The following is a 72,089-nucleotide window of genomic DNA, read 5'->3' as shown; positions in this document are numbered from 1 at the left end:
AAAAATAAAATACGGACATGAGGGCATCATGATCATTCTTAGAACAACAACTTATTTACTTCTTGTCATATGATCTCTTATGCTAAAGTAACAATTCAATCACAATTTCAAGTATGAATCATAAACTTCCTTGAAAAACTAACAAACTATAAGCTCAGTCATTGGAGCAATTGCAATTTATCATAACATAGGAAAGAGTCAATATGAGAGCTTTTCAGCAAGTCCACATACTCAACTATCATATAGTCTTTCACAATTGCTAACACTCACGCAATACTTATGGGTATGGAGTTTTAATCGGACACAGAGAAAGATAGGGGCTTATAGTTTTGCCTCCCCACGTTTTACCTCAAGGGTAATGTCAACAATGATAGTTCATGAAAACTCACATCCAATTAGCCATATATACCAGGATCTTTCCAACATGTTGTGCTTGCCAAAAGACAAAATGTAAAAATGAAGGGTGAAGATCACCATGACTCTTATGTAAGGTAGGAGATAAAGGTAAAAGATAGGCCCTTCGCAGAGGGAAGCAGAGGTTGTCATGCGCTTTTATGGTTGGATGCACAAAATCTTAATGCGAAAAAACGTCACTTTATATTGCCACTTGTGATATGGACCTTTATTATGCAGTCTGTCGCTTTTATTTCTTCCATATCACACGATCGTATAAAGCTTATTTCCTCCACACCAATCAATCATACATATTTAGAGTGCTTGCACCGATGACAACTTACTTGAAGGATCTTACTCAATCCATAGGTAGATATGGTGGACTCTCATGGCAAAACTGGTTTAAGGGTGTTTGGAAGCACAAGTAGTATCTCTACTTGGTGCAAAGAATTTGGCTAGCATGAGAGGGAAAGGCAAGCTCAACCATGTTGGATGATCCATGACAATATAATTTATCTCAGATGTAAGAAAACATAACCCATTACGTTGTCTTGCTTGTCCAACGTCAACTCTTTAGCATGTCATATTTTAATGAGTGCTCACAATCATAAAAGATGTCCAAGATAGTATATTTATATGTGAATACCTCTCTTTCTTTATTACTTCCTATTAATTGCAATGATGACCAAAACTATGTTTGTCAACTCTCAACAACTTTTATTCATCGTACTCTTTCTATGTGAGCTCATTACTCTCCATAAGATCCATATGATCTCTTTGTTTCTTTTTATTCTTTCTCTTTTCTTTTATTCACTTAAGATATTACCAAAATAATCAGGCCCTTGACTCAACATTAATATTGATTATATAGAGCTCACAGACTCGATTACATAGAAGGATCATAAAGCAAAACTCACAACTAGATCATACTAAAAACTCTATACTACTAGATCAAGATATTACCAAAAGGATCAAACTAAGAAAAGCGGTGAAGATAAATGTGATGGTGATACGATACCGGGGCACTCCCCCAAGCTTGGCAGTTGCCAAGGGGAGTGCCCATACCCGATGCTTAGTTCTTCTTTGTTGGTGAAGAAGATGGTGGTTTTGTTGATGGCGTAGGCTTCTTCCTTAATTTGCGCTTGAGGACAGAATTTTGGTCCCTTATGTCCTCCATCTCCTGCTCCAGTCTCAGTATCATTTTTTGCATAGTTCCTGTTTGTTTTCCTGCAAGAGGCGAAAAGGGATAAACTCGATCTTAGGTTTCTTTACTCTATCAGGGAGGCTTGACTTTTTGAACTCCACATGCATGTCCCCAGGTGTAACACCCTCGATGCGGCTATATCTCCCACGTGTCGAAGCACGACTTAGAGGCATAACCGCATTGAAAGCAATGTCGCAAGTGAGGTAATCTTCACACAACCCATGTAATACATAAGGGAAGAGATACATAGTTGGCTTACAATCGCCACTTCACACAAATACATGAATAAAGCATTACAACCACCAGATACAATCAAGGTCCGACTACGGAACCAAAATAAAAGAAGACTACCCCAAAAGCTACACAGATCCCCGATCGACCCCAACTGGGCTCCACTACTGATCAACTAGAAAACGGAACAATATAAAGGACAAGATCTTCATCGAGCTCCTCCTTGAGCTTGGTTGCATCATCTGCACGGTTCAACGGCACCTGCAAGCTGGTTTTGGAAGTATCTGTAAGTCACGGGGACTCAGCAATCTCATACCCTCGCGATCAAGACTATTTAAGCTTATAGGTAAGGCAAAGGTATGATGTGGAGCTGCAGCAAGCGACTAGCATATATGGTGGCTAACTTATTCGCAAAAGAGAGCGAGAAGAGAAGGCAAAAGCACGGTCGAACAACTATGATCAAGAAGTGATCCTAGAACAACCTACGTCAAGCATTACTCCAACACCGTGTTCACTTCCTGGACTCCGCCGAGAAGAGACCATCACGGTTACACACGCGGTTGGTGCATTTTAATTAAGGTCAACTTCAGGTTTTCTACAACCGGACATTAACAAATTCCCATCTGCCCATAACCGCGGGCACGGCTTTCGAAAGTTCAAAACCCTGCAGGGGTGTCCCAACTTAGCCCATCACAAGCTCTCACGGTCAACGAAGGATATTCCTCCTCCCAAGACAATCCGATCAGGCTCGGCATCCAGGTTACAAGACATCCTCGACAATGGTAAAACAAGTCCAGCAACACCGCCCGAATGTGCCGACAAATCCCGATAGGAGCTGCACATATCTCGTTCTCAGGGCACACTCAGATGAGACATCCTACGAGTAAAACCAACCCTCAAGTTGCCCCGAGGTGGCCCTGCAGTCTACTCGGTCGGACCAACACTCAGAGGAGCACTGGCCCGGGGTTTAAAATAATGATGACACTTGAGTCTGCAGAACCCAAGGGAAAGAAAAGGCTAGGTGGCGAATGGTAAAACCAATGTTGGGCATTGCTGGAGGAATTTTATTCAAGGCGAACTGTCAAGGGGTTCCCATTATAACCCAACCGCAAAAGGAACGCAAAATCCGGGAACATAACACCGATATGACGGAAACTAGGGCGGCAAGAGTGGAACAAAACACCAGGCATAAGGCCGAGCCTTCCACCCTTTACCAAGTATATAGATGCGTTAATTAAAATAAGAGGTATTCTGATATCCCAACAAGTAAACCTATTCCAACAAGGAACAATATCTCCATGTTCCAACAAGAAAACAAAACTTCAATCTTCACCTGCAACTAACAACGCTATAAGAGGGGCTGAGCAAAGCGGTAACATAGCCAAACAACGGTTTGCTAGGACAAGGTGGGTTAGAGGCTTGGTTCAACAATAGGGGAGGCATGATAAGCAAGTGGTAGGTATCGCAGCATTGGCATAGCAAAAGAGCGAGAAACTAGCAAGCAAAGATAGAAGTGATTTCGAAGGTATGGTCATCTTGCCTGAAATCCCGCAAGGAAAAAGAACGAGTCCATGAAGAAGACAAACGGACGTAGTCGAATGGATCCTCACAAACACGATGTTACCGGAACCAACCCGAAGAAGCAACACCGGAAAGAAGCACACAACATAGTAAACAACCACCACATAAACATGGCATGATGCACAATCAAGTATGATGCATGTCCGGTTTAATGAGGCACGGCATGGCAAAGTGCACAAACAATCCTACAAATTAAGTGGAGCTCATTATGCAACGGAGTTGCATATTGAAGAAAACACCACAAGACTTATTTAGTTCACTCTCGTTTATGTACCCAACAATATTAAATGTTGATTAACATGGCAAGAGGGTGAAGCATAATAAAACTACCTGACTAGTCAAGTTTAATGAGGCCGGAAATAACAAACAACAATTCCGGAAACTCCTCATGTGCATATTTTAAGGTTTGGTACTGTTCTGCCCTAAACCATGTTTTAGAGTTGTTAAATATGCAAAGTAATGCCACCATGTTAAACTAGGCAAAATTCTACCCCATTTACATATAAAGTTTATTAGAAACCGAGCTACGGTTATTTAGTTATGAATTAAAGCATTTTAACATGGCATAGGAGCAAATTTAACCAAACAGCATATTAAACATTTCAAACATGCATGAAAGTTGCATATTATTAAACTAGACAAAATTCTAAGCAAGTTTCATATAAAGTTTGTTTAATATGGATGCACGGTTTGAGAGTTATTAAATGCATGAAGAGCCAGGGGTAATATGTAAATATGCAGTTTTCTGTAAATAGCAAAATTTGTTCATAGCAGAAAAAAAATACATCGGGTCGAATCTGTTCTTGGGCCAATAGAGAGGCGTTGGGGAGCAGCTCACCCATTGGGCTGAGGCCCACAACGGAGAGGAGAGGGGCGCGCTGGGCCGGGGAAGCAGTAGACCGGCGGATGGGCCTTGGCGCTGGAGGCCCATGGCGAAGACGAGGTAGGGGAGCGCCGGCGCGGTCAACGCACGAGGGCAGCGCGCCTGTCTTCGATTCAGAGGAAGCAGGACGTGGCGCTGATCTGCTCGTATCTGAAGAAAAACAGCAGCGAGGCTTCGGACGACGACGGCATGGGACTTGGCGCGCGGCGGAGCGACGGGAACGGGAGCAGAGGTCTGGCGGCGCTGCTAGTGGAGCTCTCCGGCGGGAGGACGGTGAGCTTGGGGCTGCTTGTGCGCCTCGTGGTCCTGCTGGAAGCAGACGAAGCAAAGGAACGGCGGCACTAGAGTGGCTCGAGGCAGGGGCTTCGTCCTCCTCTCCTCGATAGGTAGAAGACCAGCGGCGGCGTGGGACTTGGCGGCCTCGACGATCACAGGGAGGCGCGGAACGAAGTCAGTGAAAGTCGAAGAGGGGGATCCGGCGCGAATGGAGCTCCGGTGCGAAATCCATGGAGGCCGGTGTGTCTTGTTCTCCCTGTGAAAGAAAAACAGAGGGAGTTGGAGGGAGTTACGGCATGGAAGGAGGAAGGAAGGAACGGAAGGGGAAGACGAAGGGGAGGACGACGTTGAGGCGACCGAGCTCGAGGAGAGGTACAGGAGGGCTCAAGCACTGGTTCCAATCCGCCCTGGTTTGAAGCACGGGAGGAGGGAGGCGGCCAGGAGGGTTGCTTGGCGCGAGGATCTTTCTTCCTTGCTGGATCCTGGTGACGCGGTTGCCGGCAACGGCAGGGGAGCGAGGTCGCTCGGGGCCTGGCTGGTCTCGGGATGAATCCAGAGGAGGTGTGGGAGCGAAAGCAGCGCCTTGATCCATTCGGGATCGAGCGAGGTAGGTGGTGCTGCGGGTTGGCTCGGGTAGAGTGGATCGGGAGGTGGAGGCTGGTTGGGTGGCTGAGGAAATCGAGGAGGATTTGGAATGAGCGGCGGCGGCGAGTGAGGGGATGGATGGGACAGCCGTCCGAGATTTTAGGGTTAGGTTGTTTATATAGGTAGGGGAAATAGGGTAAGGGGGTATTCAGTCCGTCGGATCGTAATCAGGCGGTCGAGAATAAATTGGTTAGGGAGTCCAATTAACAAAACGGAGACGTTTTGTAGACGTTTGGGGATGATCCGGATCCAACGCTGACGAGTGCCCGGTTCGGGTCCAGGACAGCTCTCGGACGCGCGCGCGAGGAGGGCCGTGGGCTGACGAGAGAGCTTAGGCTAGGCCTGGCGGTAGGTAGTGGGCTGTGTAGACGGTCTCGAGCTGAGAGAATAGAAGAGAGGGAGGCCCGGCGACTGTTTCCGGAGACCGAAAACGTCCAACGTGTGTGCCCAGCAATAATGCCGCTATATTTTAACGGTTGGGCTATCAAACGAACTCCGAATGCGATGAAACTTGACAGGCGGTCTATCTAAACTGTAACAAGACCACACGCCAACTTTCATCCCATTCTGAGAACATTTTCCGGCCACTTATTAAAATACTATTTCGGACATGCCACGGGCGCGTGCAAGTGAGTCTGGCCTCAGAACGGACAACGGAAGGAACTGGGAGACTCGGACGAATGCAAGTTTTGAAAACATGATGATGCAATGCACATGATGACATGATAAAATGCAACACGCAAGCAAATGAAATGGCAACGATAGCGAATAACTGGAGGACACCTGGCACGTCGGTCTTGGGGCATCACAACACTCCACCACTACGAGAGGATCTCGTCTCCAGATCTAGAATGTCACCAGAGGGAAAACGGAAGAGAAAGAGAAGAGGTAAACCTAAGTTGCTTCTTTGACAAACGAGTGAGACCAAAGAACCTTGAAAAGGTTGAGCAAAAGAAAGAAAGAAAGCAATGGAGAAGAATAAAGTTGAAAGCACTCCGTTACGAAAGAGGAATAAGAAAGAACCGATTCGGGTAGCACTTCGGTTGAAAAGAGATGAAGACTTGATAAAATGAAATAGCTTGAGCAAAAGGGACAGAACACTCCGGTTAAATGGATGAGCACAAAAAAGCAAGGTCTTTGACAAAACGAGATGATGGGTTGAAAAGAGCAACATCACAATACCTCCGGAACAAAAGAATAGAAGATAGATAATTGAAATAGGAGAATGGAGAAGAAAATGTCAACTTCTGTCACAAAAGAGCTTGAAAAGGCATCTTTAGGAGAAGGGTTAAACGGAATTGTTGTAGAAAAACCAACAATGAAAGGATAAGCTTGATATGGTCTTATGGAAAGCGTCTCCAAATCAAGAGGTGAAATTCTGCCACTGACGAAAAATAATAGATTGGATCGATATCAATAAGGAGGCGAGAAACTATTTCACCGGGAGAGTAGATGAAGAAACTTGGGTCATTTGTAAGCACCATAAATGGAAACAATCCTTAGGGAAGGCTTTAGGTGAAAATAAACCAAGATAACTCGAATGACGAGATTGATGGATTTAAGATACCTCATTCTTGACAACATGTGAATCATGAAACATGAACTCAAGTTATGAAGAATTACATAACACCACCTCAAAAGATAAGGTAGAAGGAATTGCACTCCGGATTGCAAGATGAAGAATGCTTGCGCTCCTCTGAAAAGAATCTTGATGAACACTTCGAGAAGGAATTAAATCCTTGATGAACCATCATGTTAAACATCCATGAAGAACTCCGGTAAACAAAATGATGATAAAAAATAAAGAGAAGTTGAAAACACAAGGTGAAACCTTGTAATGATTTAGAAGGAGCTTCGCGATAATTTGAGCTTGGAACTCCGGGAGAGAAGGATGAACAAAAGAAATCAAGAATTTATTCGTCATGAACAAACTCCGAAGGAAGGAATTGATCACTTGGGTGAAACAAGAATAAGAATTACATTATGCGTATCCTTCACCAATTAAATTGATGACCAGCAAACGGATTTGGCATAGTACTTACTCTTGAAGAAACGATTAGAATAGATATAGCGCAACTTGAGAATGTCTTTGATGATCCACCGGTAGGATGACATAACGGATGAATTGATACAAAAAATAAAGGAAGCGAAATCTTGAACGAACCACCGTTAGGATTGACAACAAATAGATAGATATGATAGCAAGGAAGAAAAATCCTGAATAGCTATCGTAAGAATTGGAAATGAACGAAGTAAAGGGATGAATCACCGGTAAGAATTAGAGAACGAGTGAGGATACTTGAGGGGATTTAGATACCACTGAAACGAAGAGATCATGATCTAATTTGAGAATATTGAATGATGCACCGGTAAGATTTGGAGAATGATAGCTGAAGGCTGAGAATGAATAATTCTGAGATGATGGGCTCCGGATAATCAAACTGAACAGAATCTTGAATTGATCCGGATGGGTGAAAATCTCACAAACGAAAACAATTATGAGAGGATGGCAGAGAATGGGGCAATATTTAAAACAAACTCTTCTTCGGTCTTCAAAATCTGAGAATGACGATGAGGAACACCACCAAATTGTTGAGATACTCCGGAATGAAAAATGTAAAGGTTGAGTCAACGGTGAAAAGAATTTGAAAGATCTTGGAGAAAGGCATTAGACTGATGATAACTCATTCTTACGTCAAACTTTGAAAAGAATTTTGAGGATAGCTCCGAAAAAAATAAGAAGAGTCAGGTAAGATCGTGGGAAAAGACCTGTGGGTTAGGGCCCACTCAAAAGAAACACCATTGAAATGATTTAAAAGAGAGGTTGCACCAGTTGAATTAAATGACTTGAATGAGATAACAACCTCGTAAGATCTTGAACGAATGCAGAGTGGAAAACACGAATCTTCGAGATATCTTGAGCACTCCGGAACAATTAAATAGCGAGAAGTGAATGAATATGAGGTGCACCAGCAAGAGAAGGTATTTGAAACAAGGAAATGATATGATCAACAAGGCTTGAATTGGTTCCACCGGAGAAGAAAAAAGAATGAATAATGGTGAACTAGAAACTCCGTTAAAATCTTCATGAGCATCATGGGGTAAGAACATTGATTGAAAAGAAAGAAGAGGCTTCACATGAATAAGATGGATAGTTCATTAAGAAATCTTAGTCCTTGAAGAAAAAGGGTGGGTGGGCGGGAAAAACAAAGACAACTTGGAGACGGATGAAACAAACACCGTTGAGAAGAACTGATAATTGATCTTGCGAATGTTGAAGTGATCGGATCCACTTGAAGAGAGACACACCGGTTGAAAAGGATTGACATGACAAACTTGATGATTGAGAAGGATTAGTATTCACATAGGAATATGAGAACACCACTTAGAAAAAGGTATGGAATCAACATTTGACTTCGAAGCAACTCGAATACCACAACTCAAAAACAAAACAAAGGATTGGCTTGAAACATAAGCCGGAACAAACATATGATAGAGATTTCGTCCGAAGTTTTCGTGGTGGGGCCTACACGGGCTCGATCGTACAGCACCATCATGTACAAGGCAGTGCACATGACATATGAAGCGTCCCCGAGTCGGCATAGCCAAGGACTCTTTGAGACACAACGAGACCACTATAAAACCAACCGTGAATAGGCGGACCACTAGACGTCGAACCCCAATTTCGTATCATACATCTGTCGAAAAGATATCCTAAGAGCTACTTGAATTCCCACTTATAAACTCCCGAAATTTTCCGGTTATGCAATCAGGTGTTGGGGATACAGGGGAAGCATAATATCTCACCCAAAACTAGCAAATCCTACATCCAGCTGTATCCATCCTTCAACACATAACCAAGAAACCTTCGGAAATCATCTACCTCAACCTTCGAAAAGCATCCGTTATACAAGTTATGGCAATGCTCCCGAACTCCTGCCCCAGTACTGGGTGGCGTCGAGGTTATCTCACCAACAACTGCATAAAAGAGATTTTTGATGTCGGCGAAACTAAACTCAAGTATTCCAGAACTGCAACGATAAAATTGTGACGACAACACCTCGGAGCTCAACTCCCTGGGACATTGCCACAACCCCTAAATGTCAGGAGGCACCAAGAACAATGTTCTCGTCACAAAACCATCGGAACGATTCCAAGATACCCGCGTGATCCTAAATTTTTTTAGTGAAATTTGAGAAGAGAAGAGTCAAAACTCTATGTCAGGATGCCTCACCAGAGCGACGAAGGGACTGAGGAGTAAAAAGAATTCCTACTCTCCGATATATATAATTCCTAAAAGACTCAAAACATTTCTAGACTCAATAACGTCAGCGATTCGATCAAGCAGGGGGCTCCTAAGGTCGGGGAAGGATCTGATATCAACTTGTAACGCCCTTGATGCGGCTATATCTCCCACGTGTCGAAGCACGACTTAGAGGCATAACCGCATTGGAAGCAATGTCGCAAGTGAGGTAATCTTCACACAACCCATGTAATACATAAGGGCAGAGATACTTAGTTGGCTTACAATTGCCACTTCACACAAATACATGAATAAAGCATTACAACCACCAGATACAATCAAGGTCCGACTATGGAACCAAAATAAAAGAAGACTACCCCAAAAGCTACACAGATCCTCGATCGACCCCAACTGGGCTCCACTACTGATCAACTAGAAAACGGAACAACATAAAGGACAAGATCTTCATCGAGCTCCTCCTTGAGCTTGGTTGCGTCATCTGCACGGTTCAACGGCACCTGCAAGCTGGTTTTGGAAGTATCTGTGAGTCACAGGGACTCAGCAATCTCACACCCTCGCGATCAAGACTATTTAAGCTTATAGGTAAGGCAAAGGTATGATGTGGAGCTGCAGCAAGCGACTAGCATATATGGTGGCTAACTTATTCGCAAAAGAGAGCGAGAAGAGAAGGCAAAAGCACGGTCGAACAATTATGATCAAGAAGTGACCCTAGAACAACCTACGTCAAGCATTACTCCAATACCGTGTTCACTTCCTGGACTCCGCCGAGAAGAGACCATCACGGTTACACACGCGGTTGGTGCATTTTAATTAAGGTCAACTTCAGGTTTTCTACAACCAGACATTAACAAATTCCAATCTGCCCATAACCACGGGCACGGCTTTCAAAATTTCAAAACCCTGCAGGGGTGTCCCAACTTAGCCCATCACAAGCTCTCACGGTCAACGAAGGATATTCCTCCTCCCAAGACAATCCGATCAGGCTCGGCATCTAGGTTACAAGACATCCTCGACAATGGTAAAACAAGTCCAGCAACACCGCCCGAATTTGCTAACAAATCTCGATAGGAGCTGCACATATCTCGTTCTCAGGGCACACTTAGATGAGACATCCTACGAGTAAAACCAACCCTCAAGTTGCCCCGAGGTGGCCCTGCAGTCTACTCGGTCGGACCAACACTCAGAGGAGCACTGGCCCGAGGGGGTTAAAATAATGATGACCCTTGAGTGTGCAGAACCCAAGGGAAAGAAAAGGCTAGGTGGCGAATGGTAAAACCAATGTTGGGCATTGCTGGAGGAGTTTTATTCAAGGCAAACTGTCAAGGGGTTCCCATTATAACCCAACCGCATAAGGAACGCAAAATCTGGGAACATAACACCGATATGACGGAAACTAGGGCGGCAAGAGTGGAACAAAACACCAGGCATAAGGCCGAGCCTTCCACCCTTTACCAAGTATATAGATGCGTTAATTAAAATAAGAGGTATTGTGATATCCCAACAAGTAAACCTGTTCCAACAAGGAACAATATCTCCATGTTCCAACAAGAAAACAAAACTTCAATCTTCACCTGCAACTAACAACGCTATAAGAGGGGCTGAGCAAAGCGGTAACATATCCAAACAACGGTTTGCTAGGACAAGGTGGGTTAGAGGCTTGGTTCAACAATAGGGGAGGCATGATAAGCAAGTGGTACGTATCGCAGCATAGGCATAGCAAAAGAGCGAGCAACTAGCAAGCAAAGATAGAAGTGATTTCGAGGGTATGGTCATCTTTCCTGAAATCCCGCAAGGAAGAAGAACGAGTACATGAAGAAGACAAACAGACGTATTCGAACGGATCCTCACAAACACGACGTTACCTGAACCAACCCGAAGAAGCAACACCGGAAAGAAGAACACAACATAGTAAACAACCACCACATAAACATGGCATGATGCACAATCAATTATGATGCATGTCCGGTTTAATGAGGCATGGCATGGCAAAGTGCACAAACAATCCTACAAATTAAGTGGAGCTCATTATGCAACGGAGTTGCATATTGAAGAAAACACCACAAGACTTATTTATTTCACTCTCGTTTATGTACCCAACAAGATTAAATGTTGATTAACATGGCAATAGGGTGAAGCATAATAAAACTACCTAACTAGTCAAGTATAAATGACGCCGGAAATAACAAACAACAATTCCGGAAACTCCTCATGTGCATATTTTAAGGTTTGGTACTGTTCTGCCCTAAACCATGTTTTAGAGTTGTTAGACATGCAAAGTAGGGCCACCATGTTAAACTAGGCAAAATTCTACCCCATTACATATAAAGTTTATTAGAAACTGAGCTATAGTTATTTAGTTATGAATTAAAGCATTTTAACATGGCATAGGAGCAAATTTAACCAAACAGCATATTAAACATTTCAAACATGCATGAAAGTTGCATATTATTAAACTAGACAAAATTCTAAGCAAGTTTCATATAAAGTTTGTTTAATATGGATGCACGGTTTGAGAGTTATTAAATGCATGAAGAGCAAGGGGTAATCTGTAAATATGCAGTTTTCTGTAAATAGCAAAATTCGTTCATAGCAGAAAAAAATACATCGGGTCGAATCTGTTCTTGGGCCAATAGAGAGGCGCTGGGGAGCAGCTCACCCATTGGGCTGAGGCCCACAATGGAGAGGAGAGGGGCGCGCTGGGCCGAGGAAGCAGTAGACCGGTGGATGGGCCTTGGCGCTGGAGGCCCATGGTGAAGACGAGGCAGGGGAGCGCTGGCGCGGTCAATGCACGAGGGCAGCGCGCCTGTCTTCGATTCAGAGGAAGCAGGACGCGGCGCTGATCTTCTCGTATCTGAAGAAAAACGGCAGCGAGGCTTCGGACGATGACGGCATGGGACTTGGCGCGCGGCGGAGCGACGGGAACGGGAGCAGAGGCCTGGCGGCGCTGCTAGTGGAGCTCTCCGGCGGGAGGACGGTGAGCTTGGGGCTGCGGGCGCGCCTCATGGTCCTGCTGGAAGCAGACGAAGCAAAGGAACGGCGGCACTGGAGTGGCTCGAGGCTGGGGCTTCATCCTCCTCTCCTCGACAGGTAGAAGACCAGCGGCGGCGTGGGACTTGGCGGCCCCGACGATCACAGGGAGGCGGGAACGAAGTCAGTGAAGGTCGAAGAGGGGGATCCAGCGCGAATGGAGCTCCGGTGCGAAATCCATGGAAGCCGGCGTGTCTTGTTCTCCCTGTGAAAGAAAAACAGAGGGAGTTGGAGGGAGTTACGGCATGTAAGGAGAAAGGAAGGAACGGAAGGGGAAGACAAAGGGGAGGACGACGTTGAGGCGACCGAGCTCGAGGAGAGGTACAGGAGGGCTCAAGCACTAGTTCCAATCCGCCCTGGTTTGAAGCACGGGAGGAGGGAGGCGGCCAGGAGGGTTGCTTGGCGCGAGGATCTTTCTTCCTTGCTGGATCCTGGTGACGCGGTTGCCGGCAACGACAGGGGAGCGAGGTCGCTCGGGGCCTGGTTGGTCTCGGGATGAATCCAGAGGAGGTGTGGGAGCAAAAGCAGCGCCTTGATCCATTCGGAATCGAGCGAGGTAGGTGGTGCTGCGGGTTGGCTCGGTGGAGTGGATCGGGAAGGTGGAGGCTGGTTGGGTGGCTGAGGAAATCGAGGAGGATTTGGAATGAGCGGCGGCGGCGAGTGAGGGGATTGATGGGACAGCCGTCCGAGATTTTAGGGTTAGGTTGTTTATATATGTAGGGGAAATAGGGTAAGGGGGTATTCAGTCCGTCCGATCGTAATCAGGCGGTCGAGAATAAATTGGTTAGGGAGTCCAATTAACAAAACGGAGACGTTTTGTAGACGCTTGGGGATGACTCGGACCCAACGGTGACGACTTCCCGGCACGAGGAGGGCCGCGGGCTGACGAGAGAGCTTAGGCTAGGCCTGGCGGTAGGTAGTGGGCTGTGTAGACGGTCTCGAGCTGAGAGAATAGAAGAGAGGGAGGCCCGGCGACTGTTTCCGGAGACGGAAAATGTCCAACGTGTGCCCGGCTATAATGCCGCTATAGTTTAACGGTTGGGCTATCAAACGAATTCCGAATGCGATGAAACTTGACAGGCGGTCTATCTACACTATAACAAGACCACACGCCAACTTTCATCCCATTGCGAGAACATTTTCCGGCCACTTATTAAAATACTATTTCGGACATGCCGCGGGCGCGTGCAAGTGAGTCTGGCCTCAGAACGGACAACGGAAGGAACTGGGAGACCCGGACGAATGCAAGTTTGGAAAACATGATGATGCAATGCACATGATGACATGATAAAATGCAACACGCAAGCAAATGACATGGCAACGATAGTGAATAACTGGAGGACACCTGGCACGTCGGTCTCGAGGCGTCACACCAGGTTGAGGTAGTGGGACTTCATCTTCATCTAAGCTCGTCCCCTCCTTTCCCTTAGGTTCATAGTTCTCCTCTTCTTCCATAGTCCAACCACAATGCTCCGCATCCCCATAGACTTTAGGATATGCAAGGTAATCAGCCACATAGCTCTCTCCTTCCGAATCCTGGGACGGCATGTTGCTCAAATCTACAGCAGGACAACTCGAAACAAAGACAGGAGATATTTGCGTGATACGGGAGTCAAATCCTCCGGGAGATTATATAATGAATTTTTACCGACCAAAATACGTAATGTGTAAGAAAACGGAGTCCGGAGAGCACACGAGGTGCCCATGAGGTAGGGGGCGCGCCCAGGGGGGTAGGGCACGCCCTCCACCCTCGTGGAGCCCCCATGTCCTTCCCGGAATGCTTCTTATTTTTCTATTTTTCTAAATATTCCAAAACGGAAGAAAAATTGCCATTAGAACGGTTTTGGAGTCAGTTTACTTATCGTACCACATACCTATTCCTTTTCGGAGTCTGAAACGTTTCGGAAAGTGTCGCTTATGTATTCCTCCGGGGTTATGGTTTCAATAACATTGGTTTCAACATTTATAGGATTACCTGAGATATAATGTTAAATTCTTTGACCGTTCACCACCTTCGGATTTGTGCCTTCGAAGTTGTTGATTTTTATGGCACCGGAACGATAGACCTCCTCGATAACGGAAGGACCTTCCCATTTAGAGAGAAGTTTTCTTGCAAAAAATTTAAACGAGAGTTGTATAATAATACATAATCACCTACATTAAACTCACGCTTTTGTATTCTTTTGTCATGCCATCTTTTGACTTTTTCTTTAAACAACTTGGCATTTTCGTAGGCTTGGGTTCTCCATTCATCAAGTGAACTAATGTCAAATAACCTTTTCTCACCGGCAAGTTTAAAATCATAATTGAGCTCTTTAATGGCCCAATAAGCCTTATGTTCTAGTTCGAGAGGTAAGTGACATGCTTTTCCATAAACCATTTTATACGGAGACATACCCATAGGATTTTTATATGCAGGTCTATAGGCCCATAATGCATCATCAAGTTTCTTGGACCAATTCTTTCTAGATCTATTAACAGTCTTTTGCAAAATTAATTTAAGCTCTCTATTGCTCAATTCTACTTGACCACTAGACTGTGGGTGAAAAGGAGATGCAATTCTATGATTAACATCATATTTACCAAGCATTTTACGGAAAGCACCATGAATAAAATGTGAACCACCATCAGTCATTAAATATCTAGGGACTCCAAACCTTGGAAAAATTACTTCTTTAAGCATCTTAATAGAGGTGTTATCACCATAAAAAAATACACTTCCATGATGATACGTGTTTGTCACAGTAGGTCGCGTTTTTTGTCATGCATGTACATCCATGACGATTTTATGACAGAATCAAGATAGTCATACCTGTGTTGTCGTAGAAGTGTTCCATGACATTACCAAAATTATCATCACAAAAGTGTGCACTTCCATGACGATAAATCGCACGCCACAGAAGTGCTTTCGTCAAGGGTGACCGACACGTGGCATCCATCGTAACAGAACGTCGTTAAGCTATCGGGTCAGGTTTTGGATCCGATAACCCATTAAGAGCCCCGACCAATGGGGATTTTCCACGTGTAAAATCATCATTGGCTGGAGGAAACACGTTTCGGCTCATCATTTGGACAGATGTCATCCACTCATTGGACAGAAGGCGCCTATGATATGTCAACACGTGGCATGGCCCAACAGAGGCCCATTCCTGTGAAAAGGCCGGCCCGTTTGACTTGGCAAAAGGTGGCGGGCGGGCCCATGGAAAGCATGTTAACGGCCTGTTCTTATATAGCCCATTTACAGCCCGCTAACCAAAGGCCCGTTATGCCCTATCCGAATTAGGCCCAGTAGCGTCATCAGGGCCATCCAATATGATTCCAGCCCATTTTCACTTCTGGCCCATGTATGGCCCATGACGTCTTTCGGCCCATATGAGGCCCTATGTAACTCTTGGCCTATTAACGGCCCGTGGTGAAACTGGCCCGTAATGAACAGTGTATCACTTTATACCCATTAATGGCCCGTTATTCCGTTGGGCTGTGTCCAGCCCATGTTACCTTTCGGCCTTCTCAGAGCCCATTTATTCTTGGGCTCATTTCCAGCATTCGTTTACTTATGGCCCGTTACTGTCATTTTCTGCTTGTGGGCCAAATTCAGCCTGTCGTTACAGTCGGCCCATTTTTGGTCCGTTAATACGTTCGGCCGTTTTCATAGCGTCATCAAATACAGCCTATTAACGATGGCCCGTTATGGTCGGCCCATGAACGGACGATTCCAACTCTAGCCCGTTTACGGCCATAATGCGGCCTGTTATTGGCCCATGTTTGGCCAATCGATCATACGGCCCGTATAAGGCCCATTGATGATACGACCCGTAGAAGGCCCATTGTTTCTACAGCCCGTAGAAAGCCCATTGTTTCTATGGCCCGTAGAAGGCCTGTTGTTTCTATGGCCCATAGAAGGCCCATTGTTTCTACGGCCCATAGGAGGCCCAGTGTCACTACAGTAAATATTAGCCCATGGTTATTGTGGCCTAGTTAAAAAAATAGGTTATTGCAGCCACTAGCAAACCGCAGAAAAAGAACTGCACTAACTACAAGCAAACAAATAAACAAGACAACAAGGAAATAAATAAGCAAGAAACTTATGCTAGGCTATCACGGCTATTACACATATTACATCCACTGAGCATCAAAGTTCGCCACCAGTGCAAATATAGGGAACAAAGCAGCATATAAACGCCGCAGCAAAACAAGTCCCGAACTGAAACCACTTCAGAAGAGTTCGAGAAACAATATCATGGGTACCCATAATGCTGGCAAGATGCTTAGCAAGCTTATTAACTTTCTCTTGTTTGGCGCTTAAATCCTCCAGCGCTTGCTGTTGCACAAGAAAGTACGCATCTGAATTCTGCAGGGACTTCCTCAGTCCTTCGGCTTCTTGCCGCAGCACAGCTGACTGATGCCTTTCAGCTTGTAGCTGAGACTGAAGAAGCCAAAGTGATTCAGGCAGCGAGTTCAAAGAGCTTGTGCTAGCGGTACTAGCCAATAACTCGAACACTACATCAACGCAGCACTGTGGGGTTTTCTCACTGTCTCCAAGATCGTTTTTATCACCTTTCTTGGAGACCAACAGGGTTGTCTCACTATATTGAACCTTATCTGCATTACTTTCTCTACCATTGCATAGTGGGGTGCTCTTCTCCAATATTCTGTTTGCATACTACAAGAGAAACAAGCAGACACATCACAGGTTTAGCTTGTAGTATATGAAACTCATTTTGGTAAATCGGTTCAGTAGTAAGGTGGACAAGATAACAACATGAAACAAACATATATCTATGTACTATGGTCACTGTATTGTCCATACCATTCTAGTTTATGTTCCCTAATCAAGATAGAGACACAGTTCAACTCATATATTTTTAAGACACAACAGCATAGACAGAATATAAGTGTGAGAAACTACACAGCATTGGCAGCACTTGTAATGTGCATCACATGAGAACATAACTGTTTATACAACTTAAACTGAAATCAACACAGAGCAAGAAGTTAGAACAACAATCCAGTTAAAGAAATAGGTTTAAAACATACCTGTTGCGCCATTGGAGTTTCAATTGGATCCTTCAAATTCGAAAGTAGTTGGTATGAGTAAATACAGTGATGCAACAGCAAAGGAGTATGGACCATAGCTACGGAATCTGACCTGAGAACAGTTGCTCTTCTACTTTAAACGTGGAGTTTGGGTTAGCTTTGGTGGTCTTCGTGCTTTGGGCACTGCAGTAGCTTTACAAACTGCTCGTGTGGGGGTACTCTATGGTGGACATGGTGCTTTGTCAACTATAAGTGGGTTACTATCCGCTGGGGTTGCGGTTAGATGGGTTGTAGCTGGTTCTCTACCCAACGGTGTAAGTGTGCAATCTGGAAGAGTCTCGATTATGTGTGGTGGGGCTAGTTTGTGGGCCAGTACAACCATGGTTCTATCTGCATCGATGGGTAGCACTGTCTTTTGTGAAGAATGGGTTTTTGCTCCCTTAGATACTGCCATCACCCCCTCCAATTCAAATGGCTGATAAACAAGAAAAGAAATTGAACGTACAGACATTGTATGATAGACGGATGTGGTAATTCACATATATGTTGTCTAACCAAACAGGACAGCATGACATAGTTTCACATATATGATGCCTAACTAAATAGGATAGCATGGCACAGTTTCAGATATATGATGGATAACTTAACATGATATAATGGCATAATTCAACATAGGATGAGTACCTAAATAGGATGACATGACAAAACTATATGATGTCTTTCTAAAATAGGTTGGGATGAAATAATTCACATACATGTTGTCTAAGTATACAGGATGGCATTATATAATTGACATAATTGATTCATATACTAAGCAGCTGGCACTCGCATGTATGATCTCTAAACTAAGCAGATAGAATTCAATATTGTGCATATGATGTCTAAACTAAGCAATGCAAGACACCATATGCATCATATGAGAAATATAAACATTGCAACTTAGAGCATACACCTCAGGTGGGATATAGGACTGGTCATCGGTCTCTGAATCCTCCTCTGAGGAGCTCCCTGTAACCATCAAGATATATGCTTCAACAGGTACCATTGCCTGCTCTGAAGACCTTGTTTTCACTCCAGATTTTTCCATAACCGGCTCAAATGGCTGATACACATGAAGAGTAGCTCAATATACACAGATTGTCGACAAATAGAATATGTAATGAAAAAAAGAAAATATGAGATAATTCACATATATGATGCCTGGCTCCATGGCGGTGCATAATTCACATATATGATAACTGGTTGAAAAACATGGCATTGCATAATTCACATACCTGATGTAGAAAGCAAACAGGAGGCATTCACACAAAGCATGTCTAATCTAAGCAGATGGCATGGCAATGCAAGACACCATATGCATGATATGAGAAATATAACCTAGCCAAGTTAGAGCATGCACCTGGGGGGGATATGACTGGTTATCTCTCTCTGAATCCTCCTCTGAGGAGCTATCTGTAACCAGCAGGAAATCTGCATCGACAGGTAGCACTGACTGCTCAGAAGACCTTGTTCTCACTCCAGATTTTCCGATGACCGACTAAAATGGCTGATGCACAGGAAGAGTAGATGAATGTATAAACATTGCTGACAAATGGAATACATTATGGAAAAAATATGGCACGATACAATTCACATATACGATGACTGGCTAAACAGGATGGCATTGCATGATTCACGTATATGATGCCTGGCTAAAGAAGATGGCATTGCATAATTCCCATATACTCCCTCCATTCCTAAATATTTGTCTTTTTAGAGATTTCAAATGGACTACCACATACGGATGTATATAGAAACATTCTAGAGTGTAGATTCACTCATTTTGTTTCGTATGTAGTCACTTGTTGAAATCTCTAAAAAGACAAATATTTAGGAATGGTGGGAGTATGATATAGAAACCAAACATGTGGCATTCACACAAAGCAAATCTAAACTAAGCTGATGACATATAAGATGTATAATGTAAGCAATGCAAGGCGCCATATGCATGATATGACCAACATCAGCATGCCAGGTTAGAGCAAACACCTCAGGTGGTAAACAGGCATGGACGGCTCCTTCTGAATCTCCATCTGAATAGTTATCTTCCTCTGGAATACAATCTGGAAATGCAGGAGGGGGGGGGGCACTTCGCCCACCATGGAGCGGCATCTGCATGACATTATATTCGCACACAATGGTCTTCTCTTTTTCTCTACATGTTCAGTATGATTGTGTACAATATCTGACATGCATAATAAAAAATAGTTAGATTTTATAAGGCCTAAGGGGTGCATGCAAAAATCAAGACTGATGGTAGCAAACGAGTGGATGGATCCAAAACTAATGATAGCAGGTAGATTATAGCTTCAGTTTAAAAAGATAGACAATGGATCATCTATTGTTTGTTGCCCACCCAACATGAACCACATAGAAGACCCAAGATGAACCAGATAGTAGACAGATACTATTCGTTGCTGGCTCGATATGAGACCCATGGGCAATTCAAAACTCAAGATTGAACGATAAAGTAGCAGGTAATAATAACCAATGTATAATGTAAGCAAACACGAAAGACTGTGACCTCTCTTCTGGAACTGTGTAGTCCTCAGGTTCATCTGCTCAGTCGATGATGGTAATGCAGTTGGCGTGGCTGCCGGGAACGGGGAAGATGATCTGAGGCGGCGAAAGGAAGTCTGCAGGGGGATCTCTGCTGCAGTGACCGCTTCTGTCGATGGTGCACCTCAGGTGGAGTGGATGACGACATGGCAGGAGCAGGACATAACAGACAGAGTTTTCTTTGACGCCTATCTGAAAATGAAGTAAATCTGTAAGGGCTCCTTAGAATTGGAGGATTCTATAAATGCAGGGACAGGAAAAACACATGAATAGGATAGGAATGCATGTGCAAACAGAGCATTTGGAAACATAGGATTTCAGTCAATCTGGGTGTTTGGCTCACATGAATTGGAAGAACAGAGGAATGGAGAAACAAAGTGATGCGATGAGTGTAAAACCTCTTTGGCATAGCCTTGTGGACCTCAGCATCATTGGGTTGGACGTGGAGGATGGTGATGATGCTGGTGTGACTGTCGGAGGCGGGGAAGAAGATCCGAGGCCTCTGGAAACGGCGCCGAGGGTACTGCTCCGCTGTGATGGACGGTTCCGTCGTTGGATCAGCTCCGCAAAGGTGTACGGCGACGAGCCTGAAGCATGACAAGACAGACAACGTTAATCTGAAGTGGGACCCTAATATCATCTGCAATAGATGATGTAAAATACATCACCAAAAAGTGCTAGATGTAAAACGCATTAGCCGCGCCCCGACCGCTTCGACAGATGCTGTAAGTACTGTTCACTCTGAACTTAACTGAAGAAAATGAACTTCAAAGTCGAAACTGATTGAACTAGTAACAGAGCGTTGCAATAGATGTTTAGGGCGTTCGAGCACTGGTAGCAGAGAAGCAGTGATCTAAATCAGCAGACGCTTGAGCACGGGACGCACTAGCAGAGAGCAAGTCGTGCAGTAGCACCGCGAGCGAGTGCTAAAGCAGCAACTCCTGTAGCTGCTGGAGGTCATGCAGCAGTAGCAGCAGCAGCGCAAGCGAGAGCAAGAACAGAGCAGCATCACGAACGAAAGCAGGAGCAGTGCAACAGCGCGACCAACAGCAAGAACAGAGCCGCAGCGCGAGCGAGAGCCGGAGCAGCTGCAGCTAGTGCCGTTGTGGAAGTCTCCGCCGAGGAAGCAACGACATGGGGGAGAGACGCCGTGGATGATGTGTCCGGCAATGGCGCCGTTGATAGAGACACGCCATGTCTGCTCGGTATCAAGCACCGACGGCCCCGTGAGATCGAATAAAAGATAAAATGCAGCGGTGAGTGCAGAACCTCCTTGGTGGCGCCGAGTTGGCCTCGTCTTCATCGGAGGAATTGGTGAGGGTGCAGTGGTTCCGATGGGGCAGGTCAAGATGGCGCTGTGGGGATTGAGGTGGCGCGATAGACGAGGCAAACGTCGGGGCAGCTCCTTGGAGGTGGAGGACGGGGCGGCTGATCCGACAGGACGACGAGATCGACAACGGATCCTCATCAGGTGCGGTGGATGAGGGACGGCGAGCTGTTGCGGTGGATGACGTAGTCGGGCAAGAGTCTCCGGCTTGGCGGCGGTCGGAAGGCCGACGGAGGAGCGTGGAGTTTCGCGGGTTTTGGCGGCCTCGGTGTACGAATAGGGGGCGAAGGGGGAGGGGGAGCCAAGCTTAGGGACGCGCTTGTCCGAAATGTAGGGTAGGTTACCAGCGTACCCCCACCAGTTTTGACACCGTGACATGGAGCTTCATTTTCGGCTGAGGGGTAGAAGGGGGATTTCGCGTGTCTGGGCTGCGGGAGCAATTTCGGATGAGGAGGGAGTTCTCGCGCGCGTCCAAATTTCGGGATAACAAGGCGCGGCGCGGGTTGAAGAAGCGAGGGTTTCAAAGCAGGTGAGACAAAAGATACTCGAGCTTGAAAATTTCGGGATAACAAGGTGCGGATTCCTTGTTCGGCAGAACAAACTTAATGTGTAAAAAAACAATTCATACAAGACACAAGAGAGTCATGTCCCCTTTTACTATATTGCAATAGATGCCATTGAAAAAACTACAAGAAAATGTAAAAAAATCGGGAGAACAAGATTACCCTGCATAGTACCAAATCGATTCGCACTTCCCTCAACAACAACAAAAAACAAATCAATTCCCACCAAAGAAAGAGTAATGTCCCTTTTTATATGATTACAAATGCCATGATCTCGAATTTCAATTTTTGAATCTACGTTATGTTGAATTCGAATATATCGTTAGGTGACCTTGCGGTTTATAATTGATGTAGTCGTACATTTTGATCTTCCATCATATATGAACATTTTACTCCACCATGTGAACATATATATTGTCGTCTACCATATGGACTAAATTTGAATCAATTTTCCTTATTTGAATACGATTGTTGTCAAGTTATACAATAATTTAATTGTTATCTTGATAACAAAAAACATACATATAGCAGTAATCATATTTCACTATGAACTACATGTACCGTACGCTCTCCAATTCAAATATTTGTATCCATTTTATCTTGAATTCAAATCATACTTACATTATTGGTCTAGGTAGCGAGATGTTTGGGATAATCTAACCCTGTTTTCATACGTATAATTTTTGGCTGAATTGGGACAAGTTTTGGTATAAGCCTCTTGCAAAACTGGAGATTCTCTCAACAAGCCTCATGGTTCCGAGAGGGAACGTGTCACCTTTGTGTGTGAAACGATATACGCTGCCTCCCCCCTGATTTTATTTACAGAGGCAACATAGAACTATATGAGTGCCCTATTAAATTTTGGAATTATTTCAGGTTCATTTGGCCTTTTTATACATTAATTGAGTTTCTGGACTTTTAATGTGCATATTCTAAATATGAATTGCATGCACATGCTCCGGTGCACCAAAGTGGGTTGAAAAATCACATGTGTGTGCTTGGTTGAATTTCTAGGTCCCATGGAAGAAATGAGAATGAAATTCAAACATCTGGGCGTCATGACTAGGCCGAGAACATCGAGAAACTTTGATTTTAAATTCATGTAAATCCAAAACTCGCCTGGAAATAATGAAACCTGGCATGGTGTCATGTCATGGCACTAACATGTTGTGGTAAAAAATTGGGCCGATTTGGAAGCTCGTGGTTCTAAGAGGGAACGTGCCACCTTTGAGTGTGCAACGATATACGCTGCCCCCCTTGAGTTTCTTAACAAAGGCAACATAGAACTACATTAGTGTCCTGTTAAATTTTGGAATTATTCCGGGTTCGTTTGTCGTTTTTTATACATTAATCGAGTTTCTTGTCATTTAATGTGCATAAGTTAAATTTGAATTACAAGCACATGCTCTCGTGCACCAAAGTTGGTTGAAAAATCACATTTGTGTCCTCGGGTGAATTTCTAGGTCACATGCAAGAAATGAGAATAAAATTAAAACATATGGGCATCGTGGCTCGGCCGAGAACATTGAGAAACTTGGTTTTAAAATTCTTGTAAATCCAAAACACGTCTGAAAATCATGAAACTTCACATGGATGTCATGTCATGGTACTACCATGTTGTGGTAAAAAAATTGGCCGAATAGGAAAATATTTTGGTATAAGCTTTTGCAAACCGAAGCTTCTCTCAAGAAGGCTCATGGTTTTGAGAGGGAACGTTCCACCTTTGAGTGTGAAACAATATACATTGTCCCCCTTGAGTTTATTTCCAAAGGCAACATAGAACTACATGAGTGCCCTGTTAAATTTTGGAATTATTCCGGCTTCGTTTGGCCTTATTTACACATTAATTGAGTTTTTGGTCATTTAATGTGCATAATTCAAATTTGAACTACAAGCACATGCTCCCGTGCACCAAAGTTGGTTGAAAAATCACATTTGTGTCCTCGGGTGATTTTCTACTCCCTCCTTCCATCTATACAGGTCCTAATGCATTTTTCGAGGCTAACTTTGACCAAACGTTAGAGCAATAATATATGACATGCAACTTACACAAAGCATACCTTCAGTTTTGTATGTCAAAGGAGCTTCCAATAATATAATTTTCATAGTATACATCTCATGTGCTATTAATCTTGTCAATAGTCAAAGGCTGTCTTTGAAAACACATTAGGCCCTATATAGATGGAAGGAGGGAGTAGGTCCCATGCAAAAAATGAGAATAAAATTCAAACATCTGGGCATCGTGGCTCGGTCGAGAACATTGAGAAACTTGGTTTTAAAATCATGAACTTGGCATGGTGTCATGTCATGGTAAAAAAAATTGGACGAATAGGAACAAATTTTGGTATAAGCTTCTTGTAAATCGGAGCTTCTCTCAAGAAGGCTCGTGGTTCTGGGAGGGAACGTGTCACCTTTGTGTGCATAATTCAAATTTGAAATACAAGCACATGTTCCAGTGCACCAAAGTTGGTTGAAAAATCACATGTGTGTCCTCGGGTAAATTTCTAGGTTCCATGCAAGAAATGGGAATGAAATTCAAAATTCTGGGCGTCGTGGCTGGGTTGGAAACATTGAGAAACTTAGTTTTTTAATTCCTGTAAATCCAAAACACGCATGAAAATAATGAAACTTGGCTTGGTGCCATGACATGGAACCAACATGCTGTGGTAAATTTGCAGTCCGATTTGTGAAGGCGCACACATTAACAATCAACAAAGTCATTTTGGAACAAGTGCTGTCACATTACAATCAGAAACACAAGTATTATTGAAACCATGGGCGTTCTACTTACTAGTACAATTTACGTGCCGCCACGCGTCCCCATTTTTTATTAGCTAGGAGGCGCCGTGCAGGGTAGCTATTTGAGTACGAGAGGCGTGTGATCAGACCCCTGCGCGTGCTTATCGGGAGGAGAGCCCTTTGACCTCCATCTGCCGTCTACCTCTCTCCCAAGGTCTCCATTAATGGTGCCCGAGCCTTTGTTTAATGGCGTGGCTATGTCTCACTCAACTGAGATTTAAGAGAGAAAAAAGAAAATCTGAAAGCACGGATCTTGATGTAAGATCCGATGGACCTATATAGCATCTACTACGACTTATAGAAAGACTGATGTATATATAAGGATGATTAAAAAATTTTTGCTCAAAGAAGGGCTTGCCCCTTCCGATTTTCATTACTGAAAACAACCACAATTCATAAGAAGTTCAGTAGAACTCCAGCCTAACACGAAGGACTAAAAGCTACCAGATTGAAATCGCGACATCCCAAGAGGCCAACAAAGGCCAAACATCCACGCTAGAACCCAACATTTCACAACCGATGACACAATCTACATCCTAAACCAATTATTACATCAAAAGAAACCAGGAAACTAGTCTCCACGGCGAGCGGCGATGATCTCTTTCGTGTCCTGAAGATGCTGCTTGAGAACATCCATGGATTCCTCCACCAGCTTTTGGCGCTCGTTGCGGAGCATGTCATTCTCGTCCATAAGTTTCTTCAACAAGGCACTGGCCTCCTCCTGCAGGTCTGCACTTCGGACGATCTTCTCCCTCAGCAGGTCGCGCTCGGCCTGGAGCCTCTCATTGCCCTCCCTTATTTGCCGGATGACGCCGGTAGCCTGTTCAAACGAGGCTATCATATCTTCCTGCAACCTCGCCGAGCCAGAGATCTGATCCATCTGGCTATGGACGATCGCATGCATGCGCCTATAACAGTCGTCGCCTGCCCACGAGAAATTTTCCCAGGCCGTCACGGCGCGGCGGGACATCTCTGCTGCATTCGTGGCGCCGCGGGACATCTCTGCTGCTTCCGCGGCACGGCCGGACCAGTCTGCTGCATCGACGGCGCGGTCGGACCTCCGTGCTGTTTCAGCGGCACGGCGGGACCTCTATGCTGCTACTTCCACACGGCGGGACATGTCGGCTGCTCTCGCAGCGAGGCGGGACATCTCTCGTGCTTCCGCTTCCATGCTCGCCTCTCCCTGGTGGCAATCTCTCGACCCAGAACTCACGCTGGCCATGGCAGACGCAAGGGAAGGATGTTGAATGACTTGTTTGTTTTTGTGGATGAGGAGTTGAGGAGGAATGTGCAGTCATCTTGGCATACTAGTATTTATAACCGAGTACTAATACGCTCCTAAGTGGGAAACCGTTTAGGTTGTCATCGGTGTGAACAGGTTTGCAATTCAATATAGCGTGGAGTAATTTGGAATGTGACGAGACGCAAGCTCAAAATTTATTGACGGTTCTAGTTTCGAAGTGCGGCACTATTCCCGGATGGAGTACTTCTTTTTCTACTCCCTCCTTTCCGGTTTTATAGGTCTTATCTCAAAATTTTAGTTTTTCCATTTTATAAGGCTCAATTTGGTTGTTCCCCAACACATGTTCAGATTCCAAGGTGCATTAAATCATTGCATGCAAGTATTAAGAGAAAATTGACCAATGCATGTACTTTATGCATGCATGCATTGCAATTAATGCATTAAACCTATCTCTTGGGACTTCTCGCACGCACCATCGTGCCACCCACAAAAACTTGTACTCTGAGTTTAGTAGTACGTTATACAGGAAGAGAAGAGGTGCATGCACGCACTCGTCCTCTCACACACGCGTCTGTTTTTTCTTGAAAAGGAGGATGATGACCCCCGGCCTCTGCATCTGGGAGTCACACACGCAAATTATTGAAATATATCGAGTGCAGTGCTTTGATGTGTCGCGTCAACTCGTACATCAACGAGAAGTTTGATTATCCTCTCCCTCGCGGACTTAACTGCACCTGCCTTTGGCTGTATGACAGGTTGGCCACACACCTGTAGGGCCCACCTGTCATACACGCACAGGCAGGAGCGTCCCTCCCTCGCCCATGAGCGTGGTGGCTGGCAAGACTAGGAGAAGCTTTCGCTACACGCTCTCCCTCCCGCACGTGATTGACATGCAGCAGTTCAATCGGTGTCAGATGGCCAGAAGCGTACTGTAGTACTCCTCCAGTGCAGTAGTATTCCATCAATGTTCGACTTCCCGAAGAGGGGAAGAGCCAAGACCAGCCCGGACGCTCGTGTGGCAGTTTCATGTGTATCGTAGTCTAGGATAGCGTGTACCGTGCCTGTATGCTTAAAATCGTTGGGGTTGGCTCCATGCTATGTGGCCGTCTCGAAGTTTTTTTAAAAAATTAAAATAGTCTTCTGGCCCTACCCGAAAACTGCCGCGCGTACTGCCCGGGAAAAGCCCCGCCCTCAACTTTTAACTACGCGAAAATAGTTCGAGCTTGTTCGTTCTATATAAATATAGTACTTACTGTATGTTTATTCACCCGTGGGGTTGTTCAATGAATGGAGGGGCGGGGAGCACAAGTGAACAATACTATAGTACTACTACTAGTAGTAAGTAGGAGTCGTATAGTAGTCACCTTAAATAGAGAGTTTCTTTTCTTTAATGCCACATACACAAATTGAAACGCTTGTTGTGGAGAGAAAAAAGATAATCACTCCACTATATATGGATGCAGGGGCCTGAGCGCTTGCTTTACTAGGGGTGCTCTCTTCATTCTCTCATCCTCTCCAGATATAAACAAGACAGCGGTAGCGACATTTTCTCTCTGCTCACTGCTGGTCACAGATCCGGCCAGATCCCTTCGGCCAGTGTGTGTAGAGGAATAAAAGGTGCATCGTTCATGCGGTCATCGCCGCCGAGGGAGGAAACCCACAGCTGCCGGAGGGGCCCGATCCTCTGCCCGTGATGTTCTCTCTGACACATGGCCGGCTCGGGAGGTCCTCCGACACTTCTTCCTCCCTGCTGTATTGTCCGCAGATCCGACCTGCCGCCGCCGACATCCCGGCGACCCTTAGGTATAAGTTCTTCGAAAGCGGCCTTGCTCTACTGCCCCAGCTCCCCACGTGTGTGCATGTGCATCTTTTTCTACTCCCATCAGCTCTTCCAAAGCCACCTAAATTGTTAGTATTATTAGAGGTAAAGCTACTTCATGCATTCGAATCTAGGGCTTTGTTCAAACAACAAAGAAAGGGGGAAAGTTGTAGCCTGAATCTAGGACTTGATTCAAAGAGGAAATAATACGGTGAAAGTAGTAGAGGCCGGATACCCAACCAGAATCTTGGTTGAAAAGGGAAATAATGGGAGAATGCAATACGAACTGGATAAGGAACAGATCTATTATTGGTTGAAAAAAGGATAGAAAGTGGCGGCTGGTGGACAAGTCAACAGAGTATGTCCAGGATTAGATTTGCTGCCATCACATAGTAAAAGGTCTCCAGAATTAGATTTGCTGCCCTCACATAGTAAATGGTCTCAGGATTAGATTTGCTGCCCTCACATAGTAAAAGGTCTCCAAGATTAGATTTGTTGCCCTCACATAGTAAAAGGTCTCCGAGATTAGATTTGCTGCCCTCACATAGTACAATGGCACTCCTGTTGTTTTCCCCAGTATGATAAGTAAGTTGCTCCTTTATGCTGCTGAGTGTCCTGGTGTCCCCACGGTCCCATGCACTTAAACCAACTCTTTAGCTGCTGTTGATTTACTGTGTCTAGTAAACAAGCAATGCCACCATTAAAGTAATCCCATATTTGAGGAATCTCATTGTTGATCGTAATGCTTCTAGTAACATGAAGCATTGCTGATGTTTTAAAATTTCTACTATCCTTGCGTGATTGCCATGAACATAATTAAGATGCTTCTTTTCATTTTGTATATGTTTCGTATATTCTTATTGACCAGCAACTGTTTACTTTCTATCTTTGTGTGCAAATATGGATATCCATTTCACCTTTTTGCTATTGTGACCTTTTGGTGAACTGCACAAAACACTTTTTTTGGAATGAGTGTCTTGTGCAGTTCAACTAAAATGTCACATGGGCAACATCTCTCAATTTTGGTGGAACTGGACAAAATGGTGATTGGAGTTTCCAAAATCTCCATCAAGTTCTGCTGGTAATCTCGTGCAACATTTTATTAGCCTTTGCAAGATGGAGCCGTCACTGTCACCACAATGACACTTTATTTTAGTGGAACTGCACAAAAGGATAAGAAAATTATAGTTGCACCTTACATGAGCCGGACAGCCAACCTTAATGTTCCTCAACATTAGTGCAACTACTAAAGAAGAACCTACCAGCTCACAAGAGCAAGTACTTCTTGCTAGCTGAATGATGCAATCGTTGCTTCATTTCAGGTGAACTGCAGAAAAATGCGCATGAATTGAATCATGGAACTCTAGGCAGACCTCATCCAAGTAGAGCTGGAGGTTGAGTTCAAGGAGGCCGCTATTAAAGAAAAATCATGCTCTCCTATCTCATTGTTTGTGCTGTGCAAACATGTTGTGCAAACAGGAATACTCAACTACAGATGTTGTGACAGTCAAGAGCATTCGCCAAGTTCTTCGATTGCATGACATGGCTAGCCAAGATGGATTTAATCCCAATATTCACTTTATCAAAAGGCTCTAATGAGTTGGTTCTGAATCTTGCAAGCTGGGAATCAGTGAGATGTGTAGGCATCTTTGTTGTACTTATTATTTGAATCTTATTTGTTGGTTCTGAATCTTGCAAGCTGGGAATCAATGAGATGTGTAGGCATCTTTGTTGTACTTATTATTTGGATCTTATTTGTTGGTTCTAAATCTTGCAAGCTGGGAATCAATGAGATGTGTAGGCATATTTGTTGTACTTATTATTTGGATCTTATTTGTTGGTTCTGAACCTTGCAAGATGGGAAACACGACATGATGATGCAGAGGACAACAACCATAACAAACAGTTCAAACTTGGTAGTATTATCTTTGTGAAAGTGCGACAAATGTGCTGATCATGTGCGTCTTGAGAATAATAATTCTAATTGTTGTGCATGTTGATCATGTGGCACTGATAGAACGAGCGAATGCATTGCTTGTTTTAAGTACAAATTTCTATTAAAGCTAATTAAATTTAAGTAAAGTGACTACTAACTCATGTTATTACAGTACCAATACAGACCTGCTCGTGAACCGATGTGTGGCCGAGGGTGCATCTTCTACCGGGCATGCAACGGACGAGGGAGGGTGTCGGTGTCAAAACCGGCGGATCTCGGGTAGGGGGTCTCGAACTGTGCTTCTAAGAAGGATGGTAACAGGAGGCAGGGGACACGATGTTTTACCCAGGTTCGGGCCCTCTTGATGGAGGTAAAACCCTACGTCCTGCTTGATTTATTCTTGATAATATGAGTAGTACAAGAGTTGATCTACCAGGAGATCAGAGGGCTAAACCCTAGAAGCTAGCCTATGGTATGATTGTCTGTTGTCCTACAGACTAAAACCCTCCGGTTTATATAGACACCAGAGGAGGCTAGGGTTACACAACGTCGGTTACAAAGGAGGAGGTATGCATATCCGTATTGCCTAGCTTGCCTTCCACGCCAAGTAGAGTCCCATCCGGACACGGGAAGAAGTCTTCAATCTCGTATCTTCATAGTCCAACGGTCTGGCCAAAGCATATAGTCCAGCTGTCCGGAGACCCCCTAATCCAGGACTCCCTCAGTAGCCCCTGAACCAGGCTTCGATGACGATGAGTCCGGCGCGCAGTGTTGTCTTCAGCATTGCAAGGCGGGTTCCTCCTCCGAATACACCACAGAAGAGTTTGAATACAAGGATAGTGTCTGACCCTGCAAAATAAGTTCCACATACCACCGCAGAGAGAATAATATTTCCACAAATGTAATCTGCTGACACGTTTTGGCAGCATGACATCACACCATGGCCCGGTAATTATTCGAACCGTTTTTTTTAACCAGCCCCGCACATAACGCGAGGCGGTTTCTTGACACGTCTTGTCAAAGCAGATATCGTGTTCCCCTTATTACGGGATTCCCATCAATACGGGCGTGGGTAACCCAACCGCACCAACAATTACGGCGCTTGGGGGACAAGAGAGTTTTACCAGGCTGGTGGGGCGCATAGTTTTGTCCGCCCTTATAAAGGGATAAGGTTTCACCTTTTTCTACCCACGCCTTCTTCCTCCTTGCTCATCCATTCTCGTGCACTCGAGCTCCAATGCCCAAGTCCACAGCCTTCTCCTCAACTCTCTCCAAACATGTCCGGAGCGGGAGGCAAGTGGATGGCCTCCTCTGTCACGGAGGGACACATCAAAAAGCTACGTGGATCTGGATACTTAGCCGCAGGGCAGGTCGTCCCTACCCCGGAACCTCACGAAAGGGTGGTTTTCCTCCCCCACTTCGTCCTTGGACTGGGGTTTCCCCTCCATCCATTCGTCTGAGGCCTCATGTTCTATTATGGGTTGGACTTTCATGATCTGGCCCCGAATTTCATCCTCAACATCTCGGCGTTCATCGTCATGTGCGAGGCTTTCCTCCGCATCTGGCCCCACTTTGACATATGGCTGAAGACCTTCAATATCAAGCCGAAGGTGGTGGGCGACCAACAAGCGGAATGCGGCGGAGCCATGGTGGGAAAAATGCCCAACGTTACATGGCTCGAGGGCTCCTTCGTGGAGACCATAAAGGGGTGGCAATCGGGGTGGTTCTACATCACCGAGCCGCGCGACGCCAACTGGGTGGCGGCCTCGAGTTTCGATCCAGAATCCCCACGTGGCTCACTTCCTGGAAGGAGAAGGGCCTGTCCTGGGGCTCATCGGTGGAGCTAGACGGACTCTAGCAGTGTATTCGGAACATGACAAGCAAGAAACTTAAGTTTTTCAACATAGTCCAGGTCATGCTCTTCCGCCGGATCCTCCCGTGTCAACAACGGGATTTCAACTTATGGGAGTTCGACCCGGCCCGGCACCAGACTCTGCGCGAGCTCTTTGACATGACGCATAAGGACGTCTGGAAGGTGCTGTTCAAGGGCGCCGAGGTCCCTCCTCTTACCGAGGACCGCGGGCTAAGCGCGAAGTGCCCTGCGAATCCGGTAAGTTCTGTACATCTAGTAGGGTATTTATTTCCCATAGCTTAACCATGTGTGGGGTCTGAGCTCCCTATGCCTTTGACAGGACTAGGAGGAGACATCGGAGCAGATCAACTGTCCGGCCCCTCTGCCCGAAGACCCTGCGGACGCTCTCCTGACGGAGATGCAGACTCCGGCACCTTATGAGGTGCCGGAGAAGACCAAGAAGAAGGCCAAGGGAACCCGAAAGAGTTCCCGACGCCAGGTGGTATTGGACTCATCATCCGATAACTCCGAGACGCACTCCTCTCCTGAAAACAAGGAGGAGGAAGATAAAGACTCCCCCCTCCAGCCGGGGGAGACAAGAAAAGGAAGGTCGCCCCAACCGGGGAGGCCTAAGGGTCCAAGAATGGAAGGACTCTCCTTCCGGACTGCTCCACCACTGCCGCCGTCGGCGAAGACGAGTGGCTGCTCAGGGCCAAGCCCCTGGCGAAGTCGTAAGTATTCGGATACCAGAGTAACTCATAGCATACCTTTGTTGCACTGCTTCTCCTAACGTCGAATATGATTATGCAGTCCGCCCCGAGCCCGTATCAACGTATCTTCGTCGGACGGTTCATTGGACTCGTCGGACATGAACAGTGATACACTTCCAACCGCATCCTCCCCTTGACCTACGGACAATGTCGAGGTATTGTCTCAAGGGGCACCGAGCCGGGGGGAGATAGTCCCGAAGGCGCCTGAAGGCGACCTTCTGGACTCCAGGAGCAAAGGGAGCAAGGCTCTCGGGGGTTCCAAGTTCGGCCCTCAGCCGGAAACCGCGCCGGAACCTCCAGTGGTTCCGGACTCGGGAAGGCGGCCCTCTTCCAAGAGGGGCAAGCCGCCCGTGCCGGTGACCTCTGTCCATCCAAAGGCACCGGACAACTGCTGGGAGCGCTTCGCGGCGCTTCCATCAACGAAGAGCACCACACTATTATGAGTGCGGTGATCAAGAAGGTTCAGTCCGCCAAGAGCGGACTGACTGAAGCCTGTGCCAGCCTTCTAACAGGCTTTGAGGTAAGTATTTAAAATATAGGAAAATATTACCGCATAGACAGTAGCCCCTGATGCTCTGTTTGGTGTTCACAAAGAAAAGCCGAATAGAGGATCAAATAATATCTCCAGGAGTCTAATATAAGTATGTCTGTATGCGTATGCATGCTTCGCTGCTGACATCTGTAGCGCTGACTACGGAGGTCGCCGCAGTGAAGCAGGACCTCGAGCGGTCCGAGAAAGAGCTCAGCCTTGCCAAGAGGCAGCTCGAGGAGAACAAAGGTAAGTAATACCTTGTCTATATAAAAAATAAAATGTGGTTGCGAAATGACAGGATCATCATGAATGTGCCAGGGGCCACGACCGAAGTGGCGACCCTGAAGCAAGCACTGTCCGAGGCCAAAAACAAAGCGGCCGAGGAGCGCACCGAGTGGGAAAAACAAGAGGCACGGGTGGGCGAGGTGCAGCAAGAGCTCTAGGCTCTCGTGAAGAAGCACATGTCTTTGGAGCTTGACTCGAAGATGCGAGAGTCCGAGCTTGCCGCAGCCCTCGAGAGCACAAAGCATGCCAAGTTTGAAGCCCAAAAGGCCTCCACGAAATTGAGGCGATGAGGAAGATAGCGGCGGGTAAGGCATTCAATATGCAAAGCAAGCATGTGAAAGTAAATTACTTGTTACTTACCTGAGTCCGGAGCTCTCCAGGAGCATTCGTAGATTTGCCCCGCAGTGTGTCGGATGCCGCGAAGTATTACCAGGCCGAGGAGGGAAGCTCAACGGATAAGTTGTTCTGGTCTCACTATACTGGGACCGAACACCCGATGCCTATGAGCGACCAGCTGAAGCAACTGGTCGAGCTGCACAAGGCGGACGAACAGGCCATGAAGGGCTTTATAGTCTGGATGTGGGCTGGTGACTCCCTTCCCAACAGCTACTTCAGCCTTGTGAGGCGGCTTGTGGATGCCTGCCCATAGCTGGATGTCATCAAGTGGCCCATTTGTATCGAAGGTGCCCGCCGGGCTTTTGCCCGTGCAAAGGTGCACTGGGCCAAGATGGACGCCGAGAAGCTGGTGAAGGAGGGGCCGCCGCAGGGCAAGGAGCATCACCACCCCGAGATGTATTATGAGGGTGTCCTGAAGGGTGCCCGTCTTGTGGCGGACGAGTGTGCGAAGGATGTAATTTTTGAATGAACTTGCTCGTGTGATCTTGTATTATGAAAACTTGTTCATATGCGCTATGCAACGCTTGTTTGAATTTAAAATATTACCTTCTGTGCGGCTGTTTATCAAATCTGAGAGATGGCCAGTCGTCGGCTTCTGCCCCCATGCCACGAGTGCTAGGGTGTTCGGGATAAATCTGAGCACTCTTTTTCCCATTGTTGGGTCCTTCGAGGGAGGTGCTCAGCACAACAAACAAGGCAATCGGACTATAATGCTTTATCACTCTCACTTAGCCATAGAAGTCTACAATTTTAAATTTTGGCAAAGCCCCTAGTATTCGGAAGGCCGAATTCGGGGCGCTATACACGCCTTAAGCTGGATAAAAGCCGACTACTTTCTCTAAGCGGCATAAGTCTTTAGGGACTCGAGACCTCTCGAACAGCGACCAGCTCTCGCCTTATCATGACAGTCAGTTTTAGCTTTCTCTACTGAGGTGCTTAGCCCAGATGAACTAGGGCACAATCGCAGTAGTTCTCCCAGTGCTACCTTAGCTGATATAACGGAACTTAAGGTACCAAAACACGGGAGCCGGGCAAACCCAATTATTGACCCAAGACATGATTCGGAGCTGATGCATATAATGCTATAAGTTCGAGGTGTCGCACTGTCGAAAGTGTTCGGACTTCTCACGCCGTATTATGGGGTATGCTTAAGCCCCTGGCGTATTGGCCGTACCAGAGTGTACGGGTGTTGAATGTCATGAATGAACATATATATATATATAGAAGAATAGAGAATGCGATAATAGTCTAGTGCTATGCATTGTTTATTCAATAAGGTGCGTCGAAGCAGAATGATACAACAGTCCAACAGTCCGGCCAAAGGATATAGTCCGGCTGTTCGGAGACCCCCTAATCTAGGACTCCCTCAGAGGGGTAGTAACTGTTGTCGCCTGTACACACTCAGCTTACTGTTGAATCTAGTTCCCCAAGAGCTGAAAAACGAACTGCTGACGCCGCCTACACACTCGTTCACTCGAAGAGACTCCAATGGCGATCCGAGGGGTGAGCCTGCTGGATATGGACTTTAGCAAGGAGTTCCCCTTTGAGTTTGCCGTTCAGTCACATGGCTGCACCAAGTTGAATGTGATGTACACCAACGATACGGATTCGGTGAAGCTTTGCCTCGCCTCAGTCCTATGGCTGCACCATGTTCTGGAGCATTCGCCCGTTTCATCGGCACGCCGACTGCACCTTCGCTACGGTGGAGAGAAGGAAGAACGCGACGATTCGGCCATCTGGTGCAACAAGCTTGTCGACATCTAGAAGCAATATAGGATCATCAGCAACGGGCAGGAGAAGGACTCCATGGTTGACCTCGCTGAGACCATCATCGACCCCTGTTACGCCAACATGAAAGAAGACAACATGAACACATGGGAGGTACCTCTGAATCTAGCCTACATAACCTACGCGGCCAAGGACGCATACGCATGCTACGACATGTACAGGCAGATCTTGGACATGAGGGAGTGTCTGCTTCCCGTAACCGACGAGTACACGTACAGCCGCAGCGTCATGATCAAGCGTGCCAGAAAGGTCTATATGTTGTACTTTATCTGTTTATAAGCACCTTTATCATCTTAGTGTTTCATGCATTAGCCTATGTGTCGTAATTATCTGTTTTGTCCGAAATATTTCTTTTAAGAACCCATTAACCTGATTGCTTTTTTCAGTGGCTATTTGCTTATGTATGTAAACTAGTTCACTTGTCCATATAAAAACAAGTTCACTCGCCTGCCGTGCTTTGAATCTCCTTCCTCCCAACATATTCCCCTCCTCAGGTGGACCTAGCAATTCTCTGAATTTTCTCCCACTTTCTTTTTCAATGTAAACTGAGTTTTCTCCCAGGACTTTCTCCTAGAACCAACTCAACTGTCCCACGTCTAGCCTAAAAAATAATAATACCCCACGTACTATTAACTCATCAAATTAAAATGATATTTTATTTTGTAAGTTGAAAGTTCTTACAAAATAATAATAATAATAATAATTGTTTATATATAACTTGGCAAGTTAACTCCTAGTGATTGCGTACATAAGCTTGCAAAGATTTTTACTGAGGTGCAATCATGTGTTTATGTTTTTATAACATTTCTCCGTCTAGCCCAACATGATATTTTCACCCAGCCGAGCAAGTCCGTGGATTTCGAGAAAATGCAAATGGGATTTAAACGGGTTGCATAGATGCTATATCATTGTTTCACCCAGCCCACCAAAAGGACAAAAAACAAATGGGCTGACAGCAGGGTCCACGGCCACAACTCAGTATTTTTGTGATTTGCCAAGTAAGTCGCTTTGTCAAGCCTGTTGGGCTGCAAATCTTTCAAGACGAGGAGAGTTTCATTCGGCTGACCGAGAAAATGGCCTATTGGTAATGAGAAATGGGCTGTACATTTTTAAAACACATCAAACCGACAATTAGTTTCAAATATCTTTTTTTCATTTCGAGATTTTAAATTACATTAATTTTTATGCATGGAGAATTTGTTGTATTTTATATTGATATACATTTATTTTTAAAATCAGTTTGAATGTGAGTCGAAATTTCGGGATTAAAAATAGTTCGAACCGCACCGAAATATGCAAAATTTTGTATAATTTTTTAACCGTGGCCACAATATGGGTTGTAATGCTAACAAAAAGAATATGGGATCCAAAAAAGCCTTAATAATTAGCAAATGGGCTGTAAATTATTAGAAATAATGGCAGATGGGCTGTATGCTGTTTTCCACAGATTTGAGGCTTTCCTAAAAAAAAGGTTGACGCACAAGCAGTGACTGTTGGATGGCCATCCAACGGTTGTCGTGCTTCTTCAATCTCTGTTCTTCCTGCTCCAGCCGCTCAAACAAGCATCATCGGGACTGCCTGCTCCCTCCTCCCCGTGGCCGGCTCTGCTGCCGCGCAGGCCTCACCGCCCCACCGTACTCCCATCGTTGGCCTAGCCATCCCTCTACTCACCCACACCTGCTATTATTCTCCGGCGACGGCAGACGAACCAGTAAACCCTCATACAGTCGTACTCCCCTCTGCGTGGGAAAAAACTGCCGAGTCTTCCCTGCCTCCGTGTCGTTCCCTTCCTAGGCCTCGCCGTCGTCCACCGCCCTGGTGCTCTCGGCGCGGCCTGGTCAACGTGGTCAACGACCGACATGCATCTGAAGTGGACTCTACGTGGAGAGGCCGACTGCTGGGTCCATGGCCGCACGCAAGGAAATGCCTCCTTATTACACGCAAAATAATGATTCCTCCACCTGACATCAGGGACCCAGCGAAAGGGCCTCTGTATTTCGTGAAAAAATGTTACCGCCGCTGACAGCTCGAACCCACTAGCTATATCTTCGCACGCAAGGAAGTGCCTCCTTATTATGCACAAAAAAGGAATACTCCCCCTGTTAGCTGGGACCCAGTATAGTGGCAGGCTGACTTGTGGGCCTACTAAGTTGACGGGGACGGAGGGCTTTGTCAACTTAGTCAATATGCACGATTCTAGCTCCAGTGACCGTACATTGTCCATCCAACAGCCAGAGTGCTTCTTCAACCTCTGGTCTTCTTGCTCCAGCCGCCCAAACCAACGCCGGTCGTGCCTCCTGCTCCTGCCTCCCATGGCCGGCTGCGATGCGGCGGAGGCCTCACAGCCCCTACTACTCCCACCGCTGGCCAGGCCATCCCTCTACTCACCCACACCCCCTGTTATTCTGCGGCTACGACAACCTCACACCGCAGCAAACCGGTGAACCCTCGTACTCCTCTACGCGTGGGCATCCACTGCAATGTCTTCCCCAGCTCCGCGTCGTCCCCTTCCTAGGCCTTGCCGTCGTCCACCGCCCTGGTGCTCTCGGCGCGGCGTGGTCAACGTGGTCAAGGAATGGCTTCCATCGGACGCGGACTGTACGTGGAGAGGCTGACAGCTAGGTCCATGGCCACAGCAAGGAAGTGCCTCCTTATTACGTGCAAAATAATTATTCCTCCACCTGACAGCGGAGACCCACCGGACGGGCCACTGTATTTCGCGAAAAAAATGTTTCCCCCTGACAGCTGGGACCCACCAGCTACATCTTCGCACGCAAGGAAGTGCGTCCGGGCAAAAAAAACGATTCGCCCCCCTGACTGCTGGGACCCACCAGCTACATCTTCGCAGGCAAGGAAGTGCCTGACAGTCGGGACCCACCTGGTCGAAGCGTACATAGCGTTGTCATTCTGGTCGCGAACGTGTACGTACATATATACTGGTGGATGTAGAGGCGCACATGTGTCGTAGTAGAGGCGCGTACGTGTCGTAGTAGAGGCACACACATAGCATGTACACGTACGTACAACGGCCAAGGTGCAAGAAAGAAAATACAGCCACATATGTGTACATACGGGCGGGGTCTCGAACGCCTACTCGCGCATACGTACGGCCAGGACTCGTGTACATGGCTAGGTTGCAATGGAGAAACAACGTTGTCGTCGTGTTCATGGGGAGGCAACGGAATGCGTCGTGTTCATGGGGAGGCAACGGAATGCGTCGTGTTCATCGGGAGGCAACGGAACGTGTGGGAGCCAACCGGCTGGGTCGGAATGGAATGCGTGGTCATGTTCATTGGGAGGTCTTGGACGGAACATGCGATGGAAACGAGGCCTGGCGTACCGCAAAACAGAGGAAACGGACCTCCTACGGTCGAAATGGGGGTCCTGTTGATCGGGAGGGGTGTGGCGTACCGCAAAACGGAGGAAACGGACCTCCTACGGCCGAAACGGGGGTCCTGTTGATCGGCAGGGGTGTGGCGTACCGCAAAACGGACGAAACGGACCTCCTACGGTCGAAACGGGGGTCCTGTTCATCGGGAGGGGTGTGGCGTACCGCAAAACGGGACTCCACGGGATACTGTTCATATCCACCGCCGACCTCCTCCAGCCTCCACGGGCTACCGTCGACCTCCTCCAGCCTCCACGGGCTCCTGTTCATCCAGCCTCCACCGCACGCTACTCCACCGGCTACTGTTCAACCACCCCTCCATCGTCTACTGTTCATCCAGCCCTCCACACCACGGGGTCCTGTTCAACCACCCCTCCACGGGCACCCCTCCACCGTCTACTGTTCATCCAGCCCTCCACCACACCACGGGGTCCTGTTCATCCAGAGGCAACGCCACCGCTCACTGTTCCTCCAACCCCCCCCCCCCCACAACGCTCACTGTTCATCCCAGAGGCAGCATCGATCGGCTTCAGTTAGCAGCAGTAGCGAAGGAATCACTCGATCGGGTTCAGTTAACATCCATCGATCGATCGCTCGGGTTCAGTAACGTGTAGCCTGCAGTGCAATCGCTCGGGTTCAGTTAGAGCCCAACGCCTCGCTCGGGTTCAGTTAGAGCCAACGCCTCGCACACACGCGCGTACATGTACGAGAGAAACGCGCATCGCTCGGCCCCGACCTCCCACCGTAACCGGGAACTCCCCGAAATTTTCCTCCCCCTCGCTTCTACCATGGTTTTTTCCATCATGGACGGCCCAAAGAATGTCATGCAGCTGCGTCTCCGGCCCGCCTAGGACGAAAAGCCCATTTTCTGTCATGATTTTTTGTCATAGAAGTAGGAGCCCACCACATCTATGATGATACCAGGTTTTGTCACAATTATCGTCATAGAAGTGTCATATGTATGACAAAAAAATTCGTTCGGCCCAAAATGTCACGGATGTGTCTTTTTCTTGTAGTGTATGATCAGCACTACTAGTTGGAATAGATTCTACCCACTTAGTAACGTAATCAACATCAACTAAAATATGTGTATATCCATTAGAGGCAGGAAAAGGTCCCATATAATCAAAGCCCCAAACATCATCCCGGTCAAAAAAAAGCCCCAAACGTCAAATGGTTCAATAACAAGTGAATAATTCATAGGCATTTCTTGACGTCTACTAATATTACCAATTCTTTGACATTCATCACAAGATAAGACAAACTTACGGGCATCCTAGAAGAGAGTAGGCCAGTAAAAACCGGATTGTAATACCTTATGTGCAGTTCTATCTCCAGCGTGGTGTCCTCCATAAGCCTCGGAGTGACACTTGCGTAGGATCTGTTCCTGTTCATGCTCAGGTACACAACGTCTAATAACACCATCTACCCCTTCTTTATAAAGGTGTGGGTCATCCCAAAAGTAATGTCTCAAATCATAGAAGAACTTTTTCTTTTGCTGGTATGTGAAACTAGGTGGTATAAATTTAGCAACAATGTAATTAGCATAATCAGCATACCATGGAGCAGTATGAGAAGCATTTATGACATTTAATTGTTCATCAGGAAAGCTATCATCAATAGGTAGTGGGTCATCAAGAACATTTTCTAACCTAGACAAGTTGTCTGCAACGGGGTTCTCAGCTCCCTTTCTATCAATAATATGCAAATCAAATTCTTGTAGAAAGAGAACCCATCTAATAAGTCTAGGTTTAACATCTTTATTTTCCATAAGATATTTAATAGTAGCATGATCCGTGTGAATAGTTACTTTAGAATCAACTATATAAGGTCTGAACTTATCACAAGCAAATACAACTGCTAAGAATTCTTTTTCAGTAGTAGCATAATTTCTCTGAGCATTGTCTAGAGTTTTACTAGCATATTGAATAACATTTAGTTTCTTATCAACTCTTTGCCCTAGAACAACACCTACAGCATAATCAGTAGCATCACACATAATTTCAAAGGGTAAATTCCAATTAGGTGGCTGAACAATAGGTGCAGAGATTAATGCTTTCTTAAGTATTTCAAATGCTTCTACGCAATCATCATCAAAAATAAATGGTATACCATTTTGTAATAAATTAGTCAGATGCCGGGAAATTTTTGATAAGTCCTTAATGAACCTCCTATAAAACCCGACATGACCAAGGAAACTTCTTATACCTTTGATGTCCTTGGGACATGGCATATTTTCAATAGCATCAACCTTGGCTTTATCAACCTCAATACCTCTTTCAGAAACTTTATGCCCCAAGACAATACCTTCATTAACCATAAAGTGGCACTTTTCCCAATTCAAGACAAGATTTGTTTCTTCACACTCTGCAAAACTCGGTCAAGGTTGCTTAAGCAATCATCAAAAGAGGATCCATAGATGGAAAAATCGTCCATGAAAACCTCACAAATCTTTTCACAAAAGTCAGAGAATATAGCCATCATGCATCTTTGAAAGGTAGCAGGTGCATTACATAAACCAAAAGGCATACATCTATAAGCAAAAGTACCAAAAGGGCAAGTAGAAGTAGTCTTTGATTGATCATTGGCCGACACAGGTATTTGAGAGAAACCAGAATAACCATCTAGAAAGCAAAAATGTGTATGTTTGGATAATCTTTCTAGCATTTGATCGATAAAAGGTAAGGGGTAATGATCCTTTTTAGTAGCTTTATTTAATTTGCGGAAATCGATTACCATCCTATAACCTGTAATAATTCTTTGCGGGATCAACTCATCTTTATCATTAGGAACGACAGTAATACCTCCCTTCTTAGGGACACAATGGACAGGACTTACCCACTGACTATCAGCAACGGGATAAATTATATCTGCCTCAAGAAGCTTTAGTATTTCCTTTCTTACCACTTCCTTCATCTTAGGATTTAGCCATCGTTGATGATCACGAACTGGTTTGGCATCTTCCTCTAAATTTATTTTGTGTTGACACAGAGTGGGACTAATGCCCTTAAGATCATCAAGAGTATATCCAATAGCAGCACGGTGCTTCTTCAGAGTTTTCAATAATCTCTCTTCTTCATGCTCTGAAAGGTTAGCACAAATAATAATAGGATATATCTTTTTCTCATCAAGATAAGCATATTTAAGTGTATCAGGTAACGGTTTAAGCTCTAACACGGGATCACCCTTGGGCAGAGGAGGATCCCCTAGGATTTCAAGAGGCAAATTGTGTTTCAGGATAGGTTCCTGTTTAAAGAATACTTCATCTATTTTCCTTCTTTCATTCATAAACATATCATTTTCATGGTCTAACAAATATTGTTCTAAAGGATCACTAGGAGGTACGGCAATAGAAGCAAGACCAATAATTTCATCTTTACTAGGCAATTCCTCTTCACGGTGTTGTCTACGAAATTTAGAGAAATTAAATTCATGAGACATATCACCTAAACCAATAGTAACAACATACTTTTTGCAATCTATCTTAGCATTAACAATGTTCAAGAAGGGTCTACCAAATATAATGGGACAAAAGCTATCTTGTGGGGAACCAAGAACAAGAAAATCAGCAGGATATTTAGTTTTCCCGCACAAGACTTCAACATCTCTAACAATTCCAATTGGTGAAATAGTATCTCTATTGGCAAGTTTAATTGTGACATCAATATCTTCTATCTCAGCAGGTGCAATATCATGCATAATTTCTTTGTATAAGTCATGAAGTATAGCACTAGCACTGGAACCCATATCACATAAGCCATGATAACAATGATCTCCTATTTTAACAGAAATAACATGCATGCCTACCAAAGATCTAGGTTTATCTTTAGCACAAGGTTTAGCAATTCTAGCAGTCTCATCACGGAAATCTTCGTCGAGGTGTCATACCTGACTCCTTACCTTCGTCGAGGTCCCAATCTTCAGAGTTGCGTTTAATTCTTTCCAATAAATCCCATTTGAATTCAATAGTCTTCGTCATAAAAGAGCCAACACAAGAAGTACCGAGCATGGTGCGATTGTTACCAAAAAGCCGAGCATGTAAATTTTGAATAATCATTTCTCTTGAGAGCTGATACATCTCCAACGTATCTATAATTTTTGATTGCTCCATGCTATATTATCTACTATTTTGGACTATATTGGGCTTTATTTTCCACTTTTATATTATTTTTGGGACTAACCTATTAACCGGAGGCCCAGCCCAAAATTGCTGTTTTTTGCCTATTTCAGTGTTTCGGAGAAACAGAATATCAAACGGAGCCCAAACGGAATAAAATCTTCGGGAACGTGATTTTCTCACCGAACGTGATCCAGGAGACTTGGACCCTACTCCAGGGGATAAAGAGGAGGTCACGAGGGTGGGGGGCGCCCCTCCTACGGTGCGCCCCCTTGCATCGTGGGCCCCTTGGTGCTCCACCGATGTACTTCTTCCGCCTATATATACACATGTACCCCCAAACAATTAGAACAGGATCCAAAAACCTAATTCCACCGCTGCAACTTTCTGTATCCATGAGATCCCGTCTTGGGGCCTATTCCGGAGCTCCGCCGGAAGAGGGCCGTCATCACGGAGGGCTTCTACATCATCCTAGCCCCTCCGATGAAGTGTGAGTAGTTTACCTCAGACCTTTGGGTCCATAGTTAGTAGCTAGATGGCTTCTTCTCTCTCTTTGAATCTCAATACAAAGTTCTCCCCCTCTCTTGTGGAGATCTATTCGATGTAATCTTCTTTTTGCGGTGTGTTTGTTGAGACCGATGAATTGTGGGTTTATGATCAAGTCTATCTATGAATAATATTTGAATCTTCTCTGAATTCTTTTATGTATGATTGGTTATCTTTGCAAGTCTCTTCAAATTATCCATTTGGTTTGGCCAACTAGATTGGTAGTTCTTGCCATGGGAGAAGTGCTTAGCTTTGGGTTATATCTTGCGGTGTCCTTACCCAGTGACAGAAGGGGCAGCAAGGCACGTATTGTATCGTTGCCATCAAGGATAACAAGATGGGGTTTATTTCATATTGCATGAATTTATCTCTCTACATCTTGTCATCTTGCTTAAGGCGTTACTCTGTTTTTAACTTAATACTCTAGATGCATGCTGGATAGCGGTCGATGAGTGGAGTAATAGTAGTAGATGCAGAATCGTTTCGATTTACTTGTCACGGACGTGATTCCTATATACATGATCATGCCTAGATATTCTCATAACTATGCTCAATTCTGTCAATTGCTCAACAGTAATTTGTTCACCAACCGTAGAATACTTATGCTCTTGAGAGAAGCCACTAGTGAAACCTATGGCCCCCGGGTCTATTCTCATCATATCAATCTCCATCACTTTAATCTTGCTTTGCTTTTTATTTTGCTTTTACTTTTTACTTTGCATCTTTATACCAAAAACACGAAAAATATTATATCTATCAGATCTCACTCTCGTAAGTGATCATGAAGGGATTGCCAACCCCTAATCGCGTTGGTTACGAGGGACTTGAGCGTGGCCTCTGTAACGCCCCGGACATACCCGCCGGTGGTCGTCACTCCTGGCGGGATCTAGACTGGCCCCATAGATCAATACTAGTCTTTTCTGCGCACTTTGTCCTCACTCGTGCGCACCCGGGAGCAACTTCCCGGTCGGTCACCCATCCTGACACTACTCCAAGCTGAGCACGCTTAACTTTTGAGTTCTATCCGAATGGGCTCCCGGAAAAAAAGGAATTCCTTATTGATATGAGTAGTCTATTCTCATCATATCAATCTCCATCACTTTAATCTTGCTTTGCTTTTTATTTTGCTTTTACTTTTTACTTTGCATCTTTATACCAAAAACACGAAAAATATTATATCTATCAGATCTCACTCTCGTAAGTGATCATGAAGGGATTGCCAACCCCTAATCGCCTTGGTTACGAGGGACTTGAGCGTGGCCTCTGTAACGCCCCGGACATACCCGCCGGTGGTCGTCACTCCTGGCGGGATCTAGACTGGCCCCATAGATCAATACTAGTCTTTTCTGCGCACTTTGTCCTCACTCGTGCGCACCCGGGAGCAACTTCCCGGTCGGTCACCCATCCTGACACTACTCCAAGCTGAGCACGCTTAACTTTTGAGTTCTATCCGAATGGGCTCCCGGAAAAAAAGGAATTCCTTATTGATATGAGTAGTCTATCATCCCTAAAAAGCCAGGCTATCACATACACCCCCACTCAGAGGAACCGACGTCCTCGTCGGGCCACAGGAACGTTCCCTCTTCGCACAAACGTCTGTGCTTCCAGTCCGGTTCATGTGACATGCCGGGTGCCACGACGGGTCACAAACGTCATGAACAACATGACCACGCACCTATCCGCAACCATCCCTGTAACCGCGAGGGTCGGCTCTGATACCAACTTGTAACGCCCCGGACATACCCGCCGGTGGTCGTCACTCCTGGCGGGATCTAGACTGGCCCCATAGATCAATACTAGTCTTTTCTGCGCACTTTGTCCTCACTCGTGCGCACCCGGGAGCAACTTCCCGGTCGGTCACCCATCCTGACACTACTCCAAGCTGAGCACGCTTAACTTTGGAGTTCTATCCGAATGGGCTCCCGGAAAAGAAGGAATTCCTTATTGATATGAGTAGTCTATCATCCCTAATAAGCAAGGCTATCACAGCCTCCTACTGGATTGATACCTTGGTTCTCAAAAACTAAGGGAAATACTTACTCTACTCTGCTGCATCATCCCTTCCTCTTCGAGGAAAACCAACGCTAGCTCAAGACGTAGCAAGAGCTCATGATTGGGGCATGAATATAACATTGATTTAAGCCTCCCCCAAGCTTGAGTGATACTTTCTCCTTCGCGAGGCCAGAAATTATATATATAATTGCGATCACGATGAACAAGATGCATAGGATAAAACTTTTGATGAAATTCCAATTTCAATCGTTTGTAGTTCCATGGCCCCGTATCATCACATAGCCTATACCATGTCAATGCATCTTCCTTCAAAGATAAAGGAAAGACCTTCTTCTTAATAACATCTTCGGGTACACCTACAAGCTTAAATAATCCACAAACTTCATCCACATATATTAGGTGCTCATCGAGATGAATTGTTCCGTCTCCTGCAAAAGGATTAGCTAGCAGTTTTTCTATCATACCCGAAGGAATTTCAAAGCAGACATTTTCATTTTCAGTAGGTTCCGTAGGTTGAGGAGCAAGTCTTTGCTCTACTGGTCGGGGTGAAGATACTCCGAACAAGCCCCTCGAAGGATTACTTTCCATAGTAACAAGTGATAGTAAATTTCAACACACTATATAAATTTTTCCTTACCAAATTCCACCTACCAAAGGCGCTTCACTCCCCGGCAACGGCACCAGAAAAGAGTCTTGATGACCCACAAGTGTAGGGGATCTATCGTAGTCCTTTCGATAAGTAAGAGTGTCGAACCCAACGAGGAGCAGAAGGAAATGATAAGCGGTTTTCAGCAAGGTATTCTCTCCAAGCACTGAAATTATAGGTAACAGATAGTTTTGTGATAAGATAATTTGTAACAAGTAACAAGTAACAAAAGTAAATAAAGTGCAGCAAGGTGGCCCAATCCTTTTTGTAGCAAAGGACAAGCCTGGACAAACTCTTATATGATGTAAAGCGCTCCCAAGGACACATGGGAATATCGTCAAGCTAGGTTTCAGCATGTTCATATGATTCGCGTTCGGTAATTTGATAATTTGGTATGTGGGTGGACCGGTGCTTGGGTACTGTCCTTACTTGGACAAGCATCCCACTTATGATTAACCTCTATTGCAAGCATCTGCAACTACAACAAAAGTATTAAGGTAAACCTAACCATAGCATGAAACATGTGGATCCAAATCAGCCCCTTACGAAGCAACGCATAAACTAGGGTTTAAGCTTCTCTCACTCTAGCAACCCATCATCTACTTATTACTTCCCAATGCCTTCCTCTAGGCCCAAATAATGGTGAAGTGTCATGTAGTCGACGTTCACATAACACCACTAGAGGAGAGACAACATACATCTCATCAAAATATCGAACGAATACCAAATTCACATGACTACTAATAGCAAGACTTCTCCCATGTCCTCAGGAACAAACGTAACTACTCACAAAGCATATTCATGTTCATAATCAGAGGGGTATTAATATGCATAAAGGATCTGAACATATGATCTTCCACCAAGTAAACCAACTAGCATCAACTACAAGGAGTAATTAACACTACTAGCAACCCACAGGTACCAATCCCAGACTTGGAGACAAGAATTGGATACAAGAGATGAACTAGAGTTTTGAGAGGAGATGGTGCTGGTGAAGATGTTGATGGAGATTTCCCTCTCCCGATGAGAGGAGCGTTGGTGATGACGATGGCGATGTTTTCCCCCCATCCCGGAGGGAAGTTTCCCCGGCAGAACAGCTCCGCCAGAGCCCTAGATTGGTTCCGCCAAGGTTCCTTCGCGTGGCGGCGGTGTCTTGTCCGGAAAGATGGCTTATGCTTTTTTTTTCTCATCGAAAGACTCCATATAGCAGAAGATGGTCATCGGAGGGCCACCAGGGGGCCCACGAGGTAGGGGGCGCGCCCCCACCCTCGTGGGCAGGGTGTGGCCCCCCTGGTGAACTTCTTGCGCTTAGTATTTTTTATATATTCTGAAAACATCTTCCGTGAAGTTTCAGGACTTTTGGAGCTGTGCAGAATAGGTCTCTAATATTTGCTCCTTTTCCAGCCCAGAATCCCAGCTGTCGGCATTCGCCCTCTTTATGTGAACCTTGTAAAATAAGAGAGAATAGGCATAAGTATTGTGACATAATGTGTAATATCATCCCATAATGCAATAAATATCAATATAAAAGCATGATGCAAAATGGACGTATCAACTCCCCCAAGCTTAGACCTCGTTTGTCCTCAAGCGAAAGCCGAAATCGAAAAATATGTCCACAAGTTTAGAGATAGAGGTGTCGATAAAAATAAAATACGGACATGAGGGCATCATGATCATTCTTAGAACAGCAACTTATATAATTCTTGTCATATGATCTCTTATGCTAAAGTAACAATTCAATCACAATTTCAAGTATGAATCATAAACTTCATTGAAAAACTAACAAACTATAATCTCAGTCATTGGAGCAATTGCAATTTATCATAACATAGGAAAGAGTCAATATAAGAGCTTTTCAGCAAGTCCACATACTCAACTATCATATAGTCTTTAACAATTGCTAACACTCACGCAATAATTATGGGTATGGAGTTTTAATCGGACACAGAGAAAGATAGGGGCTTATAGTTTTGCCTCCCAACGTTTTACCTCAAGGGTAATGTCAACAATAATAGTTCATGAAAACTCACATCCAATTAGCCATATATACCAGGATCTTTCCAACATGTTGTGCTTGCCAAAAGATAAAATGTAAAAAGGAAGGGTGAAGATCACCATGACTCTTATGTAAGGTAGGAGATAAAGGTAAAAGATAGGCCCTTCGCAGAGGGAAGCAGAGGTTGTCATGCGCTTTTATGGTTGGATGCACAAAATCTTAATGCAAAAGAACGTCACTTTATATTGCCACTTGTGATATGGACCTTTATTATGCAGTCTGTCACTTTTATTTCTTCCATATCACACAATCGTATAAAGCTTATTTCCTCCACACCAATCAATCATACATATCTAGAGAGCAATTTTTATTGCTTGCACCGATGACAACTTACTTGAAGGATCTTACTCAATACATAGGTAGATATGGTGGACTCTCATGGCAAAACTGGTTTAAGGGTGTTTGGAAGCACAAGTAGTATCTCTACTTGGTGCAAAGAATTTGGCTAGCATGAGAGGGAAAGGGAAGCTCAACCATTTTGGATGATCCATGACAATATAATTTATCTCAGATGTAAGAAAACATAACCCATTACGTTGTCTTCCTTGTCCAACGTTAACTCTTTAGCATGTCATATTTTAATGAGTGCTCACAATCATAAAAGATGTCCAAGATAGTATATTTATATGTAACGTGTAAGAAAACAGAGATTATATAATGAATTTTTACCGACCAAAATACGTAACGTGTAAGAAAACGGAGTCCGGAGAGCACATGAGGTGCCCACGAGGTAGGGGTGCGCCCAGGGGGTAGGGCGCGCCCTCCACCCTCATGGAGCCCTCGTGTCCTTCCCGGACTGCTTCTTATTTTTCTATTTTTCTAAATATTCCAAAATGGAAGAAAAATTGCCATTAGAACTGTTTTGGAGTCGGTTTACTTACCGTACCACATACCTATTCCTTTTCAGAGTCTGAAAAGTTCCGGAAAGTGTCCCTTATGTATTCCTCCGGGGTTACGGTTTCAATAACATTGGTTTCAACATTTATAGGATTACCTAAGATATAATGTTTAATTCTTTGACCGTTCACCACCTTCGGATTTGTGCCTTCGAAGTTGTTGATTTTTATGGCACCGGAATGATAGACCTCCTCGATAACGTAAGGACCTTCCCATTTAGAGAGAAGTTTTCCTGCAAAAAATCTTCAACGAGAGTTGTATAATAATACATAATCACCTACATTAAACTCACGCTTTTGTATTCTTTTGTCATGCCATCTTTTGACTTTTTGTTTAAACAACTTGGCATTTTCGTAGGCTTGGGTTCTCCATTCATCAAGTGAACTAATGTCAAATAACCTTTTCTCACCGGCAAGTTTAAAATCATAATTGAGCTCTTTAGTGGCCCAATAAGCCTTATGATCTAGTTCGAGAGGTAAGTGACATGCTTTTCCATAAACTATTTTATACGGAGACATACCCATAGGATTTTTATATGCAGTTCTATAGGCCTGCTACCTCTTGAGCACTGTGTTGGTTTTCCCCGAAGAGGAAGGGATGATGCAACAAAGTAGCGTAAGTATTTCCCTTAGTTTTTAAGGACCAAGGTCTCAATCCAGTAGGAGGGTACGCGCGAGTCCCTCGTACCTGCACAAAACAAATAAATCCTCGCAACCAACGCAAATAGGGGTTGTCAGTCCCTATAAGGCCACTTACGAGAGTGAGATCTGATACATATGATAAGATAATATTTTTGGTATTTTTATGATAAAGATGCAAAGTAAAATAAAAGAAAAGTAAAAGCAAAAGGAAATAACTAAGTAGTAGGAGATTAATATGATAAAGATAGACCCGGGGGCATAGGTTTCACTAGTGTCTTCTCTCGAGAGCATAAGTATTCTACGGTGGGTGAACAAATTACTATCGAGCAATTGACAGAACTGAGCATAGTTATGAGAATATCTAGGTATGATCATGTATATAGGCATCACGTCCGAGACAAGTAGACCGACTCCTGCCTGCATCTACTACTATTACTCCACTCATCGACCGCTATCCAGCATGCATCTAGAGTATTAAGTTAAAAACAGAGTAACGCCTTAAGCAAGATGACATGATGTAGAGGGATAGACTCATGCAATATGAAGAAAAACCCATCTTGTTATCCTTGATGGAAACAATACAATACATGCCTTGCTGCCCCGACTGTCACTGGGAAAGGACACCGCAAGATTGAGCCCAAAGCTAAGCACTTCTCCCATTGCAAGAAAGATCAATCTAGTAGGCCAAACCAAACTGATAATTCGAAGAGACTTGCAAAGATAACCAATCATACATAAAAGAATTCGGAGAAGATTCAAATATTATTCATAGATAGACTTGATCATAAACCCACAATCCATTGGTCTCAACAAACACACCACAAAAAGAAGATTACATCGAATAGATCTCCACAAGAGAGGGGGAGGACATTGTATTGAGATCCAAAAAGAGAGAAGAAGCCATCTAGCTAATAACTATGGACCCGTAGGTCTGAGGTAAACTACTCACACTTCATCGGAGGGGCTATGGTGTTGATGTAGAAGCCCTCCATGATCGATGCCCCCTCCGGCGGAGCTCCGGAACAGGCCCCAAGATGGGATCTCGTGGATACAGAAAGTTGCAGCGGTGGAATTAGGGTTTTGGCTCCGTATCTGATCATTTGGGGGTATGTAGGTATATATAGGAGGAAGGAGTACGTCGGTGGAGCAACAGGGGGCCCACGAGGGTGGTACTACCATGTTGTGGTAAAAAAATGGCCGAATAGGAAAATATTTTGGTTTAAGCTTTTGCAAACCGAAGCTTCTCTCAAGAAGGCTCATGGTTCTGAGAGGGAACGTGCCACCTTTGAGTGTGAAACAATATACATTGTCCCCCTTGAGTTTATTTACAAAGGCAACATAGAACTACATGAGTGCCCTGTTAAATTTTGGAATTATTCTGGCTTCGTTTGGCCTTATTTACACATTAATTGAGTTTTTGGTCATTTAATGTGCATAATTCAAATTTGAACGACAAGCACATGCTCCCGTGCACCAAAGTTGGTTGAAAAATCACATTTGTGTCCTCGGGTGAATTTCTACTCCCTCCTTCCATCTATACGGGTCCTAATGCGTTTTTCGAGGCTAACTTTGACCAAACGTTAGAGCAATAATATATGACATGCAACTTACACAAAGCATACCTTCAATTTTTTATGTCAAAGGAGCTTCCAATAATATAATTTTCATAGTATACATCTCATGTGCTATTAATCTTGTCAATAGTCAAAGGCTGTCTTTGAAAACACATTAGGCCCTATATAGATGGAAGGAGGGAGTAGGTCCCATGCAAAAAATGAGAATAAAATTCAAACATCTGGGCATCGTGGCTCGGTCGAGAACATTGAGAAACTTGGTTTTAAAATCATGAACTTGGCATGGTGTCATGTCATGGTAAAAAAATTGGCCGAATAGGAACAAATTTTGGTATAAGCTTCTTGTAAATCAGAGCTTCTCTCAAGAAGGCTCGTGGTTCTGGGAGGGAACGTGTCACCTTTGTGTGCATAATTCAAATTTGAAATACAAGCACATGTTCCAGTGCACCAAAGTTGGTTGAAAAATCACATGTGTGTCCTCGGGTAAATTTCTAGGTTCCATGTAAGAAATGGGAATGAAATTCAAAATTCTAGGCGTCGTGGCTGGGTTGGAAACATTGAGAAACTTAGTTTTTTAATTCCTGTAAATCCAAAACACGCATGAAAATAATGAAACTTGGCTTGGTGCCATGACATGGCACCAACATGCTGTGGTAAATTTGCAGTCCGATTTGTGAAGGCGCACACATTAACAATCAACCAAGTCATTTTGGAACAAGTGTTGTCACGTTACAATCGGAAACACAAGTATTATTGAAACCATGGGAGTTCTACTTACTAGTACAATTTACGTGCCGCCACGCGTCCCCATTTTTTATTAGCTAGGAGGCGCCGTGCAGGGTAGCTATTTGAGTACGAGAGGCGTGTGATCAGACCCCTGCGCGTGCTTATCGGGAGGAGAGCCCTTTGACCTCCATCTGCCGTCTACCTCTCTCCCAAGGTCTCCATTAATGGCGCCCGAGCCTCTGTTTAATGGCGTGGCTATGTCTCACTCGGCTGAGATTTAAGAGAGAAAAAAGAAAATCTGAAAGCACGGATCTTGATGTAAGATCCGATGGACCTATATAGCATCTACTACGACTTATAGAAAGACTGATGTATATATAAGGATGATTAAATTTTTTTTGCTCAAAGAAGGGCTTGCCCCTTCCGATTTTCATTCTGAAAACAACCACAATTCACAAGAAGTTCAGCACAACTCCAGCCTAACACGAAGGACTAAAAGCTACCAGATTGAAATCGCAACATCCCAAGAGGCCAACAAAGGCCAAACATCCGCGCTAGAACCCAACATTTCACAACCGACGACACAATCTACATCCTAAACTGGTTATTACATCAAAAGAAACCAGGAAACTAGTCTCCACGATGAGCGGCGATGATCTCTTTCGTGTCCTCAAGACGCTGCTTGAGAACATCCACGGATTCCTCCACCAGCTTTTGGCGCTCGTTGCGGAGCATGTCATTCTCGTCCATAAGTTTCTTCAACAAGGCACTGGCCTCCTCCTGCAGGTCTGCACTTCGGACGATCTTCTCCCTCAGCAGGTCGCACTCGGCCCGGAGCCTCTCATTGCCCTCCCTTAGTTACCGGATGACGCCGGTAGCCTGTTCAAACGAGGCTATCATGTCGTCCTGCAAACTCGCCGAGCCAGAGATCTGATCCATCTGGCTATGGACGATCGCATGCATGCGCCTATAACAGTCGTCGCCTGCCCACGAGAAATTTTCCCAGGCCGTCGCGGCGCGGCGGGACATCTCTGCTGCTTCCGCGGCACGGCCGGACCAGTCTGCTACATCGACGGCGCGGCGGGACCTCCGTGCTGCTTTAGCGGCGCGGCGGGACCTCTATGCTGCTACTTCCACGCGGTGGGACATGTCGGCTGCTCTCGCAGCGAGGCGGGACATCTCTCGTGCTTCCGCTTCCATGCTCGCCTCTCCCTGGTGGCAATCTCTCGACCCAGAACTCACGCTGGCCATGGCAGACGCAAGGGAAGGATGCTGAATGACTTGTTTGTTTTTGTGGATGAGGAGTTGAGGAGGAATGTGCAGTCATCTTGGCATACTAGTATTTATAACCGAGTAGTAATACGCTCCTAAGTGGGAAACCATTTAGGTTGTCATCAGTGTGAACAGGTTTGCAATTCAATATAGCATGGAGTAATTTGGAATGTGACGAGACGCAAGCTCAAAATTTATTGACGGTTCTAGTTTCGAAGTGCGGCACTATTCCCGGATGGAGTACTTCTTTTTCTACTCCCTCCTTTCCGGTTTTATAGGGCTTATCTCAAAATTTTAGTTTTTCCATTTTATAAGGCTCAATTTGGTTGTTCCCCAACACATGTTCAGATTCCAAGGTGCATTAAATCATTGCATGCAAGTATTCAGAGAAAATTGACCAATGCATGTACTTTATGCATGCATGCATTGCAATTAATGCATTAAACCTATCTCTTGGGACTTCTCGCACGCACCATCGTGCCACCCACAAAAACTTGTACTCTGAGTTTAGTAGTACGTTATACAGGAAGAGAAGAGGTGCACGCACGCACTCATCCTCTCACACACGCGTCTGTTTTTTCTCGAAAAGGAGGATGATGACCCCCGGCCTCTGCATCTGGGAGTCACACACGCAAATTATTGAAATATATCGAGTGCGGTGCTTTGATGTGTCGCGTCAACTCGTACATCAACGAGAAGTTTGATTATCCTCTCCCTCGCGGACTTAACTGCACCTGCCTTTGGCTGTATGACAGGTTGGCCACACACCTGTAGGGCCCACCTGTCATACACGCACAGGCAGGAGCGTCCCTCCCTCGCCCATGAGCGTGGTGGCTGGCAAGACTAGGAGAAGCTTTCGCTACACGCTCTCCCTCCTGCACGTGATGGACATGCAGCAGTTCAATCGGTGTCAGATGGCCAGAAGCGTACTATAGTACTCCTCCAGTGCAGTAGTATTCCATCAATGTTCGACTTCCCGAAGAGGCGAAGAGCCAAGCACAGCCCGGACGCTCGTGTGGCAGTTTCATGTGTATAGTAGTCTAGGATAGCGTGTACCGTGCCTGTAAGCTTAAAATCGTTGGGGTCGGCTCCATGCTATGTGGCCGTCTCGAAGTTTAAAAAAAATTAAAATAGTCTTCTGGCCCTACCCGCAAACTGCCGCGCGTACTGCCCGAGAAAAGCGCCGCCCTCAACTTTTAACTACGCGAAAATAGTTTGAGCTTGTTCATTCTATATAAATACGGTACTTACTGTATGTTTATTCACCCGTGGGGTTGTTCAATGAATGGAGGGGCGGGGAGCACAAGTGAACAATACTGTAGTACTACTACTAGTAGTAAGTAGGAGTCGTATAGTAGTCACCTTAAATAGAGAGTTTCTTTTCTTTAATGCCACGTACACAAATTGAAACGCTTGTTGTGGAGAGAAAAAAGATAATCACTCCACTATATATGGACGCAGGGGCCTGAGCGCTTGCTTTACTAGGGTTGCTCTCTTCATTCTCTCATCCTCTCCAGATATAAACAAGATAGCGGTAGCGACATTTTCTCTCTGCTCACTGCTGGTCATAGATCCGGCCAGATCCCTTCGGCCAGTGTGTGTAGAGGACTAAAAGGTGCATCGTTCATGCGGTCATCGCCGCCGAGGCAGGAAACCCACAGCTGCCGGAGGGGCCTGATCCTCTACCCGTGCTGTTCTCTCCGACATATGGCCGTCTCGGGAGGTCCTCCGACCCTTCTTCCTCCCTGCCGTATTGTCCGCAGATCCGACCTGCCGCCGCCGACATCCCGGCGACCCTTAGGTATAAGTTCTTCGAAAGCGGCCTTGCTCTACTGCCCCAGCTCCCCACGTGTCTGCATGTGCATATTTTTCTACTCCCATCAGCTCTTCCAAAGCCACCTAAATTTTTAGTATTATTAAAGGTAAAGCTACTTCATGCATTCGAATCTAGGGCTTTGTTCAAACAACGAAGAAAGGGGGAAAGTTGTAGCCTGAATCTAGGCCTTGATTCAAAGAGGAAATAATATGGTGAAATTAGTAGAGGCCGGATACCCAACCAGAATCTTGGTTGAAAAGGGAAATAATGGGAAAACACAATACAAAGTGGATAAGGAAAAGATCTATTATTGGTTGAAAAAAGGATAGAAAGTGGCGGCTGGTGGACAAGTTAACAGAGTATGTCCAGGATTAGATTTGCTGCCATCACATAGTAAAAGGTCTCCAGAATTAGATTTGCTGCCCTCACATAGTAAATGGTCTCAGGATTAGATTTGCTACCCTCACATAGTAAAAGGTCTCCAGGATTAGATTTGCTGCCCTCACATAGTAAAAGGTCTCCAGGATTAGATTTGCTGCCCTCGCATAGTAAAAGGTCTCCGGGATTAGATTTGCTGCCCTCACATAGTACAATGGCACTCCTGTTGTTTTCCCCAGTATGATAAGTAAGTTGCTCCTTTACGCTGCTGAGTGTCCTGGTGTCCCCACAGTCCCATGCCCTTAAACCAACTCTTTAGCTGCTGTTGATTTACTGTGTCTAGTAAACAAGCAATGCCACCATTAAAGTAATCCCATATTTGAGGAATCTCATTGTTGATCGTAATGCTTCTGGTAACATGAAGCATTGCTGACGTTTTAAAATTTCAACTGTCCTTGCGTGATTGCCATGAACATAATTAAGATACTTCTTTTCATTTTGTATATGTTTCGTATATTCTTATTGACCAGCAACTGTTTACTTTCTATCTTTTTGTGCAAATATGGATATCCATTTCACCTTATTGCTATTGTGACCTTTTGGTGAACTGCACAAAACACTTTTTTGGAATGAGTGTCTTGTGCAGTTCAACTAAAATGTCACATGGGCAACATCTCTCAATTTTGGTGGAACTGGACAAAATGGTGATTAGAGTTTCCAAAATCTCCGTCAAGTTCTGCTGGTAATCTCGTGCAACATTTTATTAGCCTTTGCGATATGGAGCCGTCACTGTCACCACAATGACACTTTATTTTAGTGGAACTGCACAAAAGGATAAGAAAATTATAGTTGCACCTTACATGAGCCGGACAGCCAACCTTAATGTTCCTCAATTTTAGTGCAACTACTAAAGAAGAACCTACCAGCTCACAAGAGCAAGTACTTCTTGCTAGCTGAATGATGCAATCTTTGCTTCATTTCAGGTGAACTGCAGAAAAAGGCACATGAATTGAATCATGGAACTCCAGGCAGACCTCATCCAAGTAGAGCTGGAGGTTGAGTTCAAGGAGGCCGCTATTAAAGAAAAATCATGCTCTCCTATCTCATTGTTTGTGATGTGCAAACATGTTGTGCAAACAGGAATACTCAACTACAGATGTTGTGACAGTCAATACCATTCGCCAAGTTCTTCGATTGTATGACATGGCTAGCCAAGATGGATTTAATCCCAATATTCACTTTATAAAAAGGCTCTAATGAGTTGGTTCTGAATCTTGCAAGCTAGGAATCAGTGAGATGTGTAGGCATCTTTCTTGTACTTAATATTTGAATCTTATTTGTTGGTTCTGAATCTTGCAAGCTGGGAATCAATGAGATGTGTAGGCATCTTTGTTGTACTTATTATTTGGATCTTATTAGTTGGTTCTGAATCTTGCAAGCTGGGAATCAATGAGATGTGTAGGCATCTTTGTTGTACTTATTATTTGGATCTTATTTGTTGGTTCTGAATCTTGCAAGATGGGAAACACGACATGATGGTGCAGAGGACAACAACCATAACAAACAATTCAAACTTGGTAGTATTATCTTTGTGAAAGTGCGACAAATGTGCTGATCATGTGCGTCCTGAGAATAATAATTCTAATTGTTGTGCATGTTGATCCTGTGGCACTGCTAGAACGAGCGAATGCATTGCTTGTTTTAAGTACAAATTTCTATTAAAGCTAATTAAATTTAGGTAAAGTGACCACTAACTCCTGTTATTACAGTACCAATACAGACCCGCTCGTGAACCGACGTGTGGCCGAGGGTGCATCTTCTGCCGGGCATGCAACGGACGAGGGAGGCTGTCGGTGTCAAAACCGGCGGATCTCGGGTAGGGGGTCCCGAACTATGCTTCTAAGGCGGATGGTAACAGGAGGCAGGGGAAACGATGTTTTACCCAGGTTCAGGCCCTCTTGATGGAGGTAAAACCCTACGTCCTGCTTGATATATTCTTGATAATATGAGTAGTACAAGAGTTGATCTACCACGAGATCAGAGAGGCTAAACCCTAGAAGCTAGCCTATGGTATGATTGTCTGTTGTCCTACAGACTAAAACCCTCCGGTTTATATAGACACCGGAGGAGGCTAGGGTTACACAAGGTCGGTTACAAAGGAGGAGGTATGCATATCCGTATTGCCTAGCTTGCCTTCCATGCCAAGTAGAGTCCCATACGGACACGGGACGAAGTCTTCAATCTCGTATCTTCATAGTCCAACAGTCTGGCCAAAGGATATAGTCCAGTTGTCCGGAGACCCCCTAATCCAGGACTCCCTTAGTAGCCCCTGAACCAGGCTTCAATGACGATGAGTCCGGCTCGCAGTGTTGTCTTCGGCATTGCAAGGCTGGTTCCTCCTCCGAATACACCACAGAAGAGTTTGAATACAAGGTTAGTGTCTGACCCTGCAAAATAAGTTCCACATACCACCGCAGAGAGAATATAATTTCCACAAATCTAATCTGCTAACACATTTTGGCAGCATGACATCACACCATGGCCCGGTAATTATTCGAACCGTTTTTTTAACCAGCCCCGCACATAACACGAGGCGGTTTCTTGACACGTCTTGTCAAAGCAGAGATCGTGTTCCCCTTATTACGGGATTCCCATCAATACGGGTGTGGGTAACCCAACCGTGCCACCAATTACGGTGCTTGGGGGACAAGAGAGTTTTACCAGGCTGGTGGGGCGCATAGTTTCGTCCACCCTTATAAAGGGATAAGGTTTCACCTTTTTCTACCCACGCCTTCTTCCTCCTTGCTCATCCATTCTCGTGCACTCGAGCTCCAACGCCCAAGTCCACATCCTTCCCCTCAACTCTCTCCAAACATGTCCGGAGCGGGAGGCAAGTGGATGGCCTCCTCCGTCACGGAGGGACACATCAAAAAGCTACGTGGAGCCGGATACTTAGCCGCGGGGCAGGTCGTCCCAACCCCGGAACCTCACGAAAGGGTGGTTTTCCTCCCCCACTTCGTCCGCGGACTGGGGTTTCCCCTCCATCCATTCGTCTGAGGCCTCATGTTCTATTATGGGCTAGACTTTCATGATCTGGCCTCGAATTTCATCCTCAACATCTCGGCGTTCATCGTCGTGTGCGAGGCTTTCCTCCGCATCTGGCCCCACTTTGACATGTGGCTGAAGACCTTCAATATCAAGCCGAAGGTGGTGGGCGACCAACAAGCGGAATGCGGCGGAGCCATGGTGGGCAAAATGCGCAACGTTACATGGCTCGAGGGCTCCTTCGTGGAGACCATAAAGGGGTGGCAATCGGGGTGGTTCTACATCACCGAGCCGCGCGACGCCAACTGGGTGGCGGCCCCCGAGTTTCGATCCAGAATCCCCATGCGGCTCACTTCCTGGAAGGAGAAGGGCCTATCCTGGGGCTCATCGGTGGAGCTAGACGGACTCCAGTAGTGTATCCGAAACATGACAAGCAAGAAACTTAAGCTTGTCAACATAGTCCAGGTCATGCTCTTTCGCCGGATCCTCCCGTCTCAACAACGGGATTTCACCTTATGGGAGTTCGACCCGGCCCAGCACCAGACTCTGCGCGAGCTCTTTGACACGATGCATAAGGACGTCCGGAAGGTGCTGTTCAAGGGCGCCGAGGTCCCTCCTTCTCTTACCGAGGACCGCGGGCTAAGCGCGAAGCGCGCTGCGAATCCGGTAAGTTCTGTACATCTGGTAGGGTATTTATTTCCCATAGCTTAACCATGTGAGGGGTCTGAGCTCCCTATGCCTTTGACAGGACTAGGAGGAGACATCGGAGCAGATCAACTATCCAGCCCCTCTACCCGAAGACCCTGTGGACGCTCTCCTGACGGAGATGCGGACTCCGGCACCTTATGAGGTGCCGGAGAAGACCAAGAAGAAGGCCAAGGGAACCCGAAAGAGTTCCCGACGCCAGGTGGTATCGGACTCATCATCCGATAACTCCGAGACGCACTCCTCTCCTAAAAACGAGGAGGAGGAAGATAAAGACTCCCCCCCTCCGGCCGGGGGAGACAAGAAAAGGAAGGCCGCCCCAACCGGGGAGGCCTAAGGGTCCAAGAAGGGAAGGACTCTCCTTCCGGACTACTGCACCACCGCCGCCGTCGGTGAAGACGAGTGGCTGCTCAGGGCCAAGCCCCTAGCGAAGTCGTAAGTATTTGGATACCACAGTAACTCATAGCATACCTTTGTTGCACTGCTTCTCCTAACATCGAATAAGATTATGCAGTCCGCCCCGAGCCCGTATCAACGTATCTTCGTCGGACGGTTCCTTGGACTCGTCGGACATGAACAGTGATACACTTCCAACCGCCTCCTCCCCTTGCCCTAGGGACAATGTCGAGGTATTGTCTCAAGGGGCACTGAGCCGGGGGGAGATAGTCCCGGAGGCTCTTGGGGGTTCCAAGTTCGGCCCTCAGCCGGAAACTGCGCCGGAACCTCCAATGGTTCCAGACTCGGGCAGGCGGCCCTCTTCCAAGAGGGGCAAGCCGCCCGTGCCGGTGACCTCTGTCCATCCAAAGGCACCGGACAAATGCTGGGAGCGCTTCGCGGCGCTTCCATCAATGAAGAGCACCACACTATTATGAGTGCGGTGATCAAGAAGGTTCAGTCCGCCAAGAGCGGACTGACTGAAGCCTGTGCCAGCCTTCTAACAGGCTTTAAGGTAAGTATTTAAAATATAGGAAAATATTACCGCATAGACAGTAGCCCCTGATGCTCTGTTTGGTGTTCACAAAGAAAAGCCGAATAGAGGATCAAATAATATCTCCAGGAGTCTAATATAAGTATGTCTGTATGCGTATGCATGCTTCGCTGCTGACATCTGTCGCGCTGACTGCGGAGGTCGCCGCACTGAAGCAGGACCTTGAGCGGTCCGAGAAAGAGCTCGGCCTTGCCAAGAGGCAGCTCGAGGAGAACAAAGGTAAGTAATACCTTGTCTATATAAAAAAGAAAATGTGGTTGCGAAATGACAGGATCATCATGAATGTGCCAGGGGCCACAACCGAAGTGGCGACCCTGAAGCAAGCATTGTCCGAGGCCGAAAACAAAGCGGCCGAGGAGTGCACCGAGTGGGAAAAACAAGAGGCACGGGTGGGCGAGGTGCAGCAAGAGCTCTAGGCTCTCGTGAAGAAGCACAAGGCTTTGGAGCTTGACTCGAAGACGCGAGAGTCCGAGCTTGCTGCAGCCCTCGAGAGCACAAAGCATGCCAAGTTTGAAGCCCAAAAGGCCTCCAGGAAATTGAGGCAATGAGGAAGATAGCGGCAGGTAAGGCATTCAATATTCAAAGCAAGCATGTGAAAGTAAATTACTTGTTACTTACCTGAGTCCGGAGCTCTCCAGGAGCATTCGTAGATTTGCCCCGCAACGTGTCGGATGCCGCGAAGTATTACCAGGCCGAGGAGGGAAGCTCAACGGAGAAGTTGTTCTGGTCTCACTATACTGGGACCGAACACCCGATGCCTATGAGCGACCAGCTGAAGCAACTGGTCGAGCTGCACAAGGCGGCCGAACAGGCCACGAAGGGCTTTATAGTCTGGATGTGGCCTGGTGACTCCCTTCCCAACAGCTACTTCGGCCTGGTGAGGCGGCTTGTGGATGCCTGCCCATGGCTGGAAGTCATCAAGCGGTCCGTCTGTATCGAAGGTACCCGCCGGGCTTTTGCCCTTGCAAAGGTGCACTGGGCCAAGATGGACGTCGAGAAGCTGGTGAAGGAGGGGCCGCCGCAGGGCAAGGAGCATCGCCACCCCGAGATGTATTATGAGGGTGTCCTGAAGGGTGCTCGTCTTGTGGTGGACGAGTGTGCGAAGGATGTAATTTTTGAATGAACTTGCTCGTGTGATCATGTATTATGAAAACTTGTTCATATGCGCTATGCAATGCTTGTTTGAATTAAATATATTACCTTCTGTGCGGCTTTTTATCAAATCTGAGAGATGGCCAGTCGTCGGCTTCTGCCCCCATGCCACGAGTGCTGGGGTGTTCGGGATAAATCTGAGCACTCTTTTGCCCATTGTTGGGTCCTTCGAGGGAGGTGCTCAGCACAACGAACAAGGCAATCGGACTATAATGCTTTATCACTCTCACTTAGCCATAGAAGTCTACAATTTTAAATTTTTGTGAAGCCCCTAGTATTCGGAAGGCCGAATTCGGGGCGCTATACACGCCTTAAGCCGGACAAAGCCGACTCCTCGCTCTAAGCGGCATTAGTCTTTAGGGACTCGAGACCTCTCGAACAGCGACCAACTCTCGCCTTATCATGACAGTCAGTTTTAGCTTTCTTTACTGAGGTGCTTAGCCCAGATGAACTAGGGCACAATCGCAGTAGTTCTCCCAGTGCTACCTTAGCTGATATAGTGGAACGTAAGGTACCAAAACATGGGAGCCGGGCAAACCCAATTATTGACCCAAGACATGATTCGGAGCTGATGCATATGATGCTATAAGTTCGAGGTGTCGCACTGTCGAAAGTGTTCGGACTTCTCATGCCGTATTATGGGGTATGCTTAAGCCCCTGGCGTATTGGCCGTACCAGAGTGTACGGGTGCTGAATGTCATGAATGAACATATATATTTTCAATGTGTGCCGTAGTCATGCCCCCTCCCCACCTGTGCCCATGGTATTTCAATGCGTAATTATGTACGCGTGGCACAGACTTCGCCGTTTGGCTGGGACTGGGGCAGGGGCCGCATGAAGGAAATATGCCCTAGAGGCAATAATAAAGTTATTATTTATTTCCTTATATCATGATAAATGTTTATTATTCATGCTAGAATTGTATTAACCGGAAACATAATACATGTGTGAATACATAGACAAACAGAGTGTCACTAGTATGCCTCTACTTGACTTGCTCGTTAATCAAAGATGGTTATGTTTCCTAACCATGGACAAAGAGTTGTTATTTGATTAACGGGATCACATCATTAGGTGAATGATCTGATTGACATGACCCATTCCATTAGCTTAGCACCCGATCGTTTAGTATGTTGCTATTGCTTTATTCATGACTTATACATGTTCCTATGACTATGAGATTATGCAACTCCCGTTTGCTGGAGGAACACTTTGTGTGCTACCAAACGTCACAACGTAACTGGGTGATTATAAAGGTGCTCTACAGGTGTCTCCAAAGGTACATGTTGGGTTGGCGTATTTCGAGATTAGGATTTGTCACTCCGATTGTCAGAGAGGTATCTCTGGGCCCTCTCGGTAATGCACATCACATAAGCCTTGCAAGCATTGCAACTAATGAGTTAGTTGTGAGATGATGTATTACGGAACGAGTAAAGAGACTTGCCGGTAACGAGATTGAACTAGGTATTGAGATATCGACGATCGAATCTCGGGCAAGTAACATACCGATGACAAAGGGAACAACGTATGTTGTTATGCGGTCTGACCGATAAAGATCTTCGTAGAATATGTAGGAGCCAATATGAGCATCCAGGTTCCGCTATTGGTTATTGACCGGAGACATGTCTCGGTCATGTCTACATTGTTCTCGAACCGTAGGGTCCGCACGCTTAAGGTTTCGATGACAGTTTCATTATGAGTTTATGTATTTTGATGTACCGAAGGTTGTTCGGAGTCCCGGATGTGATCATGGACATGACGAGGAGTCTCGAAATGGTCGAGACATAAAGATCGATATATTGGAAGCCTATATTTGGATATCGGAATCGTTCCGGGTGAAATCGGGATTTTACCGGAGTACCGGGGGGGTTACCGGAACCCCCCGGGGGGTTATTGGGCCTACATGGGTCTTAAGGGAGAAGAGGAAAGGAGGCAAGAGGTGGCCGCGCGCCCCTCCCCTTCCTAGTCCGAATAGGACAAGGGAAGGGGGGAGGCGCCCCCCCCCCTTTCCTTTCCCTCTTCCTCCTCTTTCCCCTTCTCCTTATCCAACTAGGAAAGAAGGGAGTCCTACTCCCGGTGGGAGTAGGACTCCCCCTTGGCGCGCCCTCCTTGGCCGGCCGCCCCCTCCCCTTGGCTCTGATATATACGGGGGCAAGGGGGCACCCTAGAACACACACAAGTTGATCTTCGTGATCGTTCCTTAGCCGTGTGCGGTGCCCCCCTCCACGATATTACACCTCGGTCATATTTTAGCGGTGCTTAGGCGAATCCCTGCGACGGTAGAACATCTAGATCGTCACCACGCCGTCGTGCTAACGGAACTCTTCCCCGAAGCTTTGCTGGATCGTAGCCCGGGGAGCATCATCGAGCTGAACGTGTGCCAAGAACTCGGAGGTGCCGGAGTAACGGTGCTTGGATCGGTTGAACCGGGAAAACGTACGACTACTTCCTCTATGTTGCGTCAACGCTTCCACTTCGGTCTACGAGGGTACATAGACAACACTCTCCCCTCTCGTTGCTATGCATCAGCATGATGTTGCGTTTGCGTCGGAATTTTTTTGAAATTACTACGTTCCCCAACAGTGGCATCCGAGCCTAGGTTTTATATGTTGATGTTATATGCACGAGTAGAACACAAGTGAGTTGTGGGCGATATAAGTCATACTGCTTACCAGCATGTCATACTTTGGTTCGGCGGTATTGTTGGATGAAGCGGCCCGGACCGACATTACGCGTACGCTTACGCGAGACCGGTTCTCCCGACGTGCTTTGCACAAAGGTGGCTAGCGGGTGACAGTTTCTCCAACTTTAGTTGAACCGAGTGTGGCTACGCCCGGTCCTTGCGAAGGTTAAAACAGCACCAACTTGACAAACTATCATTGGGTTTTGATGCGTAGGTAAGATTGGTTCTTGCTTAAGCCCGTAGCAGCCATGTAAAACTTGCAACAACAAAGTAGAGGACGTCTAACTTGTTTTTGCAGGGCATGTTGTGATGTGACATGGTCAAGACATGATGCTAAATTTTATTGTATGAGATGATCATGTTTTGTAACCGAGTTATCGGCAACTGGCAGGAGCCATATGGTTGTCGCTTTATTGTATGCAATGCAATCGCGCTGTAATGCTTTACTTTATCACTAAGCGGTAGCGATAGTTGTGGAGGCATAAGATTGGTGAGACGACAACGATGCTATGATGGAGATCAAGGTGTCGCGCTAGTGACGATGGTGATCTTGACGGTGCTTCCAAGATGGAGATCACAAGCACAAGATGATGGTGGCCATATCATATCACTTATATTGATTGCATGTGATGTTTATCTTTTATGCATCTTATCTTGCTTTGATTGACGGTAGCATTATAAGATGATCTCTCACTAATTATCAAGAAGTGTTCTCCCTGAGTATGCACCGTTGCGGAAGTTCTTCATGCTGAGACACCACGTGATGATCGGGTGTGATAGGCTCTACGTTCAAATACAACGGGTGCAAAACAGTTGCACACGCAGAATACTCAGGTTATACTTGACGAGCCAAGCATATACATATATGGCCTCGGAACACGGAGACCGAAAGGTCGAGCGTGAATCATATAGCAGATATGATCAACATAACGATGTTCACTAATGAAACTACTCCATCTCATGTGATGATCGGACATGGTTTAGTTGATTTGGCTCACGTAATCACTTAGAGGATTAGAGGGATGTCTATCTAAGTGGGAGTTCTTAAGTAATATGATTAATTGAACTTAAATTTATCATGAAACTTAGTCCTGGTAGTATTTTGCAAATTACGTTGTAGATCAATAGCTCGCGTTGTTGCTTCCCTGTGTTTATTTTGATATGTTCCTAGAGAAAATTGTGTTGAAAGATGTTAGTAGCAATGATGCGGATTGGATCCGTGATCTGAGGTTTATCCTCATTGCTGCACAGAAGAATTATGTCCTTGATGCACCGCTAGGTGACGGACCTATTGCAGGAGCAGATGCAGACGTTATGAACGTTTGGCTAGCTCAATATGATGACTACTTGATAGTTTAGTGCACCATGCTTAATGGCTTAGAATCGGGACTTCAAAGACGTTCTGAACATCATGGAGCATATGAGATGTTCCAGGAGTTGAAGTTAATATTTCAAGCAAATACCCGAGTTGAGAGATATGAAGTCTCCAACAAGTTCTATAGCTAAAAGATGGAGGAGAATCGCTCAACTAGTGAGCATGTGCTCAGATTGTCTGAGTACTACAATCGCTTGAATCAAGTGGGAGTTAATCTTCCAGATAAGATAGTGATTAACAGAATTCTCTAGTCACCATCACCAAGTTAGTAGAACTTCATGATGAACTATGATATGCAAGGGATAACGGAAACGACTCCCAAGCTCTTCGTAATGCGGAAATTGGCAAAGGTAGAAATCAAGAAAAACATCAAGTGTTGATGGTAGACAAGACCACTAGTTTCAAGAAAAGGGCAGAGGGAAGAAGGGGAACTTCAAGAAGAACAGCAAGCAAGTTGCTGCTCAAGTGAAGAAGCCCAAGTCTGGTCCTAAGCCTGAGACTAAGTGCTTCTACTGCAAAGGGACTGGTCACTGGAAGCGGAACTACCCCAAGTGATTGGCGGATAAGAAGGATGGCGAAGTGAACATAAGTATATTTGATATACATGTTATTGATGTGTACTTTACTAGTGTTTATAGCAACCCCTCAGTATTTGATAATAGTTCAGTTGCTAAGATTAGTAACTCAAAACGGGAGTTGCAGAATAAACAAAGACTAGTTAAGGGTGAAGTGACGATGTGTGTTGGAAGTGGTTCCAAGATTGATATGATCACCATCGCAGACTCCCTGTACTTTCGAGATTAGTGTTGAACCTAAATAAGTGTTATTTGGTGTTTGCGTTGAGCATGAATATGATTTGATCATGTTTATTGCAATACGGTTATTCATTTAAGTTAGAGAACAACTGTTGTTCTGTTTACATGAATAAAACCTTCTATGGTCATACACACCAACGAAAATGGTTTGTTGGATCTCGATTGTAGTGATACACATATTCATAATATTGAAGCCAAAAGATGCAAAGTTAATAATGATAGTGCAACTTATTTGTAGCACTGCCGTTTATGTCATATTGGTGTAAAGTGCATGAAGAAACTCCATGCTGATGGGATTTTGGAATCACTTGAATATGAATCACTTGATGCTTGCATACCATGCCTCATGGGCAAGATGACTAAGACTCCATTCTCCGGAGCGAGCAACTGACTTATTGGAAATAATACATACTGATGTATGCGGTCCGATGAGTGTTAAGGCTCACGGCAAGAATCGTTATTCTCTGAACTTCACAGATGATTTGAGCAGATATGGGTATATCTACTTGATGGAACATAAGTCTGAAACATTTGAAAAGTTCAAAGAATTTTAGAGTGAAGTGGAAAATCATCGTGACAAGAAAATAAGGTTTCTACGATCTGATCGAGGAGACAAATATTTGAGTTACGAGTTTGGCCTTCAGTTAAAAACAATGTGAAATAGTTTCACTACTCACGCCACCTAGAACACCACATCATAATGGTGTGTCCGAACGTCATAACCGTACTTTATTAGATATGGTGCGAACTATGATGTCTCTTACCAATCTACCACTATCATTTTGGGATTATGCATTAGAGACAACTGCATTCACGTTAAATAGGGCACCATCTAAATCCGTTGAAACGACACCATATGAACTATGGTTTGGCAAGAAACCTAAGCTGTCGTTTCTTAAAGTTTGAGGTTGCAATGCTTATGTGAAAAAGTTTCAACCTGATAAGCTCAAACCCAAATCAGAGAAGTGCGTCTTCGTAGGATACCCAAAAAGAAAATGTTGGGTACACCTTCTATCACAGATCCGAAGGCAAGATATTCGTTGCTTTGAATGGATCCTTTCTAGAGAAGGAATTTCTCTCGAAAGAAGTGAGTGGGAGGAAAGTAGAAATTGATGAGGTAAATGTACCTGCTCCCTTATTGGAAAGTAGTTCATCACAGAAATCTGTTCTTGTGACTACTATACCAATTAGAGGAAGCTAATGATGATGATCATATAACTTTAGATCAAGTTACTACCGAATCTCGTAGGTAAACCAGAGTGAGATCCGCACCAGAGTGGTACGGTAATCCTGTTCTGGAAGTCATGTTACTAGACCATGACGAACTTGCGAACTATGAGGAAGCGATGATGAACCTAGATTCCGCGAAATGGTTTGAAGCCATGAAATCTGAGATGGGATCCATGTATGAGAACAAAGTATGGACTTTGGTTGACTTGCCCGATGATCGGCAAGCAATTGAGAATAAATGGATCTTCAAGAAGAAGACTGACGCTGACGGTAATATTACTGTCTACAAAGCTCGACTTGTCGCAAAAGGTTTTCGGCAAGTTCAAGGGATTTACTACGATGAGACCTTCTCACCCGTAGCGATGCTTAAGTCTGTCCGAATCATGTTAGCAATTGCCACATTTTATGATTATGAAATTTGGCAGATGGATGTCCTAACTGCATTCCAGAATGGATTTCTGGAAGAAGAGTTGTATATGATGCAACCAGAAGGTTTTGTCAATCCAAAGGGAGCTAACAAAGTGTGCAAGCTCCAGCGATCCATTTATGGACTGGTGCAAGCCTCTCGGAGTTGGAATAAACGCTTTGATAGTGTGATCAAAGCATTTGGTTTTATACAGACTTTTGGAGAAGCCTGTATTTACAAGAAAGTGAGTGGGAGCTCTGTAGCATTTCTGATATTATATGTGGATGACATATTACTAATTGGAAATGATATAGAATTTATGGATAACATAAAGGGATATTTGAATAAGAGTTTTCCAAAGAAAGACCTCGGTGAAGCTGCTGACATATTGAACATCAAGATCTATAGAGATAGATCAAGACGCTTGATAAGTTTTTTTCAATGAGTACATACCTTGACAAGATTTTGAAGTAGTTCAAAATAGAACAGTCAAAGAAAGAGTTCTTGTCTGTGTTACAAGGTGTGAAATTGAGTAAGACTCAAAACCCGACCACGACAGAAGATAGAAAGAGAATGAAAGTCATTCCCTATGCCTCAGCCATAGGTTCTATAAAGTATGCCATGCTATGTACCAGATCTATTGTATACCCTACACTGATTTTGGCAAGGTAGTACAATAGTGATCTAGGAGTAGATCACTGGACAACGGTCAAAATTATCCTTAGTGGAATAAGGATATGTTTCTCGATTATGGAGGTGACAAAAAGGTTCGTCGTAAAGGGTTACGTCGATGCAAGTTTTGACACTAATCCAGATGACTCTAAGTCTCAATCTGGATACATATTGAAAGTGGGAGCAATTAGCTAGAGTAGCTCTGTGCAGAGCATTGTTGACATAGAAATTTGCAAAATACATACGGATCTGAATGTGGCAGACCCGTTGACTAAACTTCTCTCACAAGCAAAACATGATCACACCTTAGTACTCTTTGGGTGTTAATCGCATAGCGATATGAACTAGATTACTGAATCTAGTAAACCCTTTGGGTGTTGGTCACATGAAGATGTGAACTAATCACATAAAGATGTGAATTATTACTGTTAAATCACATGGTGATGTGAACTAGATTATTCACTCTAGTGCAAGTGGGAGACTGAAGGTAATATGCCCTAGAGGCAATAATAAAGTTATTATTTATTTCCTTATATCACGAAAAATGTTTATTATTCATGCTAGAATTGTATTAACCGGAAACATAATACATGTGTGAATACATAGACAAACAGAGTGTCACTAGTATGCCTCTACTTGACTAGCTCGTTAATCAAAGATGGTTATGTTTCCTAACCATGGACAAAGAGTTGTTATTTGATTAACGGGATCACATCATTGGGTGAATGATCTGATTGACATGACCCATTCCATTAGCTTAGGACCCGATCGTTTAGTTTGTTGCTATTGCTTTCTTCATGACTTATACATGTTCCTATGACTATGAGATTATGCAACTCCCGTTTGTCGGAGGAACACTTTGTGTGCTACCAAACGTCACAACATAACTGGGTGATTATAAAGGTGCTCTACAGGTGTCTCCAAAGGTACATGTTGGGTTGGCGTATTTCGAGATTAGGATTTGTCACTCCGATTGTCGGAGAGGTATCTCTGGGCCCTCTCGGTAATGCACATCACATAAGCCTTGCAAGCATTGCAACTAATGAGTTAGTTGTGAGATGATGTATTACGAAACAAGTAAAGAGACTTGCCGGTAACGAGATTGAACTAGGTATTGAGATACCGACGATCGAATCTCGGGCAAGTAACATACCGATGACAAAGGGAACAACGTATGTTGTTATGCGGTCTGACCGATAAAGATCTTCGTAGAATATGTAGGATCCAATATGAGCATCCAGGTTCCGCTATTGGTTATTGACCAGAGACATGTCTCGGTCATGTCTACATTGTTCTCAAACCATAGGGTCCGCACGCTTAAGGTTTCGATGACAGTTTCATTATGAGTTTATGTATTTTGATGTACCGAAGGTTGTTCGGAGTCCCGGATGTGATCATGGACATGACGAGGAGTCTCGAAATGGTCGAGACATAAAGATCGATATATTGGAAGCCTATATTTGGATATCGGAATCGTTCCGGGTGAAATCGGGATTTTACCGGAGTACCGGGGGGGGGGGGTTACCGGAACCCCCCGGGGGGTTATTGGGCCTACATGGGCCTTAAGGGAGAAGAGGAAAGGAGGCAAGAGGTGGCCGCGCGCCCCTCCCCTTCCTAGTCCGAATAGGACAAGGGAAGGGGGGCGCCCCCCCCCTTTCCTTTCCCTCTTCCTCCTCTTTACCCTTCTCCTTATCCAACTAGGAAAGAAGGGAGTCCTACTCCCGGTGGGAGTAGGACTCCCCCTTGGCGCGCCCTCCTTGCCCGGCCGCCCCCTCCCCATGGCTCCTTTATATACGGGGGCAAGGGGGCACCCTAGAACACACACAAGTTGATCTTCGTGATCGTTCCTTAGCCGTGTGCGGTGCCCCCCTCCACGATATTACACCTCGGTCATATTGTAGCGGTGCTTAGGCGAAGCCCTGCGACGGTAGAACATCAAGATCGTCACCACGCCGTCATGCTGATAGAACTCTTCCCCGAAGCTTTGTTGGATCGTAGCCCGGGGAGCGTCATCGAGCTGAACATGTGCCAAGAACTCGGAGGTGCCGGAGTAACGGTGCTTGGATCGGTTGAACCGGGAAGGCGTACGACTACTTCCTCTACGTTGCGTCAACGCTTCCGCTTCGGTCTACGAGGGTACGTAGACAACACTCTCCCCTCTCGTTGCTATGCATCACCATGATCTTGCGTGTGCGTAGGAAATTTTTTGAAATTACTACGATCCCCAACACCGCATTGCTATGCGAGCTCGAAACGTGCCAGGCGGTCTTGTTGCCGATTACTCCGGGCGCGCTTGAAGGTGTCTAGGTCTTTAATAGCCGAACTGGTGGATTTCCTTAAGAGGTTGCTTTGCGCTTCTGCTGCGAGGGCCGCAGTGTGCTCCTTCGTGCGAAGAGAGCGCTCTGTGTTTCCATTGACTGTGATGACCCCCCGAGGTCCTGGCATCTTGAGCTTGAGGTATGCATAATGCGGTACCGCATTGAATCTCGCAAATGCGGTTCGCCCGAGCAGTGCATGATAGCCACTGCGGAACGGGACTATATCGAAGATTAACTCCTCGCTTCAGAAGTTATCCGGGGATCCGAAGACCACTTCCAGTGTGACTGAGCCTGTGCAATGGGCCTCTACACCTGGTATGACGCCATTGAAGGTCGTTTCTATGGGTTTGATCCTTGAGGGGTCTATACCCATTTTGCGCATTATGTCCTGATAAAGAAGGTTCAGGCTGCTGCCGTCGTCCATAAGGACTCGAGTGAGGTGAAATCCGTCAATGATTGGGTCTAGGACCAGTGCGGCGAATCCGCCATGACAGATACTAGTGGAGTGGTCCCTGCGCTCGAAGATGATCGGACAAGAGGACCATGTGTTAAACTTTGGGGCGACTGGCTCCAACGCATATACGTCCCTTAGCGCATGCTTCTGCTCCCTCTTGGGGATGTGGGTTGCGTATATCATGTTCACCGTCCGCACTTGTGGGGGGAACCTCTTCTGTCCTCTGGTGTTCGGCAGCCGGGGGTCCTCCTCGTCATTGCTATGCAACCCCTTATCTTTGTTTTCGGCATTTAACTTGCCGGCATGCTTGACCACCCAACAATCCCTGTTGGTGCTGTTGGCTGGCTTGTCGGGGGTGCCGTGTATTTGACAGGAGCGATCGAGTGTACGATCCAAACTGGATGGGCCCGGAGTTCTTCTTTTGAATGGCTTTTTCCGCTGACCGTGTTTAGAGCCTTTGAATCCGGCATTGACTGTCGTATCCTCGGTATTATCAATGTTGATGCGGCGCTTGTGTTTGTTGCGACGTGACCTGCCATTGCCATCCTTGGTATCCGAAGTACCATGGTTCTTTGATATATTATTGCTGCGAGCCAGCCAGCTGTCTTCTCCCGCGCAAAAGCGGGGCATGAGTGTCGTGAGGGCTGCCATAGATTTCGGCTTTTCCTGGCCAAGGTGCCGGGCGAGCCACTCGGCACGGATGTTGTGCTTAAAAGCTGCTAGGGCA

The sequence above is a fragment of the Triticum urartu genome, chromosome 7A (genome assembly GCF_056163025.1).
Source record: "Triticum urartu cultivar PI428250 chromosome 7A, HENAU_Tu73, whole genome shotgun sequence".
Taxonomy (NCBI): domain Eukaryota; kingdom Viridiplantae; phylum Streptophyta; class Magnoliopsida; order Poales; family Poaceae; genus Triticum; species Triticum urartu.
This window is presented reverse-complemented; position numbering follows the sequence as displayed.